Genomic DNA, 64,138 nt, shown 5'->3' with positions numbered 1-64,138 from the left:
TTGAAGAACATTATTTAAGTTACTGCTGCTCAGAGTCTCCAGAGTAGGAAATTAGCATTGCAAATAGAGATCACACTGCTGGAGATCCTTTCCATCATGTCTTCCAGCATGATGTTCCCCCACCCTACACTCTCATTGTTCATTTCCCCTATTTTGCTAATTTGCCTGCCTGAGAGTCACAAATACTCAATGACACTCTTTGAAGTATGCATATTCACAGATTTCTTCATTTCTTCTTGCTGGACAATGAAGTTCTTTTCCTAAGCTAGGTACTCATACACCTTTCACCTTTGGGTCAAAGTCTGTATCTGTGAGAGAGAGATCAGGAGTCTATCACTCAGCTTTCTAACTCTTGCCTTGCCCCAAAAGGACAGTCAGCAATCCTTGTGACAGCAGATTAAGAAGTAAGGAGCTTAAGAGAGCCTCAGAACATAGCTTCCAGTGTCCTGCTAGTACGCTTTGAAACAGGTCTCAGTGTATATTTTCAATAATATATTTTTAAAAATTCAATACACACAGTGGTCTGTTTGCCCTTTCCTTACACAAACACATTTACCTTCTGCTGATGGGAGTAGCAGAGGCATGAACAACATCTGGGTCGTAGGCACTAGGAATGTTTGGGATCCTCAGCATTCCCTGCTGTGTTGCTCACTGTTCTAGCACACTGCCAACAAAAATTTAGGGATTATTTCCACTCCATTCTGTGCTTTTGCTTTAGAAAAGTAATGAACCTTCTTTTAGTCAAAGCTAAATATTTTACTGGGGATGCAAATTTTTCACTAATGAATGAATAGCAGACATACATTTTTCATTTTATAAAGAAGTGCTTAACATTGTCATTTTAAAAATGTATATTCATATAGCCATTTAAAAATAACCAGCACCATTGTCATAATTATCTTTTCATATGTTCAGCGGTGCCAGCAATTAACTATGAATGTAAATGTAATCAAGCACACCACCATAGTTTTAACAAGTAAGGCAGTTTCTGTAGCTCTGTTGTGCAGGGGATGGTCTGTAGCTTGCTCTTAAGCAAGATTCAGGGGAGCCTTTTCCCAGCCAACAAGGGTGCTGGCTCAGTAGCACACCACATTGTCCTGAGTCTGCTCAAACTCCTGAAGACTTGCTCAAAAAAATGGCATTCAACTCCAACCATGGGAAGAAAAATGAGTATTTGCGTGTGTCCTCTCCCACAGACATGGGGAGTGAAGGAATGAAAGTAGTGTGCAGGAATTGCCTTCTTTGGGGAGGTACTAAGGAAATTCTCGCACACCTCTGTTAGCACACGTGCTCTGTGTGTTACTACATCACGGCATGTCATTGCAACCTTTTTTCCATATATCCTCTCCCCCAGTCTCCTTGGTTCAGCCTCCATCTGTCAGATGAGAGAAGCTTTGCTAATGGTCTGTATGTTGAAGAAAAAACCCCAAACCTTGTGCACAGTAAGAAACAGGACATGTGGTCAAAACAGATTACCACGAGTGGATTATTTCACTTGGTCTTGCCCCAGCTCCCAGATCTCCTCAGCTCTCTCACAGTGCCTCTTGTTTCTCTCAGATTCTCAACTGCTTGGAGGAGACCATAGGTCTTCTCAAAACCCATGAGACAGCATATTGACAAAAGGATATTAGAAATATAAATGGTGAATTGCATAGGTATCATAGATATGATATAATTTCCTTGGTATGTGTTGGAAAACATGGAAGGGGTCCTATTGTCATTCAAAAAAGACATAAGACAACCAAGACTGGGGCACACAGGCCTGTGCTGCCAACAAAACATGCTGTGGAAGGACTAGCTTCAGGGTTGAAATGGCAATTTACTCTCTGGAGTCCCTCAGGTAATCCCTATTTCTGCTGTGAGCCCTATTTCAGCAGCCATGTAAGCACATTTTCCCTAGAAAAAGGCCAATACAATTTTCTCAGTGAAACCAGGCTACCAGACACCTGTCATTTGGTAACAGTCTTTGGAGCAGAATAGGATTGGACACTGTGCTGGATTTTAAGCAGTGGCCTGAGGGTAGAAGCACCCCTGTGTCCCAGTGTTAGGTATTATTCTTCATTGCTTTGACAGGGGGACTGTGCTCTGGTCTGGCACACTGAAAAGCAAAGACTGTATGAGAAGTTTCACCACTGGACACATCCCACAGGGGCCAAAACCCAAGGCACTTGATTAGGCACAGCCAGCCCTCAAGCTCAAGTAATGCAAATCACTGCAAGGAGAAAGTTGTGCCAACTGGTTAAGTCACTTATTATGAACACACTGATCTCTGTCTGTGAGGTTAAGATCATCACTGACTAAATTGTTCTTTTTCTATTGGCCAGCCAATTTTGCTTATCAGGATAGTCACTATATCTTCCACAGTTCACGGGGTCATTGACAAGGCCACTGGCAGGTGATGAGAAAACTTCTCTGCTGGACACAGATGACAGAATTCCTCATAAATGTCTTCTGCAAATTCACATAATCTTTTTCATGATGGATTTTTGTTTCTACCTGATGAAAATTTTACTGTGTCATCACCAGCTGGACCAAAGACTTCAATTCAGATTTCACTTCTTTGTGCTCAGCATAGAGAATGGTTTTATGCACCCCCACACCTCCTGTTTTCAATTGGGTCTGGAAGCAGAGCTGGGCACAACAAACACAACTTCTCCACTGCCAAGTCTCCATGTTGGAAAGAGGAGAATGCATCACTTAACAAAAGGTTATTCAGGAAGATTTCCAAACTGGGTCCTGTGCTTTTGAGATTAAGGTACTGGCAGGAAAGAACATCTTCTCAATACTGTCGTACATAAAATAGCACAGGAATGATATCTATCTCTTAAGGAAAGAAAACAAAAGAAACAAGTAGGCTACAAATACTGACTCCACACCAGAATTTCTTGCTTGATAAAAAAAAATGACTAGAGAAAAAATAAGAACAGTATCTTCTTTTCTTTAAACTTACTCCTGGTGCAGTGGCAAGGCACAATATCATTAATATTATTTTTCTTTAATGGTTTCAGATCATTAGTTATCATCACAGTAGATGGCACTAATTAGTTATGCATTTAAATATATATAGCAGAAAGTGTGATCAGTAAATTTAATTTACTGGTTTCCTAATGGGCTCATCTCTATCTTCAGCTTGGTGAAATCAGTAGCAGCAGGCAGGACTCAGTAAAGGCCATCCAAGTTAGCTTAGGATTGTTTCCTTGGACTCCGAGACATTTGAGACAGTTTCATGCAGCATGTCCATTGATAGATGTAAAAACACTTTACTAAAATAGGAAACCTCATTTTTCAGAGAAGTCTTGGTGCATACATCCATGTACTCATGCCATGTTGTATACAATGGTTCTATTTTGTGTACATCAGCCTTTCATTTTACTTTCTTAAAGAGGTGTGAAGATAAACAACAATTTCAATGGCTGAATTCATGTATGTACATAAAATGAATTGCTTGCAGTGTAATAGAAATTATGAGGTGTGTTTCCACATGTAATGAAGGACAGTATAAATTTTATTAATATGATGTCTGGCAAAAAAATAATACAAATTGTTCAAAGGGTCCTTGCAGATATCAGACAACACTCTGGTTTTGTAGCTTCCAGACTGCTATTGGTCTTGTGCTAGTGATGTAAAACCAGAAAACACTATAGGAGATGCTTGACCTTTTTTCACTATTCTGCCTTTTGTACCAAACAGACATTAGTACCAGAGTTTGTGCAGAAACATTAAACTCTAGAGGATGAACGAAATGAATCATATTTTGTCACTTTTTTCAGTGATGCAGCTCTTAGAACTGTTCTCTGACCAGAAATACAGCATTAGAGATGCAGCAGTTCTTTAAGTAGTTTTCCACAGATGATCACTACTGAAGAAATGTAATCCAGCTTGATAATCAGTATATATTTTCTTATGACAGTTTTATGGTACAATTAAATTTCATACTTTCTTTTCTACCACTCTGAATATGCATTAGAAAGCCAAGCATCATAATTCTAAACCAATTGGGTTGATTTGCTTGTTAAAATTCAGTTATTGCTCCTTTCTGTGCATTTCAAAAAAAGGCCATTGCCTGTACCAGTATATTTAGAGTCAACACATAGTCACTAAACGTCTTGGGCACATCAAAATTGTATTTCTAAGCTCAAGTTAGGCACTTTATGTAAAAAATGAAACAATGTAATTCTGAAATGGCTTCTTGGAGTAACAAACTGTAGAGAAACAGTAGAGCTAATGGAGGGCTAGGGAGAGAGGCAGATTATGAAACACATTGTATTACTTGAAAATTATACTGATATTTAGATGGACATAATAACTTAATAAGACTCATTTGAATGCAAAAGAATGAACGTTGAGTTGATATTAACTTTTAATGCTTGTCATTTAATGTAAATTTATATTTTTAAATTATAGTAGGTTTTTTTTTTGTAATCAGACTGGCTAATTATACCTCAAACATGTAAATTTGACATGATGGCAAAACTAAATTTAAAAAAATCAACTAAGTACTTGGTTATAAAGACCTATAATTCACTCAAACTGGATTCTGGCTGAGTTCCTCCAACCACACAAATCATTATGTTTTGCAGTACCAGAATCATTCCATTTTTCTGAGATTATTTCTTTAGCAGACTTTACAAGGCAACAATGCTAATGCACTCTATTTGTGCAATCTTTCCCTGATCACTGATTTGATAATTTTTGAAGAAATCCTTCATCTAAAAATGATATTTGCAAATGCAGCTTTCAAAGGTTCCCTCATGCTAAAAGCATCATTAGCAAAAATGTATTTTTCTAGCACAAAAATGGTCTCAAATTGGGACCAGGAGCTCTGTTCTTTAATACTACACAGTAAGTTATTTTTGTCAATACTAAACATCTACTAACCTTCTAAAATCAAAATGTAAAACTAGTGCCTTACATTTTGTATAGCTGATTCCCTTTAAGGCAATTATTTTCCAACACATATTAAACAAAGTTACTGTGTGTAAGCATGCAAAATTGATGGGAGCTTATATGAAAAATGAGCACTTTCTTTTCTTACCTTATACTCTGGAGCTAGGGTTTATTTTGCTTCTTTTCTTGTGCTTCTAGAATTGAAATAATAAATTCCTTCTGTCAGCTCTGTTCAGATAGCTTTTTAAGTGCTCATGACTCAGATGTCTTTAAAACAACTATTTTATCTTGAATGACCTTGAACTCCATCAAATTAGGAGGTATGGTGTGCAAAGCTTTATGTACAGTGTTGAGCTGATAACCAGGTTGCACCAGCCCTCTACTCATTTGAAGTTATTTGTTTTTTTAGCAAGTATTTCTGTAATAGAACTAAATCATTTAATGAAATATTATTTTCCTTGCATATGACTGCGCAGATGAGAGATTAACATATATAGCAACTTGAAAATCTTACTCCCTCAGCAAGCCATTCTTTTTCCTGCTTCTGCCTTCCTTTAGGGTCAGGGCTTTATTCATGCTGTCTTTCACAACACAGATTGCAATGAAATCAGTAAGCTAAATTTTAACAAGAAAATATTCACTCCAACAAAACACCAGTTGATTTAATAGTGAAATTTCTGCTAAATAGTAATTGAAATTTGAACTGTTGCTCTGGGGGATGAAAATGCCATGAAAATGCCAAAAGAAAAGTCTGTCCCTGAGTTTATTAAGTATTTTCCAATGCCATCATAACTCATCCTCACTCATCCATGTCTGCAAGCCATGCGTGCCCCGAGTGCCCAGAGCTGCAGGCAGTGCTCCCACAGTGCTGAGAAAGCACCAGCTCTCTGTGCTGCCTGCCTGCCTGGGAGGGCTCTGGGGAGCAGCAGCAGGGTGTGACAGTGCCACCCTTGCCAGGGCCTGCAGGGCTGGGACAGGTGTGCCCAGTGTCCCATGAGCTCAGCAGCTGCAGCCACGGGCCCCAGGGGAACAGCTCCGGGCTGGGCTCCACCACTGCCCTCCAGGACAGCAGCAAAGACAGGGGAGCCCAGGAGTGACCCTCCTTCCCAGCACGAGCAAAACTGTGGCAGGAGCTTGCTCTGCCTTGTTTTCTCTAACCTTTCTGTGTGTGTAGTGGCCAGACTCACAATCACACCCACAGCTAATTAATAATTACTGTCTCATTCAACAGCGGTTGTTCAAGCACCTGTATAAATGGCTCTGCTCTAGCATCTGTTATCTGCTCTCCAACTGGACCCATAAAATGCATGTAATAGCAGTTACCCAGCACCAAGGTTTACATACCCTCAATGCAAAGCAGTGGAAATAGAAGAATTTTGAAATTTGCAGACCATCCTTATGATAAGAACATATCTTTTCAGTGGCTCAGAGCTGATTTTCTTTTATTAAAGCATCTTCCATAATAGCTAGTGCATACTTACAGTGCTAGTTACATTTTTGCAATTATGTTATTCAGAAATAATTGGATTTCTGGGTTTAATTGGGCTCTAAATTAGCCATAGCTTTCATAAAAGCTATTAGAGAGATTTCTAATAGCAGCTTTTCCTGCTATTTAAGGACTGAGTATTTCAATGAGAGTGATTCAGCAGTGTAAAAAGTCTTGGCTGCTGTGAACTCTAGCACAAGTTCAGATTAATTATGGCAATTTAGGTACCATCCTTTTGTAATTAAACATTTGCTCAAAACATTACCCAGAGTATATAACTGTGTCAAACAACTGGTTGTCCTTTAGAAAGATATGGTTTTGTTTCCCAACTCTTTGGAAGATTAAGGAGCTTTATGGCAGGTTGGTTCCTGATGGTGTTCAGCAGCAGAATAAGCCCTTGTTTGCTCTCACCAGCCTGTTCACCAGCTCACCTGGGAGGAGGCTGTGTGAGGTGTCCCTCTGATGCTCCTTCCCACCCAAGGGGTCCTGTGCTCCCCTTGCTGACCACTCCTGCACACGTGCTTGCGCGCAAACATCCCACTACTGGGAAAACAGAGAAGTCAAAATGCAATCAGCTGTTTTGGAGAATATCCTGGGGCAAGGCCCTTCGACTTAGTTGCAGATGATTGAGGGGTGATGATGAGGTGATTCAGGGTTAAGAGAAACAGACCTGACCCTTGTGCTTTTCCCTGGCTTCTGTCAATGGCACCTCTACTCCAGTGCAGCAGTATCAGTGGCCCTCACAATCTGCACCATAGCCTGTAGGCTAGGCTGCACTTCAGGCATCACTTTGATAAGGAGTGGCCCTCTCCTACCACACAGCGAAACTCCTGGGCCATAATGATGCCTTCTGTATTTGTGTCCTAGCCTGGTGGGTGATAGTGGATCAGAACAGCAATTGTTTCAATGTGAACTGATCCCTGTTTACCACCTGGCCCCTGCATGCCGTGCTTGCTGCACTGGTTGAGACAGGCTGAAGTTTTGCTCACTCTTTCCTCGTTTTAACTCAGGTGAAAAATGAAGTTTCTCCCAGATGCACAACTCAAAACTATGTTGACTGTGTAATACCAGACTTGAGGATAGAGTGTGACCTGCCAGGTCAAAATTCTGAAAGGATTTGACAAGGCAGACTGATTGGGCTTTGTTTTTGAGAGAGCAATTTAGCAAGCCTCTACCTGCTATTTATTGCTTTGTAAAATGGATAATCTAAGAAAATTTAAAATGTATTGCGGTAAATTTGGCTTATTCTCTAATGCACTCACTCTTCTGATTAGGCCCACTTCTTTCACAAGGATACTGCCAGAGGAGACAAGCCCAATATTTTTAAAATTATCCCAGAAAAACCAGAACACTCTTCCAGTGATTCATATAAGTCTGAAAAATGTTTGCCCACATAACAAAGATTAGAACTCAGCCCCAGATTAAAACATTAGAATCTTCATGCCTATAAATACATATTTACATGTGGACTTACAAATACATATTTACATGTGAGGCTTCCATTCCAAGCCAAGCTTCCATTCCATCTCTGCAGTTTCAGTCAATAACCCACATGAGAAAAGCAAGATTAAGCCCACTTTTCTGTAGCCACATTAGGGCTCAGCTCTGTACCTGAATGCAGGTGCCCAGAGCTACCTGAGGAGCCCTGGGGGATCCCAGCTGCCTCTTGGGCGCTGATCCTGGAGGGTACAAATCTCCCAGGGTCCAAGTGTCACAACTGTCACAACTGTCACGTCCATGATGGGGGCACTTGAAGTCACACAGAAATCCTGCATTTACACAACTGAACTGATATAAAGAAGTCAAAACATTGAAAGAACTTCGGGCACTCAGGGACTTCATAGCACATCATAAGATATCAACATCAACTGAATTTATTATCTTACTCTGAGTCCAAACAATACCTGACCGGAAAGACACAACAGAAGTCCAAATTTGCCAAAATTAAATATGAAGGTTGAAGCGATTCAGTTAAACTTCTGACTCTTCTTTTTTTTTTTCCTTGTCCTTCAAAATCCTGTAGACTTTGCATTTTCTGGCAAAAAGTCCCCTAGTGACACAGCGTTCCCTTTACAGGTGCACTTTAGGCAAATGATGAGTGACATTTCAGTGTTTTGTTGCAAATGCTTTTTGGTTTTGTTTTATCCATAACAGCTTGGAGCGCTCTGAGATCTACTGCAAGGCTGAGAAAGCTTTTTGGAAATTCATTTGCAAAAGCACGTTTTTTCAAATACCTGAGAAAATTCAGGGCTCTTTTGCGTAAATAAGGAAAAAGGGTACCAAGGCATGCGTCAACCCTCAACCCTTTTTTAGACAGCAGGAGTTTCACAATGGATTTCAACAGAAGGAACTTAAACCTTCAAGTTCAATATTCCAGTTCACCACAGACAAAAAAACCTTACTAAACTGTAAAAGTAATCTGGTAAATTGAGTCAATTCACCTAGTTAAATGATTGAAAAACTGTAATCAGAAACTGATGTCTTATTAAAAAGCAGTATTAAAGTATATTAACTTCTTTTGATGTCTGTTTCACATAAGCAAAGATTTATCAATATTCATCAATAATATATTCACCCATGGTGACTGTGAATAATGTGATGTTTAATATTCCCTAAATTTTTTAGATAACCTTAGTGAAAAGTCATTAATTATAGTATTTATCTGCTACTCGAAAAAGAACATGATATAAAATGACAACTCAATTTTCCTCTTTGACATTTCAAATACAACCAGGTCACATTAATCAATCAATAATGTGCTTATCATATACTGTGGTCAATTATATCACAACTATCAGTGACAGTTTTCTGGCTTGCAATCTGGACACATATACTGTCATGACAACTACATTCCTTTTAGCCCTTTTGTATTTTACAAGCAGTGCTCTTGCTTGAGGCACACCATAAATGTACAAAAAGGGCATCAGATTCTTCATAATCCTAATTCCATTTCTGGGTTATTAATATATTGCCAAAGAATAAACTTTCAGTGTACTGAAATCCAAGAAAAATATGATAAGCTTCCCTTCTCTGAAGAGAAAGTTACGCATTAAATAAAGCTGACTGCACTACAAATAGACCATTTGCATTTGCTGATTGCAAGGTAGCAATTATAGCTTACCACTTTAATGAAGCCATAAACCAGTTGAGCGTACTTCTTTGGTTTATTGCACCATGATAACCTTTTATTTTGGAGCTGTAGCCATATAAACTATGATTATTAATGGTATCTCTGTCAAAGACATTATTAATACTGTTTGCCAGAACATTATCTATGTTCTGGTCTATCTGTAAAGATCAGACAGTATCTTCCAAATGAACTTTGACACAGTTTTAAATAGAACTTCTCACCTTCAGACAAATCATATAAATCTTAACCTTCCTGTTTTTATTGAAATTATTCTGAATGAATGATACACTCATAGATCTTATGATACAGTATTTCTCCACTGGAAAATGCTGACTGGTGAATGGTCTAATTGATTATTTCAACAGTACCTGACTCTAATTTCCCTTGGAAATACTTTCTGATAAGGAGAAACAGAACAAATTCAATCTTTTGGAAAAGAACTTTTTTTTAAAATGAACTTCTTTTCAAATATTTAAATATTTGAAAACTTATTTGACTTAATAACCCAGCCTGAAGTAAAATTACATAAGAAACAAGACAAAAATAAATTATCCAGAATTTTTATTTTGACATATTTGCTCTGATTAGGAATTTGTTTCAAATTGCAGAGCTTCCCATGAAATAGAATAGGCAGGTTTTATGAGGCCGCTGACTGATCAACCTTCTTCCCTCAGAGGTTATGGCTTATGAATAACTATCCTCTATGATTTCCTGAAAATGAGAAAATATGACTTTTCATATATACTTTTTTTCATCTTTCTTGCTTAAAGTTTGTTCCAACTGGCTCCTAGATGGAGAGCTGAGAAGGGAGAAGATGTGTGAGTTCTCAGCCCTTCCAAGTGCATGATGAGACACATCATACATCTTCCTTTGTAAGTGCCAGCAGCGGAATATGGAAACGAGAGGAAATTTGAATATCAAAAGTCATTCTCCAGTTTACCCACTCTTAAAGCCTGTCACAACACATTCCCAGTAGTAATTACCCACCCTGTTCCATTCAGAAACAAGGGTACCACAGAGGCTGTTGAATGACCCTATCTGTGGCAAACTGTTAATTTATTCAGGATAAAAACAAAGAGAAAGGAATTAAAAAACTATTGTACATACCTAACACTTCAATAATAGCTGTTTGCTTGGTTTTATTGTTTTACATCATATTTTGATGCTGCTATGCTCACTGGGACATTTAAAGGGTAATATAGTAATAATTTATGAAATAAGATAGTCTGATATGCAACAGTATTCCTAGTGGTGCATTTCATTTCATATTAGCAATACAAAAACTGTGAAAAGCTGATGGTGGCAGTGGGTTCCCACTGAGACATACCCTATTACAGTGGTATCCATGTCAGCATGTCAGCTTTTTGCTTTTTAATCACTGCTTTGACATTCAGTGACTGCGGTGTTTTTCTTTCAGGAATCATACAGGTTTTCAGCCAGGAGCCGAAATCATTTAGATGACATTCCTTCTCCTCCATTAAAGCAAATTAATGAAAGGAGGGCAGGTGAGTCCCACTGAGGAAGGCAGAGGTACCAATGCTGTTTGTGTGTGCAGGCTGCAAAGGAAAGCCCTTCCCTAACCCATAGCTTGAGCCCAGTTGGTGCTGCTGGGACATCAGAGAGGGGAGCATTCCTGTGGCAATCCAAAGGTGCATTTATTTTGTCCTCACAAACATTGTGTTACGCTACCAGTGCACAAATACACACAAAAACCATCAGTGAAACCTGACCTCTTGATATTTAGTTAATGTAGTATACCCAAAATAAAGAAAGGCAAGACCCAGAAATTCTGACCTGTAATTACAAAGCTAAAATCAAAATGTTGATGAGAGAGGTATGCTGATATATTGGTCAGCTCAAATAATTAGACTTGGTGGAAAATGGTCCTTCAATCCCTGGAAAAAATTGTAATACTAATAAAGTTTAATAACTGTAATAAAGTTTTCTCATCAATTGTAAGAGACCTTTCTGTGAGACCTTTGTCATTGCCTGAAGTGTGGTCAGACTGCCAGCCGAGCTCTTGCTCCAGAGGGGACAGAAAGCTTCCTGTACAGAGCCTTCTTTGGATTTGAGTGCAGCTTTGAAAGGGAGACACTGCACGCCCACAGGAGAAAAGCGTAGGAGGTGGGCTTTGACAGATCTGCATTGTGCAGTGGCACAGGCTCTGCCTTAGAATTACCTTATTTTCCCCAACAATGTCTTTAAAATTGAATCATCCTGGTTCCACAAAATCACTGAATCTATTATTCAATCTTTATTTTCTTTTCTTTACATAATTTTCAGATTTTTATTATACTACCATCTCCATCAGAGAGAGATATCTTAGAGTAAACTGAAAATCATTGGTTATGACAAAAAGGAATTCCCATTAGCAAGTCATCATCTAATAATTTTAGGATCTTTGTATCCTATTATCAGCTTTCTTATAAAATACCATTTCTTAATGATAGGGATTTGACTAATACTGTGTGAACTCTGTTAACATAATTTGAAAGTTACAACCAAGTGTGTATTTATGGAATAAGTCGTCATCTTTTTCATGCTTGCACATAATTTTAGCCTGTGATTTGATCAGATGTGGATGTTGAAAGTTAATTTTCATCAAATCAACTGAGGAAGGAGGAATATAGTTATCACCATTTTCTGCTGGATTAAAACATATTGGCATTGAATTCAAAGGGCCTCAAAGGGAATCAGATTTCCCTTCTCATTGTCCACAAGATTTCCTTTGTGGGTGACAGAGGCAATCTATCCATTTAGCACTTCTTTTGAAGGCCATGGTACAGGTTGTATATGAGAGATGACACTTTTACTGTATTTCAGCTGGTTTCAATGAAGGCTAAGCTTCAGGGAAAATCCAGACCCCTTTGGTCCCAGTCATAAGCCCCATGCAATGAACTCAATGTCTGATTAATTTCTGCCACCTCCTGCAATCTGAAATGCCACGTTTCTTTCCCCCTGTTCCGTCTGTTGCCAGTCTGGATTGATTTTACCTTAATCTGAGTTGTCTAAGTCAGCTGTCCTGACTCCCCATGTGGAAATTATACACTGCTGTAACACATCACCTGATAATTATAAGTCTACATGGAACCATGTTAAAATGGAGAAGAAATTTATCTCCTCTTTTTATTTTTGTTCTGTATGTCTTGTTCCTCATATCTCTAAGTCAGGGACAAACCACACTTATATTTAATAGTTCACTTTGCACCTATCTGAAGACACATTTCTTAAGTAACAGCTTGGAGAAAATGCTCTCCAAGTCAGAAAGAAAAAATATCAATTTTTTTTATTTTCTTGAAAAGACAGATATGGATTTTGATTCATTTCTCATTGATGATGTTCGTACCGCCCTTCCTCACATCTTAAAAGACAAAAACCCATGAATTTATTTTAAGAAAATAAATGGTCCTAATAAAATAAATCTTCTATGAGAAACAGACACTTTGGATCTATTTAAGAGATATATACTTTGCTAACAAGTAGATATCAACTAACAGAAATGAAATTTTGTTTATCTTTTCATAGGTGGACCGACTCCAAGATTCTGAATGAAGAAGACAAATAATAAATTTATAAGGCTGTTCTTTCTGATTGAATTACAAATGTGGAGATCCCTGTGTGCAATACTATATATAGAATCACAGAAGTTCAGAGAAAGATGTCTTATTGATAGGCTGTTCACAAGGCAGCCTCCAGTGGCAAAGTGCTGGGCAGTGAGGTCGGGCACTGTCCCTCCTGTCCATGTTTGCACAGAGCTGCTGTGGCTCAGGTGAATCACTGGTGTTCCCAGCTCTGACACCACATAAAGAGCAACACATTATTTATCAAGTACATAGTCACACAGTGAAATAGGTAGTATCATAAAATGATAGCAAATAAAGCAAAATTGTCCCTATGAGCAAGTTACCTATTGTGCTTCAGTATTCTTGGTGTCTTTGTTGCAGAAATCCAGGTAAGGGGATAATGTCAGCACAGTAATGCTAATGGAAGTATTTCCTTTGATTTCCATGAGCCTTGCATCATGATTTTACTTTCTAATTTGCAAAATCTGATCATTCACAGTACAGCCCATAGAGTTATTAATTTGAATTAGTGAAGTTCTCTACCTGATTGATTTTAAACCAATTTATATAGGCTTGTCTGTTTAAGCTGTTAATGCTGTTGAAGATTACTATGGTATTACTGCAGTCTGCAATATTTCAAAGCTTATGGAGCTGTATCTCTCCAAATCCTCAAAAAGGATTTGACTTTCCACACCACTTCTAGTCATCTAAGAGCTATCACTTGTGAAACAAGCCCCTGAAAGCCTGGGCCAACTGTGCCAAGTGCCAGAAAACAGAATTTACTGTGCTGAAAGAGCAGGAAATCAACTATTCAGCATAAAAACAAAGAACACATTTTTATTTCGTCCAACTTCAGGTACCTGGATAAACATTTTGGTTAATTAAGTTGTGAAATTCCTTGCTGGATTTAGAGATTCTGATAGTTTTAGTGATTCAATGTTTAAATTCAACCTGTACTTTCCTTTGTGATTCATTCATTTTAGTGAATAATTACCCATTTAAAACAAGTACTGGTTCTGCAAACATGAAAAGAATACCTTAATAAATGTAAGTCACTTCTCTGCTCTAACTGCACTGGGAAGATAGATTAGTGTTGTAAATTAACCCACAAACAGACTTTATGCTCTCTTGCTCCTTAAAACAAAACCAGTGCATGGCTAAGTAAACCATCCCTGAAAATATGTGGCTCCAATTTCTCAGCCAGTACAGAACACATTATTAATTTCAGTTTGAAAAGTTTAGTGAACGACAACAGCCTCTAGCAGAAAGGGAAACAGAGCACCACCTGCTGTACAGCCCTGCAAATGTTTCAGAACAAAAGCTGCAAGAAAACCATCTTTACCTTAAGTTTTGCAAATAGTTAGGATATATGGAAGGTCATTGTCATCCAGCAATGCATGACCATGAACTTTGGATGGAGGAAGTCCAAAATTAGAGAGACATATGAAGATCCAGGGTTCACAGCAAGTTGTGAAAAGCTACAAGGAGAAAGCAAAGCAAGGAGTTTTGTTTCTTTGGAGGGACTAGCATGGCTGTGGTTTTTAAAAGTACAGAATTTGACAGCCTATATCTATGTGCTATTATATTGACATGGGATCTGGCAGACCCGCTAGCTCAGGCTAAAACACTGCTATGATAAACCACTCAGAAGTTGTGTTAGTGTGCCTACACCTCAGCAACAGGAAAATTAATATGCTCAGGGCCCACATCTCTGTGCAAATCCTGCTCATGGTCAGTAGCCATTTGAAGATGAGGCTTTTAAGGGGCCCTTATTTGCCAAAGTTCTTTGGGGGAATCTCAAAAAGCAGATCAGGCTTGGGCATGCACATCACAGGCTGCAGAGGATGTGAGAGTTAGGAAAAGTGGTGCCAGTTACTCCTGAAATGCCTGGCAAGCCTGAGGGTAACCTGTCTTCAGCACATCCAATATGAACCATTGATCAGCACAGGAGTGAGGGAAAGTGGTTGATTTCTTTCCTGTGAACAGAAAAGAAACATTGTAGCAGATACTACACCCCTTGGGCACACACAGGTCTGTGGCACCAGATGGAACCCACCCAAGGGTGCTGAGGGAGCCGGTGGAATTGCCCACCAAGTCACTTTCCATCATGTATCGGCAGTCAGGGCTGATGTGGGGGCCCCAGGTGACAGAAAGTTTGCAAATGTGATGCCCATCTACAAGAGGGGCTGCCAGGAGGATGCAGGGAACTGGGGGAGTCCTTCAGTTCAATATCTCTGTTGATGATCAGGATAAGGGGATCAAGTGCACCCTCAGTGAGTTTGCAGGTGACACCAAGCTGGGTGGGAGCGTTGATCTGCTGCAAGGAAGGAAGGAAGGTCCTGCAGAGGGATCTGGACAGGGTGGATTGATGGGCTGAGGCCAATTGTATGAGGTTCAACAAGGCCAAGTGCCAGGTCCTGCCCCTGGGTTACAACAACCCCAGGCAGCACTACAGGCTGGGGGAAAAGTGCCTGAAACCTGCTCACCAGAAAAGGACCTGGGGTGTGGCTCAACAGCAGCTGAACATGAGCCAGTGTGTGCTCAGGTGGCCAAGAAGGCCAATGGCACCTGGCTTCTATCAGCAATAATATGGCCAGCAGGAGCAGGGCAGTGATTGCTCCTCTGTACTCAGCCCTGGTGAGGCCACACCTCGAATCCTGTATTTAATTTTGGGCTGCTCATTACAAGAAGAATATTGAGGTACTGGAACATGTCCAAAGAAAGGCAACAAAGTGAGAGTTGCACAAAACCTTCACAAGAAATCCCCAAACCAACACCAACCTAACAGTGTGATATAAATAGAGAGGGGTTATATATTTATTATAGCCTCACAAGACCAGCTAGAATGAAGAAAAGAAGACTTTCTAAGCAGCTTTTCAGGTGGATAGATACCAATGAATGCAAACCTGGAAGGAGAGTGACCAAACATCCGTGTGACCTGTTGGAAAAGGCTGGCAATGTTCTGCTCATTTCAGCCCTGTCATTCATTTAGCATGGTTTCAGTGGAACCTATTAGAAAAAAGGTTGATTCAACCCTTCCCTACTTTTAAGAGCAGTAGAAATGTTTTGATTGTTTCCCTTGAGCTCTGAATCATATCCATGATGTGTAAGGCTATTTTATTGTATCAACGAGCCAGAAGAAACACAAGCCATTTCTGACTCCTTCTCTTAAAGGAAAAGCTGTACTTTGCCACTGTCACTGCCCTTCTACAGGCCTGTGTAAATAAGAAATCAGAGTTCCATGCATAACTTACTTCTTATCAATCATTACCAAGTCAGACAGCTCTATTAATAACCTGCAGAGATCCACAGTCCATGGTTTGGTCCAGCTTACAAAAGCACCTGGATAAGACCCCAGAATGAAAGGGTGGTCACGGTCTGGTCTGTAGGGAATCCTTAACTGGATGGAGCTGCCATCATCATCCTAATTTGGACAGAGCTGCTTTTGTCATTCCCATTTCATTTGGACTTTGTGGGCTGCTGCTGTGTCAAGATACCATTTATATGATGGTTGGTTTATCTCAGAATTGATGCCCAGCAGCTGAAATTGTAAAAAGCAGTAAAGAGCTGTCTCTTGCCATGAACTGGTGAATTAGGCTGATGGCTGCACATGAGGAGAGGTTGAAACAAATGAGAAGCAGAGGGGAGAGGACAGGTGGGTTTGCAGCCTCCATCACAGCCTCCCACACTGCGGGCTGAGCAAGCAGTGGAAACATTCCCACCAGGGTGTCCCTAAGGATGGGATGGTGACTCTGGAGGCCATGGGCAGACCACAGGGGGACACACAGGTGTAGGGTGAGGTGTGAGGCAGGGGGAGCGAGCTGTGGATGCTGGCAGGGCAGCACCACAAGTCCCAACAGAGCAGCCTGCTGTGGAAGTGGCCCAGCCAGCAGCCCCCATCAGTCAGGGGAACAAGGGAATAAATCCAGAGAGGAAATTAAAAAGAATAAGAGTCAAGGAGAGACTACCAACTGGATTTTACTTTAACAGTTAAGCTGTCAGTGACTAGTCAAAACAACTAGACTAAAAGAACACCACCAAAAGTAGGCAGATTTCACCCCAAAAGTGAGACCCCAATATATAAATTTCAGCACTCCTCTGTCTCTCCCCCTTCACTGGGCCCTTACACAGGGTTCAGGAAGTCCAAGAGAGAATACAGGAAAAGTCATTCTTCTTTTTTGGAGAAATGCTGTACTGTGATTCTTCACACTAGTCTGGGATGAAAACATCTGGTGAACTTTTTTTCTCATCTGCTGAAGTAACAAAATCAAAACTGCATCATCCAGTTTATTCTGCAGTTATAGAGGCTAAAGAGATTTAGAAACATCTTATTTCTCATAGCTAATGAATTACATGTGTTTTTTTCATTTTTCTGACTTTACATCACTTTACTGGAGTGAGTGACCAGCTGAAGGTCTACAGCATCTCTTTCCAAAAAAAACCAACCCATCATGAAAACCTTCTTTAACAAAACAAGGATTTGGGCATCAAAAACATGGCCACATTCTTTCTGTTTTACTCCAGACCACAGGAAACTTTTGAATTTACACACAAGAAAACTGAAACTAATTTTATGTTTAATTTAATGTGTTTTCTTAGAAAGCTCAAGTAACTTTTGCACCAAGTAACTTCTCTCAAAAATATACATATGAAGAAGTTCAAAGAACACAACTTGTAGTAGTACTCCTAATATAACAGATTTAGAAAGCAAACTAAAAAGCTTGAGATAAATATACATCTGATGCTATTAAAGTTGCACTGCTGTGCTCCCTTTCCCCTGAGATTCTGCTGAATCTAGGGCTCCTAGATGACTGTAAGCAGTAATGGTCTCTTAAAACTAAGACCAAATGTGAAGGAAATGCAAAGCAGTTTGTGAGCTCTTCCTCTCCACAGAACCAATTACATTACAGACTGCCAAACCATTCAGTGTTTTAATTGCTGTTTGAGATTTCACTGCCTCCTGAAAAATAAAATTCTGTTTCCTTTTCAATTAGTGCCCAAGAGATATTTAGGAACAAAACGGCATAAAAACAATGATAACACTAGAGGTTTTATTGAGAAGAGTGCTACTTAATTTTCTTAATTTCACGCATTTCCCAAAAGAGCACAACACCTAATTCTTTGCCTATCCCATGTTCTCTACAATTCCCAAATGTACCCCACCAATTTTCAGTCCATAGATTGCAGGGTGAAGAAAAACAGTAACTTTAAAGCTAAAATATTGATTTAAAACCCTTGATTCAAAGCCCTAGGGTATCAAAAGATTAGTTACTTTTAAGGACTATACTAAAGGTGACTTTCAGCTACTTCATTATTGAAATGCAAAGCAAATTAATCCTGCTATTCAGAGCAGCAAGATACCAATGTAAAAGCTGTTAAAAAGCAAGCTGGTTCGACACTTAACAGCCCAGCAGTGAGAGACCAAATAGGCATTGGTAACAACTGTTGCAGTAAATGCCACATCTTCCAGAGGGGAAAAAAAACCCCCAAAACTAAACCCCCAGTGTTGCATTGCAATCTCCAGATGAAAAAGAAACAGCATATGATGGACCAGATAAACAGGACCATGAGAATGAATCTGGTGGGCATTCCTGCCTCTTCCTGTGGTTGCCAGGAGCCAGGGAGCCTCTGTACCCAGAGCCATGATTTGCAGGGGTTTCACACCAGCCCCCAATCCAGGGCTGGAGCTGACAGCCTGCCTCACTGCAGAATGACTGCAGCCCCACTGGGCAGTCCACAGAGCCAGGCGAGCTGGGGGATGCTGCAGCTTCACCCCACATTAATGGGGAGAGGAGAGGGGCACAAGGTGTGCTGGGTGTGTGGGGCTGCCACAGAGAGCCATGGGCATGGGGCAGGGGAAGCCCTGAATTCAGTGGAGCCAGCCCCAGGGAAAATGCCTGACAGTATCAAAGTATTTAATCCACTCATAAACCACTCCCAAAATCTCCTTATAAAACTCAGAGCTGGAAATAGTGAGGAAGAGCTATTGTCACTAAACCTTGTGTGGTAGAATGACCCTGGCTGGACAGTAGGTACTCACCAAAAGACACATCATTCCCCTCCTCAGCTGGACAGAGGAGAGAAAACAGCACATAAGGCTTGTAGGTCAGGATAAGGACAGGGAGAGATCACTGACTCAGTTACTGTCACAGGCAAAACAGCCTCAATCGGGGGGAAAATTAATTCCTTACCAATAAAATCAGAGTAGGGCAGCGAGAAATAAAACCAAATCTTAGAAAGCACCTTCCCCCAAACCCTCCCTTCTTCCCTGGCTCGAGGTCAATTCTCCCTTTCCTCTGCTCCTGCACAGGGGGATGAGGAATAGGGGCTGCAGTCAGTTCCTCACATGTCTCTGCTGCTCCTTCCTGCTCAGGGGGAGCTGGACATGGCACTGAAGGTGCAGCCTCACCAGTGCTGAGTACAGGAGGAAAATCACTGCCCTGGTGCTGCTGGCCACACTGCTCCTGATACAGGCCGGGTGCCATTGGCCTTCTTGGACACCTGGGCACAGCTGGCTCATGTTCAGTCAGCTGTTGACCAGTACCCCCAGCCCTTTTCCAGCCATTCTTCCCTCAATCTTTAGCATTGTGTGACCCATGTGGAGCCCTGGCCTTACTGAACTTCAATACTGTCAAATTCAGCCAATTGATCCAGCCTGTCCAGATCCCTCTGCAGAACACCCAGCTTGGTGTCATCTCAAAACTTACTGAGGGTGCAACCAATTCTCTTGTCCAAATCACTGAAGATACAGAACAGAACTGGCCCCAATACTGAGCTCTGGAGAACCCCACTGGTTCCAGTTGCCAACTGGATGTAACTCCATTCACTGCCACTCTCTGGGCCTGGCCATCCAGCCAGTTTTAACCCAGTGAAGACTGCAGCTGTCCAAGCCATGGTAAGCCAGTTTCTTCAGGAGAACACCACGGGAGGCAGTTTCAAAGGATTTACTGAAGTCCAGGGAAATTACATCCACAGTCCTCCCCCCACCCCCACCAAGTGGATTGCCTTGTCACAAAATGTGCTCAGGTTGCTCGAGCAGGACCTTCTTTCCTTAACCACTGATGGCTGGGCCTGATTCCCTGGTTGTCCTGTACATGTTGCATGGCACTCTCAAGATGCTCTGCTCCACGCCCTTCCCTGGCATCGAGGTCAGGCTGAAGGCTCGTAGCTCCCTGGAGATAACCTCAGAATCACCTTTGCCCAGAAATTTAGCTACTGGGCCTTCTATGTCTACTCAGCCCTGTATCACAGCAGGTGGGAACATGGTGAGTATGGTTTCCATGCTGAGAATGCTGAAAATGAATCCAGATCTCCAGTATGAGTATTTGCCAGAGACTTGTTCAAGCTGCTGTCTAGCCAGTACTTATGAGCGTACACAGAGCACAAATGAAAAGACAGTAACATGTGGAAACTTCCTAATTGGCTTTGTTGGCAGAGATGGATTACTTCCCAGAAATGAAAGGCAGAAGGGTCTTCTATCAGTCTCTGAAGTTCAGTATTTTTGATTTTAATTATGCATTACCTACACAAAGGCCTTCTTTTGTGATCAAAAGGACTTTGGGAAACGAACCAGCAGCCGGAATTAGAAATGCTGACTGAGGAGCAGACGCAGAGATTACCATAATTCCCATATCAGCCAAAACTCTCAGATCAGCAATTGTCTACAGATGTAATGTGTAGATGCTGCAAAAGTCAGTTGACCTGAAGCTAATCTTCTCTAGAATCACTGAATATCTCAAGCCTCAAAAGACCCATAAGGATCATTGTGCTCAAGTCTCTCCTCCTCACAGGACTAACTAAACCAAAAGGACAAGAGCATTGTCCAAATGTTCCCTGAGCTCTGGCAGTCTTGGGCTATGACCACTTCTCTGGGAGCCTGTTCCAGGTGGTTCCTTGACCACCCTCTCAATGAAGAACCTTTTTCTAACACCCAATCTGAACTTCACTGATCATTGTTAGATCGCCTTAGAGGTTACTAACAAGAGTAACTAATGAGTAACACAGAGTGGATTTTTCAGATGTAGTAGCTAGGGGGAAAAAATTACATTTGTATTTGCATGAGGAACCCTAATGCAGGATATTATCCTGCCAGGAAGTGGAACACATTTCACTGATTTCTCTTTAACCACAGACCAATACTTAGCATTTAAATAATTTCAAAAATGTTTTAGGAAGAAAAATTCTTTCCTGGACATATTCACAAATACTTGGAATAGCAAGAAATAAACCTTAAATGGATCCCAGCTTTGGCTGGGATGCACCTTAGCTCACATTAGCAACCTGCATTTTGGCACTTGATTCTAAGCTCATTTCCTAATCTCCATCAGCAGGAGAGAAATCCTGCTTTTAGAGTAAAATTTCTTTGATTTACATTACATGTCTGCCTTAGGATGAGATTAATCAAGCTGCAGAATTTCCTTTAAATGGTGGTCTAGAACCATTAATTCAGAGAATTTGGTGTTATGAATCCAATATATGTTTTCAGTAAAGGAGCTACAAATTTTCTGATGCATGAGTCCCTCATTAAGGCAGTGTGAAAGACTGAAATGTTAAAGGTTAATGACTCAAACAATTGGCCACTTGCAAAAGCAGCAGGATGCTATGCTCTAATCTGCCTCGGGTAGATCCTAGCAGGTAGCACCAAAGAATATTTGAAAAGTAGTACCTGGTATATTGTATAAAAAACAGTCAAAAATCCTTCTCTTCCATTACAAAGTTATGAGGTTCAATATTATTACAGCGATAAAAAAGAACTGAGTTGCACCTAAATTTTACATGAATGCAACAGAAATAACTACTTCAGAACTGTTAGCCAATATAACTACACGAGACCATTAACAATAATTACAATACAATAATGGTTTTGTATCAATTCAAGTTTGCAACTCAAAGAATTGCCATACAAAAAGTAACTTACAGGCCCATTCAAGGACACCAGACACAAAAGCTAAAAGACTCTGATGGAAATAAACTGAATGCACTATTAGTAGCAGAAATGTTTTCATGGAAAAACATCTCAATTAAAAGTTGGTCAAAGTTTCAAAGATGGTCATCTGTTAATTTTCTAGTAATTTGCTGAGGTGATACAACTAGACTGTTAAGTTTAAGGGGAAAATACACTGCAAGACACAAACTCTGTTCTGAAGCGGGTACTGGCCTCGCCTGCAAAACATCTCATTGTTGTTGTCTGAAGAGAATGGGCATTGTGAACATTCCCTGAGGAGTTTGACTTTCAGTAATTTTAACAACAAGCACAAACTGACATGCAGAAGGTTCCCTCTGAACATCAGGAAACATTTTTTTTTACTGTGAGGGTGACCAAGCTCTGGCAAAGGTTGCTCTTGCAGGTTGTGGAGTCCTTGGACATATTCAGAAGCCAACTGGACACTGTCCTGGTCAAACAGCTCTATGTAGCCCTGCCTAGGAAGTGGGGTTGGAGATCGCTTCCAACCTCAATCCTTCTGTGATTCTAAGATATTTCTAAAAGATCTAGAAACCACTCTGTATTTGGGTTCTGCTGCTAATGCTCTAAAGTGTACTCTTATTCAGTTTACCAGCTGTTTCACATCCGTGAAAAGTGAATGCAACAACCATCATTCATTACTTTTCCATTCCTATGTTCAGTCTGGATATTAAAAAATCTGGAAGGTGAGGTAAGGAATGTTCTTCCCTGTGTCTCTGTATATACATGTACAGGCAACTTTGTGCACAAAACAAAGAAAGAGAGAGAGAAGGAAAGATAGGAATAAGGGTATTGATTTTTTGTTTGACTCAATACTGTGTCACATCCTCTCTGAACCTTGTAGCATGATCCCAAAGCAAATAAATGACTAGGATATCTCCTTTTTCTTAGCAAGACATCACTCCAACACATCTCCAAGACACCAGCTCTAAAATGATATTATGGTATTTGTGATTACCAATGAATTAATTTGAAAAGCAACACTTCTTCCCGCCACCTTCCTTCCCAATTAAGCGGGATATTATGCTGTACTTTTGGGAATAAATTAAGAACAAAAGAAATTAAATCAGTGTTCATTACTAATTAATGTTGTTGATAATGTGAAGGCATTCAAGTAAGTCTTCTGAATTCAGAAATAAAATATGTTTGCATCACATGTCAGCGTTGAAATACTTTAGTGCCCATTAGCAAACTAGAAGAAAGTTAAGCCTGTATTGACCAAGTATAAACATTTCAAATTCAAGAGATCTAGACAATTTACAGTAGGAAATCATGAAGGAATTTCTGGAAGAACACTGCTGCTAATAGGTTCAACAAATCTTAGAATTCCCAGAAAACTCCACAAAACAATCCAAATAATTTTTAAATTATTGAAAAATACTGAGTAATTTTAGCTAAGACTGCTATGAGACTATTGTCTCACACACACACAAAAAATATTATAGAAGTTGCAACACAGTTATCTGGAAAGAAATTAAAACAAAATACTACAATCAGAAGTAATCAATGTGCCTTCCAGGAAAATAAAGCTTGTCAAACAAGTATGATATTTATTCATTAATAAATTCTGTTGTTGCATGAAGCTGAAATTATGCAGACAAAATCCAGAAACACAAAAAACCTGCAAGATTAACTAGCAAATCTCAACAAATAATCTTTGATAGAAAATCTTTATCAAAGAGCTGCTTCCAGTGAAGTTATGAAGGACAACATTATTAAAAGCTTTCACTAGCAATTTGGAAGGAAATATAAGATCACAGCTGATGAAGTTTGCAGATGACAACACCTGGTAAGATGATAAACAGTGATAACAGCAGCAATTCCACAGCTGAATCTGCATTACTGTGATGAAACAGCATTAGGCTGAGCTCACTCCAACAAAGACAAATGCCCCCACAGCAAGGAATGAGGATCCAAGCCCAGGAAAGGAAAGTGTGCTGACATGAGCACTCATAACACAAATTTAGAAAGTACTAGGAAAATTTTACCTATGTATTAAAATTACCAAATCCTTAACTGTACTGAAATCGTGTACACTGTATTTTATGCTGTGCCCATATTTTAAGGAGGCTTCTGGAAAATTGATGAAGGTATTAAAAAGAGCCACAAAACCTAAGAGATGTGCTTGAGTAAAAGTTCATGAACTCAATTTGACTTATCCAAAATGAAAGTGAGAAGTGATTTGGTTGCTACATTTAAGTATCACCACAAGGAGAAACTGCAGCCTCTTAAGAACCTCTTTACCCCAGTGGGGAGATGCATAAAAAGAATCCATGACTGAAACCTAACACCAGAAAAAATTCAAATGAGACTTGAGGAACACACTGATCACTGTGAGAGCAATGGACCATTGCAACAATCAGGCAAAAGGAAGCATCTTCTTTCTTCATGCACTCAAACCAGGACTGGACATTTCTCAGAAAGGGCTAGCTGGACACAAGTTATCCCTTGGTCAAATAAATTACTGGGTTCATTACAGCTGTAGCAGGGACAAATCTGATGGCCTGTGATTTATGACTGATGAGACTAGATGAACCATCATCCCCCCACCATGGCCAAACTTTATTAATTGATTTATCAGTGCTTTATGCTGCCATCCATTGCTAGGGTATCTGAACACTTTCATACTAAATCAATAGCAAAATGCTTAATGGACTTCAAGGAGCTTCTGACACATATACTTTCAGGACTAAAACTAATTACGGGAGGATTTCTCAAGAGGTCAGAAGGTCTGTATTTATCCTTCTTGTTGAAGAGTGTGTATTGTTGTATTTCCTTTGTGCTTATGGGATATTTTGAAGCATATTTTGAGCCAGTGATTTCAGTCAGGCACAGTACTGCTAATTGGTTCTGTTTAGGAAACTGAGTTCAGTTTGTCTCCTCTACTGCCTGCCAGGGTGCAAGTGGGTGTCATGACAAAACTCTCTGCATTTTCCAGTGCTGTTTAGAGTAATGGACACTTGCTTTACTGATACAAAAAATAAATTTGCATCATCAGAGAGTCATAATTTAGATGAAAATGAAGAGTGCTGGTATGCACAAGGCACCACATAAACGTGCTCCTCTAAAAATTACACCTTTTCAGAGACACAATACTATTCTATGTGGAGAACAAGCACTTTCACGTCTAAGAGTTATAAAGTTATGGTGTAGGATGCGGTGTTCTCAAAACATAGGAATTTGCAAAAAGGTATTAATTGCACTTGGACTCTAAAATTTATAAAAATACCTAAGTTTATTTTGTGCAAATAAATAAAAATTCTTGATGTATTATTTGACAAATGTACGCTAATAAAGTGAGTCTAATTAATTCAAATAATAATAAGTAATTAGAGACTTTCTTGAGGCCTAGCACATAAAAAAACCTGCAGATTTGCTAGCTGCTTCATTTTTCTTACAATAGAAAATTGTTAATGCTTTATTCTTCAAGTTAAATCAATTTTCATTAATTACACCCTATCCTTCTGGGCAAAGATTAATCAAAAGAGGCAAAATAGGATTACTGCAAAAATAAGATATTGATCTAGTTTTTAAGCAGTATTCTACCATCACTAACTTTTGCTCAGTTTATTCATTGTTTTTATGGACCAGTGAAGAAGGTACTTCTCAAAATCCTGTGTGCTTCAATGGGCTATTTGCAGCTGCTAATTTTTGTTAATTTGCAGCCAGAAACATTTTATACACTGCACACACTATTGCATTCAGCTATTCCTCTAAAACTTTGTTTGGGCCTTTTGAAGTCATAAATCAATTTTTTCTCCTTGTACCTTCACAGAAAGAAGAGTTTATTGAAGTTTGCTTCTTCCTTGGAGGTCACGCAGCACACACAGGAGCAGGGCACAGACCAAGCCCTGCTCTGACACCAGGTGCCCTGGCAGCCAGGAGCTCAGCTGCTCTCAGAAGCCCAGCTGAGCCTGCCTGCCCCAGGCAAGCAGAATGGCTCAGATCAGAATGGCTCAATCCTAATGGCCCCAACAGCCAAGCTTTCTTCCTGAAAGCACATCTCTGGTAAAAAGCCTTTATCTCTACAGCAAAATAAATGTGGTTACAATTTTGTAATAGTCAATACAGAGCTGAAAGGGAAACTCAGTTTATTCCCCAAGTTCCAATGAAGAAACACACAGCACTGCTTCTGCACTACACTGGGTCAAGAACAGGCTTAGGTGCCCAGACACAGTGCTCATGCAGTATCTCTGTGCACCAGACACGGTGCTCATGCAGCAGCTCTGTGGGCAAAGCAGCACCCCTGCTCCAGGCGTGAACTTGTACAGCCTGGCTTGAACAGGTACAGTCACCGTGGCACAGCAAACAGTTCTGAAAGCACAGTTCTGCATCCTGGTGGCAGAACACATCCAACGGCCAGGGAGATCCAGAAAGATCAGAGAGGTACAGCGACACCAACTCCTGGAGAAGAGAAGCAGCAAGTAGATTGCAGGGGTAGTGAAGAAAGGAGACAAACCAGGAAGAACAAGCAGAAAGGATGAGAGGGAGTAAACCCCCAATACATCAATTGTACCCACAAGACTGATGAATAATATCAAATCAAAAGAAAAACATACATAACACACTTTGGGTAGCAAAACTGAGAGTTTTTATTTCTTGGGCTTAGATCTGCAATCCAAATTCACCTTGAATATTCATGGCATAAAAATGTAAAACAAAAGAATGAAGTAAAACATAGAATTCTGAAGTTTCACGAAATCCAATAGGGAAGCAGAATTTCTTACGACACCAGCTGCCCAGTGAGACACAATAGGTCAGGTCAGCATTATAAGGCTAAAACATCAGCTTTAACTAAATTTGATTTCCTATTCTTAAATCATTAATTGAAACAGATTATATAGCTTTAATTTTGTTGGAAGCCTAAAAATCATGCTCTAAATACTCATTAATTCAACCACAAAGATTTGCATTTTAGGATAACTTCTACATCTACTTTTGTATTCCAAAGCTATTCTTATAAATATTACAGACTGATTTAATGTGAATTACTCTAGTAAAATGTGTACAGAAATGACTGGCAGAACATTAACATTCATAAGACATAGAGGAAGAAATGGATCTGTTGTACCCAGATTATAATTCTGAAAATGAGGGCATGATATTAAATGACCCAAAGGAAGAACAGGAGGGAAAGTGACCTCCCAGAATATGAAGGTAGTAGAAAATGATAATAAATTGCTCATCTCAGTTTAATAATTTAATACAAGCTGCAGAAAGTAGAAAGGCCACTTAGGAAGGCACAAAAAGCATTTTTAGGTATCAGTGTTCTATGCCAGTAATGAGAAAATTAAAGACAGCACAATCTAGCAGCACTTCCTCAAGTGGTGAGAAAGCCACAGGAAAGCCCCAAGTTTGCACTCTGTGGCCTTATAGAGGTCTGAAGTGCAGAAACAACCCCTAGCAAACCAACTTCACTCTCTTTTCTCCCCTTGCAAAATTCGGCTTGGTTTCAGGTGAACATTAAAGCAAAATCCCAAATGTTTGCTTTGCTCTAAGGAGACAAATCAATAAATTATCTGTGGAAAAGAGGGAAGGGGAATTTGAGTGAGAATATTAGTTCAACAGGTACCTTGAAAAGTAGTCATAACACTTACAGACTCTAGGGTTATACTATATGCTTAAAGGCTTCGCCAGGAACGAACAAGGAGATACAAATAACTGCATTATTTCCCCTCCCCTTTTAGCATGACCATTAAGAAACAAATAAAACAAGTACAACATTACAGCAGCAAGGGGGAAGTTATTCTTAGTTTCAGAGAGTTTAGATAGGGTGATACTAAGGATCTACAGTGACAAGTTACAGTTCTTTTCCTTGAAATTCACCATAAACAAAGAATCAATCTGTTAAGAATTATCTGCCCATCCCTCCACATAAGGGGCTGACACAGTGAAAAGTCAAATCATTTGATGAACAAAGGACACTAACCCTTACATCCATCAAATCAGAAATTAGATTCTAGGCTAGAGAACTATTTCAAAATTGTTAACTGTATCTCAGAAATCTGTAATTATCTAGTTCCTGTTGTGAAAAATTATGCATTCCTTGTTATCTCTCTATTTTATTCCTATGGATTACCTGGAAACTTGTTGCCATCTTATTGTAAAGTTCCCATACCTTCTCAGTAATTTCTCATGGGCAGCTCCTCACAGCACTGACTCCTCCTTCCTCAGAGCACAGCCAACAAACTCCATCTCTCTCCTCACCCAGCTAACCCACTCTTTTGTGGCACTCATATTCTTATAGGACACAGCTGTGGCCTGTTAAGGGCAGGCCTGTTCCTAATCTTTGGTGATTGGTGCAGCTGCAACTCCTCAGGGGTGAGACACCTTCTGCACTATCTTTATTTTCTTACATTCTATCCCTCCACAGAAACTAAAACAAGGAAATTAAATAAAAGATGGACACCTCAGAGCAGCCTTCTGGTACCTGAAGGGGGCCTACAGGAGAGCTGGACAGGGACTTTTCACAAAGGCTTTAGTGACTGGATTAGGGAATGGCTTTCAACTGGAAGAGGGAAGGTTTAGATTAGGTATCAGGGAAAGGATTCTTTACTGTGAAGGTGGTGAGATGGTGGAACAGGTTGCCCAGAGCAGTTGTAGATGCCCCATCACTGGAAATGTTCATGGCAGGTTGGATGGGGCTTTGAACAAGTTGGTCTAGTGGGAGGTGTCCCTGCCCAGGAGAAGGGGTTGGAACTAGATGAGCTTTAAGGTCCCTTCCAACCCAAATCATTCTGTGATTGTATGATCTGTAAGTGGAAACAGACTGGGTCCTTGGGTTGTGCATGTAAGGTGGCACCCAGATATAGGAGAAGCATTTAAAATCCAGATCTAACAGAACTGATGGTCGTTGCTTTGATTAAAGAAACTTGCAATCATATGGATAGAGTAGGCAGGCACCAGCCACTCATCTACCCTAAGAGAACAGATATTCAGGGAAGAAACTACCAGATGATCACTCTAGGAGCATAATGACTTTACTGATTGCTGCAAACTTCCTCCTACCTGAACAACATCAAATAGCAGTCTGAAGAAAAAGAAAAAATAAAACCCAACCACAGCAGGGATACAGGTCCTCCTTTAATTACAGGTTTCTGCAAAGAGACCTGTAATAATACCTCCTGCAATTTTTATAAGCATTCAAATGAAAGAAGAGCTTAGTGATTATCTTTTAAAAGCAGTGCAGGGAAAAGGCAGAAGGGAGCATAAAGAAGCCCTGCAGAAATTTGCAAGCAAATATACAGGAAGATGCACATACATAAGTTTAAATGAGGACTCTCTCAAGAATTGACTGCAGCTGTGCATAAAGCAACCACAAAACTGAAGAGACACAACTGAATTTTAACACAAGAATTTCCAATTACTCAATATCCCTTCAAGAAACTTAAAATTTTAATAGGCCCATGAAGGCTTGAAAAGGCACAGGAGACAAACATATCTTAAATTTCATGACAACTTTGCAGGACAAGCTGTTCTTGTATAGATCCACTAAATGGTTACAAGAGAGAGATTTACTTTAAAATGAGATTTCCTCCTCACTTCCTGAACTGGAAAATTCACTATTACCTCTGTAAACATCTTTTGTTTTGAAACCTGAGTAATAGTTTTGAATACTCTACTAGGACTACAGTGCAACTGTGAGGCAACCTGCATTTCTATAGGAAATTATCCTGCATTATTTAAGATGAATACAGAAAGCAAGTTGAATACAGAAAGCAAGCTGTCAAATGTTTCTCTGTAGTGTTAGAAAGATTCATTTTTTGTTTTCCCAAGGGAACCTAGGGTGCATAACTAAACTCATATTTAGTTATTTTTTACTCACTGGGTTCATGCTTTGCCCATTTGGACAACTTGAGCAAATAACTTGGCTGTTATTTGTGCAAAACTCTGTAAGAATTTCAGTCATTCTTCTCAAATGTACAGAAAAATGCAGCTGGACAAAACTGAACTTCCAAAAAAGAAACAGAAGATACTCAAAGAGATTAGAAATAAAACAGTAAAGTCACTTCTAAGTTCCTGTGCATAGAAAAATGCTCAGACTGACAGCAAAAATGCCACAAGACAGATACAAGATCTTTCACAAGATCCATGGTGATGAGAAGTACCTTCCCACTACTTCCTACTTCTACTGTCCCTGCTACAGAAGAATCCACTTTCTGCTAATAGAAGTCACACATTCACATTATAGTTCTCTGCAACTTATTTTAACACAAAAAATCACTGGAGCTGTTTCAACTGTCATCCATTCACAAAGTAGGAAAGTGGGCAGGAAAGCCACAATAACTATCATAATCACATTAGCTACCATGAAAGAGAGTGTTAAAATAGTAACTACTCAAAAAATTGATAATTTACTTTAAAAATCTCAACAAAAAGCCTATACATTGATTTTAATTATACATGAATATTCCACTCAGTCAAGTAAAAAAAAAAAAAAAAAATCATACTGCCCATAAATGGATATTGTTGAACCTGTTTGCTAGTTGAAAATCCTTCAATTTGAACCAGAAAACAGACAATGAAAAATAACTTAAGCTTTCTAAGGAGTGGAAATTCTACATATGTCTACACATTTGGAGACACCTTTATAAACCAGGCAGAAGAAACCAGAAGTCTAGTGTTTTCCTACAGATAAGCTGAAGTTAGTGCTCAGTTTCACCCCATTTAATCTGCCACAAACACCATGACAGCCATATGTGAGTTAATAAGCAGCAGTAATTCATTGTATTTCCACTTCAAAAAAGAGCCCAAGCATGCACATACAGCTAACACATTACACCTTCAGCTATACCTCTTGCATGTTGTGCTTCCAAATCTTCCAAGCAGACCCAGACCATATCCTACCCCCACCACTGGATTGTAGCTACTTTCTTTTTCATGCTGTGTAGATAGAAGTAGAATTTGGGAGGAGGAAAAGGAAGGAGCTGGTTCCTTAGTCATCCTGTTATGTAAAATGTACAGATGGAAGTGTGGAAAGCCTGAATGGTTGGAGTATGTCTGGTATGGAGAGAAATGTGGTACAAATCAAGAAATACAATGACAGCTCAGTTTTCCAATCAGCACTTTGCCAGAAGTTTACAGCTTGACCAAATTTAGGTCAAAACCAGCACAAAGCAACTCCATTCTCTTTCGAAATATGTTTAAAATAAGAATAACAAAAAATATTTGCCCCTCCAATGATTTATCATTCTAAGCTTAAACCAAAAGCTTTCAAAAACCAATTCAACTGGCATTAAAAGTCACCGCAGTCTAAATTTCAGCAAAATTACAAATAACTGGACAGACATTTTCATAAAGCTTATGTACCTTAATAACTGGCAGTGGCACAAGCACCACACACAAGGGTGTTTCAGTCCCATGAAGGAACAGCTTGCTTTTCATATTGTCTACAATGAGTGACAGAAGTTCATCCAAATAAGATATTAACATCTTCACACAGATCTCTTTGCCATAGACTGTGATCCCTTTGGAAGAGACAATAATGGTACCATGACATAGAGACTAATCAAGCATGAGGAAGACAGATTTATCTTCAGTTAAACTGAATGTATATTTCCTGATGATTATATTTTTCTATCAAACTTTACACTTTATAACAAATAAATAATTAAAGATTTGATTCCTAACGGTCTGTAATTTGTTAGTACTCACTATGGTTGCAGAAAAAACAATGTTTGTAAAACCAGAGAGACAAGAATTCCCAAGCTGGATGTAAGCTCTACACTTCTAAGCATCCAAACTTACAAATCAGGTATCCAAATGTTTGAGACCATAACTGGTTTCTATCACATTATCTGGATTCCCAGTCCTTTTAGTGTCTCTAAATGTTTCCCTTATAAACCAGATTTGGGGTTTTGTTTGTAAAAGTAGGTTGTCTTCCTAAATTTAAAACACAAGGATTAGAGAACTAAAAATGTACTTGAAACAGACAAATACTCTGCAGAATTACTTAATGGAAGCTTTTTGCATTTTTTAAAACTTGTCTAAAGTGTTCATGAGTGTTACCTGGAGGTGAACTGAGATGAGCTGTTTTCATTTCTATTAAAAAAATAAGTCAAAACCTATGGCACAAGACCATTCTGCTACTTGTAATATGGTAAGTAAACATTTCTAGTTATAAGCACAAAGTAAGAATTTTTGTGCTACAATAAACATCAATATTAATTCTTTTTGTTCTACTCTGCCATAAAATTTGAAATTTAAGTGTAAATATAGCTGCTAAGGTCCACATTCCCCTTTTTTTCTTAAATGGTCCATTAGGTTTTAAGAGTATCTTGACATGTCTTCAACACACTTAAAATAAATTCAAAATGGAAAGTTTCTGCAAAGACAAACACAAAAAGTCAAAAGATTTTTTTAAATACAAACAGAGAGTACAAGTAAAAAGAAAAGCTGAAGACAAATTGATACAAAAATCAGTATTTATGTAAAAAAATAATGCACTGCATATTGTAAAATCAGTCAGTTACAGTATTCACCTTCACAGAGATTTCTACATTTTCAGGCTTCAAAAGGTTACACAGCAAGAAGAGATCTACACGAGAGGCAGACTGCTTCCTAGATTCCATCCCACAAATTTATGCCCTGAGCCTGCAGGGAAATTAGAAGCAGGATACAAACTCTGCTGACAGTGGAGTGTGTTCTTGTACTGCCAAAGCATTTGTCCAGCTCACATGGATCTGGCAGTCAGAGCCAGTCTTTGACAAGGAAACAGCTACAAAAATTAAGCTTCTAAAATGGGGTTGGGATGAAGGTGCAAGTCAGTGAGTGGATCCTCCATGTTCAACACACAGGAACTGTCCTGGAATCCGAAAGCTCACTTTATGAAGACTTCATCTCACTTAGACAGGTTATCTAAGTTCATATATACTTTGCAAATAGATTTCATACCATGCAAGTTTAAATATTTAACTGTAACACTAGAATTCAGCCCTTTTCTTCATGGTTTTCTCAGGAGAAAAAGTTTTTCTTACTTAAACAGAAGGTTTTATTTTTTCACTAAGATAATTGGAGGAAATCTAATCCTTTCCTGTTGCAAATCACTATCACCCTATCCACAGTAATGCATTCATGTAGTTGAGGGTCTGCCCCAAAACTATTTTAAAGCCATTTATTAAAAAAAAATTATAACAGGATATATTCTCCAAAAAATCCCGTCTACTACACAGTCTGATGAAGCATCAGAACTCTTACTACAGCTCTTCACTTTTAGTACTACATACTCTATAACAATCACCAGGTAATAATTCCTAGTATGGAAATACAACAGCAATAGCTTTCCACTACTGGGCTCTTTTTCTACTTCCAAAATGCCCAATAAAGCTGCAAAACCATGAAATTTTTTTAAGTATTGTAAGACAAGCAACTTCAAACTGGATTTTTACTTAAAACCCCCTCAGTTCTGCTCTACCTTTTGGTGCTAATGGCTCTATAATGTTGAAACAAATTCTTTTTAATATAAAGTCTCCGTATTTACTACAGAGAAAACTAGTATCACATACTAGTCCTTAATTTCTCAGAAAATCATATTTATAGTGTGCAGTTTACATCTGAGATAAACGAAACAAGATTGTCAAAACAGTACTTCAACATGTAAGAGATGAACATATAAAGGCACATACAGATTGTCAATGATTACAACACATTTCTTTGACAAGAGAATATTTTCTGCACTTGTAAACAACTTTGTTTACATAAAGGCTCACACCTTTAAAGTGAGGTTAGTGCTGCTGACTCAGTTATTGCTACATTCACAGTTTAATAGAATTTTAGACAATATATGAGGTACACTCCCAAACAGAGTCATCTTCATTTCTTCCTTGTTCATTTATCATTAGATAACTGAATTATGCAGACTAAAATTACTGACCATCGGAGCCAGTAACACCCAAATCATCAGATATGAGACAAACATTAGCACTGATTAAACTTCAAAAAACCAGAAAGTCACTGTTGCAGAAAAAAGTTCTTGTTCTTCATTACATGAATATTTTCTTCATTTTTATCTATGCTAGTAAACTTTTTTCTGGGCAAATTAAGAGCCCATTCAAGGTGTAATAGAATTCTTGCACCTTTTGACCATCTAAGTTAATTCAGTCTCTTGATGTAAAAGCTAGGAGTCAAAAATCACCTTCCCTTTGATCTTCTGGCATACAAGTCCCTTACACTTTTTGTTAGCTGCTTTATGAATACTTTGTATACTCTTCCACAGTATGTGTGCGTGGTTTTCTGTAGCTCCCGCTCTAGGGGCTGCAGCAGCGAATGCACCAGGTCATCTCCAAATGAATACTGTAAAGAGGTTAAGAAAATTTAAGGTTAATATGGAAGAGTGTCATTACTCAGAGGTATTAGAGTTTTATAAAAATTATTTTCAGCATCACATTTGCTGTCTATAGATTTATTAAATGTTTTCAAGAACTCACGAGTGCTCCTGAATGCATTTAAAAACACCTCTAAATTTAAAAACATCTCTAAATTACAAAAGTATACTCTCATGCTTTCAATAAACCTAAGAAGACATTTTTTTTTTTATGTTAGGCAAATGAACATATTCAGACAATGAACATATTCAGGCAATGAGGAAATTTTTAAAATTACCTTACCCAATTAAAAATTTACAACTCTAAAATGATTTCTGGATTTTTTTGTTGTTGTTGTATGGTAACTTTCTCAAATGACACATAACCTTTTAGTAATACAAGTCTTATCAAATTATAATGAAACAGCAGTATAAAAAGTGGTCTGACATTTCATTAAATTGAATGATGGTCAAACACATATTATGTTTAACATGAGCATGAAATAAAGTTGTCATTAGCTCAACACTGCCATGTTTTTTATAAACAAATGCTAAGTTAAAACAGCACTTTGAAGTAACATAATTTTGTTCATCTTATTACCATTGAATCAGTAGTGGTTTACATACTTTCTCTGATGCATCCACATATGAAATGGGATCATAAATAAAAGGAAATATTTTTTCTTCTATTTTAGACAATGCTCAAAGGAAACAAAGAAATAATATTTTTATGGAAATACAATCATTTTCCCTGCAATGTATTCTCAGACCCCCAAAAGTACTTTTCTTCATTTTTATACCTATATGACAATGTGTAATAAAGCAACATTAAAATATACTCTTGATTTTTGTAGGTTATACACACACAGTAGCCTGCTGCATTAAAATGTGCATCAGTGCTAAGTTTTACAGCTCTTCAGCGAGTATACTGATGTAGTGAAAAATGGTTCATTAGATTATTTATTTGCAGCATGAAAAGAAGTAATTGTGGTTAGTATTTAAAGGAACAGCAACATATTAATAAACTAAATTTCTGGAAAAGGTCAAAACATAGCATATAAAAAATTTTTTTTAGAATCCAAATCTAGATACAATTAGGTATTAAAGTGTTGCAGTAAATATATACAAACTTTGGGAAGAAGGGATTTTTTTCTGCACTTTAAAATCTCAAAAAAAATGAAGTTTTTGGTGATGGCTCGTTCAGCCTGGAGATAAAGATTGTCCTTCTCTACTCTGCACTGGTGTGTCCTCACCTTGACTAAGTAGTGCATGCAGTTTTGGTCACCACGTAAAGATACAAAGCTATAAGTGTCCAAAGGAGGACCAGAGATGGTGCAGGGCCTCGGGGGAAAGCATGTGAGGAGTGGCTGAGGTCACTTGGTCTGCTCAGCCTGGAGGAGACTGATGGGAGACTCCGCTGCAGTTACAATTTCCTTGTTAGAGGAAGAGGAGGGGCAGACACCGATCTCTGCTCTCGGGTGACCAGTGTGAGACAGAACCCAAGGGAATGGCCCAAAGTTTTGTCAGGGGATGTTTAGGTTGGATTTTTGGAAAAGGTTCCAGAAGAGGGTGGCTGGGCACTGGAAGAGGCTCCCCAGAGAAATGGTGACAGCATGAAGCCTGGCACAGCGCAAGAAGCCTTCAGACAATGCTCTCAGGTGTTTGGTGTGACTTTCAGGGATGGCCCCATGCAGGGCCAGGTATCTGGATTTCAGTGATCATTGTCGGCCCCTTCCTCTTATTCAGATATTCTAAGATGTCCAAAAGCTCACAGAAACAACTCACCAGGTGATTTATTAAATAAATGAGAATAAAGCCTTTTAAATAAACACTGACAACTACAGGCAATGTTCTAGAATCCTAACCTAGATACAGTCTACACTCTGTATCAAAAGATGTTCATCAAAATAGAATTTACTGGAACTCCATCCAAACAATGAAAGAGAAAAAAGTGGTAAAACACTCGGTGTTACTTAAAAGTGAAAAAATTACTTTGTTGCAATCAAGGTGAATATCAACATGCCACAAAATACCTGTACTACTACAGATAAACATACATGAAAGAATAACAAGTACAATGCAAAAATCACTTACATTTTTTATTGCTTCATAGACAGCCCTAAAAGTTGGTTGTTTATCATCATGGTAAACACCTCTATTTCCATGAAGAATAAATATACCTTCTTCTTCAGCTGCCTTACAATTGCTTCCATAGATACAGTGGTCAGGCCGGTAATTCCATTGGCAAGGAAAGACATAAAGACTTTCTGTGTGGAAAAATGAGAGCTCTGGGTTAAGTATCAAAATTGTTTCAGGAAATAAAGGAATATTTTCTTTATTTATTTAGGACAGCTTTATAAATTTCTGTACAGTTGTTTTGAAATCTAACAGTTTAATTACATGTAGCAAGCTCCAGCACTGTCTCAAATGCTTTCAGAGAACTAAGTAAGTGAATAATCCCTTGAAGGCTTTTACCCAAAAGCCTGCTTATTGAATATTTTCCTGGATTTGCTTCCTGGAGATTTTTTTTTCCGTGGAAAAGATAACTTCACAGTGTTATGCTGAAAATCAACGTGGATTTACCTGGATTGTGAAAAAACATAATGTTCAATAGATCCTGATCACCCCATGTTATGTTCAGCTTGTATTTCTTCAGTAGTGGCATCAGAATTTCTCCCCATTGTAACCGGACTGGTGTCATATCATTCTATTAAACAGAACAAAGCAAAACCACACACATTCAGGACAGTTACATCTATAGGGAAGGAAATGCCTTACAGAATCACAGTAGCTTGCACTGCAAAGGTACAAATCTCAAATGTATAGATAACTTCTTCCTTTTAAACCAACAAACCTCTCTAAGGAAATTCCTTAGAGACATTTCCAATATGCTTTATTTCTCAATGATCAACTTACTGAAAAATTTTCCTCTAACATCTCAAATCAAGAATTCTAAGAATAGCAAAGGATTTTTTACACAGCAGTAGGATCTAACACCAAAACTGTGTTTAAGTCATGCAGCAAGTAGACGGGGAGTATTTACATATCCACACGTCATGCAATTTCTCTGTTTTTCACAGAATTATAATTACACAGGTTCTAATGCTAACTGCAAAAATTTGAATCAGTTCAATATAAAATTAATTCTTAAATAGGTCTGAACACAGAGAAAAAATACTGGCTACAAACTACTGTACAAAAATACAGAAATCTTTCAAAGGTTTTCAGAAGTATTTTCATCAAGTTGAACTTATTTTTTTAGCTACTGAACTTGAATTTCCTCATCAACATGACAACTTTTCACCAGCAAAAGTCAGTGAGAACCAAAACAACAGCTGATACCAAATTCCTGAATTCTTGATTTAGCAGAATCATTTCAAATGAAAAGGAGTTCCTCTAAGGTTCTGGTTGAGGAGCAGCTACTTGGAGTACATTGGCCTACACTGAATTCTATGTTAACAAAGGGATTCAAATCTGCAGTTTAAATGGTTGCATATTCTAAAGCTAATCTCTTATCTTTACAGCTTATTTAAGCTTTACTAGAAAAGGAACAAGGCTGCTCACTTTGTACTCTGTACTTCACAGTTTTGAGTGTGTGGATGGAATAACAGGAAGTCCCATAGAGAGAAAAATCCTGAACAAGTACAAGCACTGTACCCTTACTGCTTTTTAAGCAAGTTGCCAAAAGAAAAATCATATTAGAACTCCAGTACAGTTTCAGATTTGCATACAGGAATATCATGTTAAGAGACAGGAGCAAAATACTCAGTTTGAGATTTACAGTATCAAAGACTTCTTTCTCTGTTCTTGACACTGACAAAGTAGAAAGTGCATAAAATTGCAGTTCAGCTTTTACTCTTCCCTCAGATCATTTCTGCCATCAAATATCAAGGGCTTTCAGAACTGAAGACTAAACCAAGAAATACTACAAGATTTCAGACAAGAATTAATACAAAAAAAGATCTATACCTTATATTATGCAAGAAGCCAAACAGAATATTACAGTCTCTCCTCTCCTAAAAAATTTATGATTATGATTGCCTGCAAGTATTCAATGAGCACAGGCATAAGAAATGCACAAGAAAATTCTTTGCTAGTAAGAATTATCATTAGATTCAATGCAAAGTGATTAAATTAAATAAAACACAGGCTTTATTACTAAGCTAGACCCTTCCAAAAAAGCAAATAAATAGGATTGAATCACAGCCAGTAAAGATTACTCCCTCACCTGAAATTTGCAATTCCCAGAATAGTGACCTAAGTTTAAGTTTAGACAAAATGCTAAGAAATAAAAACAGAATTAAATTACCTCATTCATACCAGGCAAATCATGGTACAAGAATATACAATGACAAATACAATTTTAGAGCAACACATAGAAACAGAAGTTTAAATTAAGTAATTATTTAATAGTATTTTCTTTCCACCTGCAGAGTTTTAACAGCAGAGAAATCCAGAGGATATCCCAAGAAGATGCAAAGCAGGTAAGAACATGCATCACATAGCCAGATGTCTAGAAGCAATACTACTTGACAAATAGTGCTGTCAGATTTAAGAACTGGAAATTGTAATATTTCCATAACCTTTGCATAAATAGAAAAGAGCTATATATTAATAAAATAGCAGTGATATATAATGACACCAGTGTAGGAGCAAGGGAAACTACTTGAATAATTACTTGTTTCCCTTCTTTAAAATATTCCATTGTAAGGTGAAACAGCCTGAGAAGTAGGATTCCGATAGAACTACTGTTTGGAAGTTACTCAAGCAAAAAAACTCAAAGAAAAAATCTTACATTAATTTTAAAATGTCCAGAATATAAGCCTTCTCTCCAGTATTCCACAACATGCAAACAATTTGAGAAAAAAATCCCCAAATGATAGTAGGCATTTCTGTGATGACATCACACTGATACAGCCAGGTTCTTAAGAACTCTCAAAACTCTAGTTTATTTGAGCAGAAGAAAATGTGCAAGAAGAAAAAATATGGAGGAACATCAAAGTATTTTCTGACAATTTGGGTCAGTTTTTTGTTTGTTTGTTTAGCTTGGTCATTACTCATTTCTGTACCAAAAAACTTCTGCATGGCAAAGGCTGAAGTCAGACTTAAAAAAGCTGTCACATTTAGCCTTTACTTTTTTTTAAATTTTAAGAAAATATAAAGCTGAGGAAAGGTATTCAAATCACACAGCAGTATCTAAACAAACTGCAGCTGTGTCCCACTAACAGCTGACCAATTTAAACTTCCTTAATGCCAAGGGAGAGCCAGTCCTTTGCCTTCTGTTTACATGATTCTACCCTGTTCTTACACCACAAATGTAGTGCTAACACTTACTGCATGTTTATGTAAGCTGATATACTTCAATAACCCAGCAGAAGGATTTCTTTTTTTCTACTGTTAGCAAATGGAACTGAATCACAGAAAGGACCGAAAACCGAAGGCTACAACCAAGTAAATAAGAAAAGTAGGGAAAACAAGCTGCTAAGAGACAAGAATCTTCCTTTTCTAAGCAATTTGGTTTTTTGCAGGCTCACCGTATTTCTTGAAACTACAGCCCTAAGCAACAATGAATGATAAAAAAAAAAGTTGTAATGGTTTAGGTCACAGAAGCTCTCTGAACTTTGGTTTTTTTTCCTAAAGCATACCCGTGAACCTTTGCACGCTCTATCTGAAGTTAATTTATTTGGGGCTTGTTTGATTTTCTAAGAGCTTGTTCCCTTCCTTGAGTCCTGCATCTCAAGCATCAATAACCTTCTCAATAAATGTGATTGAAGTCATTCCTCTCTATTCACATTGCCTCACTGGTGTTTTTGCTTAAAAGCACCGTACCTGTAGCATTTGCTATATCTCTTTTTAAAAAATCTACATCTATATGTATACAAATACAAAAAAAGTCACCTACTATTACCTCTTCAGTATCCTAAACAGTCTTGACTGCTTTACATTCCTGTTTTCTAACTGCTGCTTAGCAGAGACAACGTGTAGGCACTAACCATCAGAAGCTTCATCGTGAATTCTAATGTCATGTGCAGTTATGCAGTATAATGAGCACTACAATGCAGGATAACATTCAGTAACACATCTGTGCATGCACTTCTAGTTGTACACAAGCATACACACGTGCGCATTGAGTGCATGCATTTGTGCCGTACAGAGACTCCACACACAAGACAAATAAGAGAGGACCAGAAGGAACAACATCCATTAGGCACCACTGACAGCCCAGGAGCTGGGATGCTTGTCTGAAATGGCCTGACACTCCTGAGAAGACTGAGGAGGCTTAAATAGGTAAGTGGATAAAAGATTACTTAATCCTGGAGCAGTACATGGAACTACAAGTTATTGCTACCCAGATGAACATTATAACCAGTGGCTAAAGTCTCTGGTTCTATTTTTTATTTATCCATCTTCTGGATCCTCCTGACTCTTAAAAATCAATGTGACAACAGAAGAAAGATGCTTAAAGGCCTCAAGCGGCTCAGCTTGTAATTTGGGCTACAACAGACAAAGAACCCACAGTTTTAAATCCATAGCACTGGAGGAATATCCTGGTCCAAAACTTTCACTTCAGATAAATGCTCTAGCTCTACAGTATCATGCAAAAAGGTCTATGGGTATTTTTAAAAAGATAAAAAAACCTCCCAGAACTCCTTGAAGAATTTGTTGAGCCTCCTGAAAGAATATAAACAAATTCACACCTTCCCATAACACAGGGAAGCATTTTCTAGTTCTACTGTCTTTCACTGGAATAGTTAATGGGACACAACATGGAACTGGTTACCTGTGGGGTCCAAAAGCATCTGCAGTGTCACTGGCAAAGGGTATTAGGACAGTCCCTACCCCTGAATTTGGTCTACTTCTTTTCCAAAGGTTTGAGAATAGTCACTCCTTTGCTATTAGTCACAAGCAAAAGTCATACACTCTCAGGCCCACTGTGTAGACTCAGATAAACTAAGTTGTACTGAGAAGCCAAACCAGAATTCTGGCACAGAGTGAATAAAATACCAACTTTATCTTAGTGTTTACCACACTGAAAATATATCACTATACAGAAATGCACTGCCAGAGCTTAAGATATAAACTTCTTCTCCAGTAAGTTTTCTTGCAGAAACTGCAGCCATGTACTACAGCTACTATAACTCTACTTTTAACTACAACTGAGATAATCCATTCTCCTTTTCTCTTAAATTCTCTGAATTTATTTTTTTCAAGAAAAATACATAGCAAGAATGCTAGGATGAAAGCTGCTTATCACACTGGAAATTGGGGAGAATTAATGTGTTTTGCAAATTTATATTGCTCCTCTTATGGATGCTTCTTCCAGAAGTTTTTGACTGCATGATTATTTTTCCCTAATCAAACTTCTCTTAAACAGAGATGTACTTTCCCCCAAGCATAATCACACAACACTGCTTTTGTACTTGTGTTTCAAGTACGTAAGAAAAAACTTCAAGTCTGAGAAGCAATGACCATTTCTATTGCTGTGTGCATTGCTTCCATGCATGTAGTAGTAGCTGCTTCCATTAAAAACTTCTTTGTCTACAAAAACTAGGACTTCAAAGCAAACAAAAAGATACTTAGGGTGATAATCACCTGGCTACAATGTAAATGATCAAAATTTGGAAATCATCTTTTCAACAACTTACTAAATGTTTTAGCACCACCTCCTGGTCATACAACCACATACATTTTACAAATTTACAGTAACTTTTTCTGGGATGCCTGTAGTGAAGAAATAATGTGGGCATATGTATTGGCAAAAGTAATTTACAGCAAACTGTATCAAGTCAAAGGATCTCTCAGAACTATGAAAAAATAAATCAGTCAAGAACACTTGAAATTCAAGTCTTATAGTGAATGACATTTTAAAAATAGATATGATTTTAAACACAGTGTACTTTCAGAGCATTATTACAATTACAGAAAAAACATTTTGAAAAATACATATGAATATGAAACAGACATAGAATTAAAAGATGGAAATTCACCAAAAACGCAATTGTAGCAACACACATACCTTGAAATATTTTCTTCTGATACGTGTCATATTCATTAGCATGACTCCAGAATTAATTCCAGTTACTCCATAATAGGGATGTCTAGCAAATCGATTATACCACCCAATACGAGGCTCTTCATGTTCTGGTGCCATTGCAGCAATTTGTGTGGAGTTGAATTTTCCCAGAAAAGACCAAATATCATCAACAGGCCTCAAAAACAAGATGTCAGTATCAACATACAGTAGTGAATCCACATTTTTGAGGATTAACTGTGAGGGAAAGAAATTTAAAACCAAAATTTTAAGTTTTATTGAACTTCTCTTAATAAAACACAAAAAAGTTAAACAAATTTTTGTCATATGCAAATAGATTCACTTTACACTGACAGCTTGCAGTCACTAAATTTGTATCATTCCTTTTTCTCACATTTTAAAGAATTTCGGTAGTAGGAAATAATTTTCATATAGAACAGCATTGCAAAGGTACTCACTGTACATTTTATATGTCAGGGCTCCTTAGGAGTAGGTGGAGGCCAGGTGTACCCTACCAGGAGCTCCCCTCGGGCTCCTGCTCCCTCCTGCCCACGCAGCCGATCCAACAAGTGCTAAGAGCCCTCCTCTGGGAGAAGCTGCCATGGCTCCATCCCCCCAGCCTGAAGCACGTCCTCTGAAGTGTCTTAGATGAGCACATGCACAAAACACTGGCAGCAAGAGCCCTTTTCTTGTCTCCCTTCCCCTAGGACTTCTCAGACCCATGCACACAGGAGACTTGCCAATGGAATGAGATGAGGCGTGATGAATCCATCTCACCTCTGAGATGATGACATGACCTACACCTCTTTCTGAGGATACTGTGCCATAATGCATCAAGTGAGAAAAGGACTTTTATGCCATGGGGGACTAGTGCCACAGAAGAATGTTAAATTCAGAGGATTTTTTCGGATGTTAAAAAAGTAACTTTAGGGGGTAGTGGTAGTTCTTCATTTAAAACCAAACAGAAATCAGATTAACAAGGACATTGATGCTTCATAAACAGACTTCTGGACTGTCCTACTACAAAGTAACTTACTGGCAAAAATAGTCTTTGTGAAGCACATGGTTTAAACAATTTCTTCCATTCTGCTGCACTCTCAGATGGAAATGTTATTGGATATATCGTGTAATTAACTTTTCCTTCATAGGGGAATTCTTCAAGCTATGTGAAAATAAGAAATCACAAAAATTATTTCAATTCTATAACAAAAAAATCAAATCACAATTCAAATTGATACTTGAACACAAGTACAATGCCTCTTTTCTACAACAGAAATCCAAGAATTTGTAAGCTAATCAAAAGACTTGAACAACAAGTGGCACTTGCAAGCCACTGTGAAGAAAACACATCACATCAGATCCCATGCAAAAGGAAGAGGAAGCAAAATAAATTACTATTTATAAAAGTAAGTATATTAATTAACACTCTTCCTCTCTTAATTACTTACCATGGAACAAATACCAATGAAGTATTTCCCAATTTAATCTTACTCCATTTTTGCCACAGCTACTGTTTACATAACAGTGTATATAAATTAGCATGTGTAACATACTGAAGTCACAGTTGATATGACATTTTAAGCACAAAAATAGTATAACCCTCCACAGTTACAGCTTCATCAGCTTCTACAAGTGCTACTCCAGTCATAATGTAATTTTAATTAACTGACATTTACTAAAGTTAGGCATAACCATATCTACCACATTCAAAAACAGGTATTTCCATTTCTCTAAACAATATAAGACTGACTCATGCTGTAAGCACAGAGACAAAAAAAAGACATCTATAATTTTTTCTTATAAAGCCAACTCTAAATAAGCTCATACAAGGTAACTGGTTTGTGATCAGAACATCAGGCTTGTATTTAACAGATTCAAGATGACAGATCGGAAAGTTTTGGTCTGTCTCTAGGAGAAACTCCTATCGGCAGTTGGCATTCTTACACGAGAAAAAATTTCAAAGATCCCCATTCAACACTACAAATGCCTTATTACCTTAGACTCCTGCATTTCTGCCACTCTATCAAACATGTAGAATTGTTGTATATTGTGCTACAATTTGATTGAATACATTTTTGAATACTTACTATGTCTTTGAAACTCTCATGCAACTGGTCCTCAGCAAAAATATGAAAATGGAGAGGTTTGATGCTGAAAATAATGGCTGATCTCAACATAGTAACAGTCTCCTCCAGTCTTTCACCACAGGCCACCACTGCTAGATGCATTTTCTCAGAAGGATGTGTTTTCATATAATCATATCTGATACAAAAATATTTTTTCATTTTACATTATTTCTAGCACAGGCTTAAAGAAAAACTACTATTTACTGCAGCAAGTAATTAACAAAATACCCTTTACCATATTTAAACCAGCAAAGTATAACCCCACAGAACATGCTCATATGTATGCTTCCATTTAACCTGAACCATTCTCATAATCACTCCCACCACCCCAGCCTACAAGGGAAAAAAAAAAGGTCTAGAAGATCCATATACAAACATTTATTGCTTACAATCTTGCTATTCATTACTAGCAAGGAAATTCATTATAAGAGCTATGCTAAAAGAAAGACTACATGAAGTCACATTAAAATGTCAAAGGCTGACAGTAGATTAAGTCTATGCTTGGGTCTTTTCCCCCCTCCCTGCACTAAACACAGACATAGGAAAATAATGACAATTACAGCAGAGTTGAACTCAACAACAAAAGTGAGATAACATCTACTTTTAAGAAGTAAAATGACTGATCTAGGTTTTGTCCATTTTCTGTTCCAGTAAGTCCTTTTTTGTCAAACACACCCTTCAGTGCTTCACACACAGAAAGTTTTCTCCTGTCCTTCTGTCTTGCAGGAGTACAACGTGGGCTGGGATGAGGGGGAAAGGAAGAGCTCACATGGCCTTGGGGGATGCCCTGGGGCTCCCAGTGCTCCTGGAAACCCCTCAGGTACACTGAGCACACACACTGCCCATGCCCTTGAGGCTAAATCACTGCAAGGAGTGGGGACTGGGAAATCCTTTATTCCTGAAGACACCTGTGCAACAGTTATTGGGAGATGTGCCTGGAATGTATAATACAGGCACATTCTAAAGTTATTTCAATACTTCAGTACAATAGGCTAAAATTGTCATCAGGCAAATACCATTAGCTTGGTGGTAAACAAAGTGGGTATCGCAAAAATCTCCTGGATTTCACAGATTTAGAAAGAAAAGCTTTCAAAGCTTTTAAACACACATTAACTCAAAGCCCAAGTGGAAAACAATATTATGCACTTGAGCTGTTTGCACAGACCATGGGAGGAGGGGGCTAATAGAACCAAAAGTATCTGAAGGTTTAAATTACAAGTTTAATGCCAAATTATGAACACAAAACCAATTCTGAAGTTAGAAAAGACTTTACCAAACTACTAACAATAGAGAAATGCTTGATACATCACCCATTCTTAGAAACTTGTTGGAGACACTTCAAAACAGAAATTACCAGATGTGATACTTAATGCATAATCTCCACTCAACTTATGCAACCATGTAAATACATACAAGTTTTCCTTTAAATTTACAATAGATAATATTCAAATATGCCTCTTTTCTTTAAGGCACAGAAGAACTACACACATTTTTACTTTCACAAGGCAAGATATAAGCGAAGTTATCACTGTAAAACTACTGAATTTGAATGCCATAAATAATTACTGCCTTTAAAAAACATTGTAAGTTTTGAAAGAATTTAATGCCCTGGAAATAAAAAAACTTTTTTTTCCAAAAAAATTTAATTAGATTATGCAGCCAGTCTTAAGTCAAGGTCTGGAGCATTATTAAAAATCACATGGATGAAAGACCTCATAGGTCAGATTTAGATCCAAAAGAGGGCACCTAAATGAAGATGCTAACCTCAACTGTGTCTGAAGTCTCATTAAAGCCAACAGAGACGAGCAGGTTATGGAGTATAGAGAGTAATCCACCTTATTTCGAAGTGAACACCTAATGCTTGAATCAACTTTCAACACAGGTATAGTGCCATTTAGTAAGTTCTAAAATATCCCACTTGATCTCCAGATGCCAAAAAGACTGAGTATTTCAAAGATCATTTTATGTCTACTACTCCTAAAAAGATGTCTAGGATACCCAAGTGCTTCCTGATTAATACCAACCACTCACATCTCAGCAGCTAAATGGCTGGTCACCTGGATCATCCTCTATGCCCTTTCAATTTTACTCACTGTTTAAGACCTAAGTGACATAGACACCAATACGCAGACATCTATATTCAGATTATTTAATCTGCAGATTGAAACCTTTTATAAATCTTGAAGCAAAATCTGAAAATTAGTTTAGGTTAACACACACACAAAAAAAGAATCTTGAAATATAATCAAGACATGCCTATTCAGACCTTTATACATAAAGCTAATTTAAACATTACACCATGTAGTAAGTAGTAATGTAAAACACACAATGCCAGTTGAATATAATAAGGGTAGTTGAAACCCAAAAACAAGTACACTGCCACAGTGTGAACAAGCTGCAAGCAGCAGATTAGCCTCATCACTAATCCACTGGAAAGGGAATTACAATAATTAAGCCCTGAAGTCATGAGAGCCTACAGTGATATTACAAGGTCATGTGATAAATAAGGGCAAAACCTACACAAACTGCATAGCTGAAAACCAAGCTCCTGAACTACATAACACACAGCTTTCCATGAATAAAGTAGGACAAAAATTATGCTGAAGAAACTCTAAAATGCACTAAGATTCAAAGACTGTAGTTTATTATTTCTACATCTAGCAACCTCTGTAATAAAAGGACATTTTTAAGCCACACAACAAAAAACTGATGGATCATATTATAATGCTTTTACAGTCACTCTGGTCATACAACCTCTTTTGTAAGTTTCAAACTTATTGAGTTCAATATTTTTAAATCTGTGCTTAAAAATTATTTCTTTAAATTAAAAAAAAATATTAGAAAGGGCTAACAAAAACTGAATTTCAGCTTATACCAAATGGGAAACAGCTGGACTCAGATCCATAAATTGACAACATAAAGCTTTATCTCTGAAGCAGATGGAGCAAGAAACCATTGGAAAGAACAGGCCACCATTCCCTCTGTGGACTACCCACTACAAAGGGAATGAGATATATTAGATATCAGAAATGTATTAAGGCAGAAGGTAAGAGATTTTGGAACTGTGGTCCTTACTCCAGACTCCATGAAAAGACATCCTTTAGTGATTATAAGCTGCATTTGACTTCCCTGCACACAGACCACTAGGAACCACAGCCTTCCTTTTAGCAAGCAGGCCTCAGTGCTGCTCCTCTCCCTTTCATACACACCTCTGTCCACCCCCAGAGAGAAGTCCTATCCCCACCTTCATCCAGGAACACTATTTACTGAAACCCTCAGCTGCCAGCACCTTTCATTTCTTTCCTCTTCCTCACGTGAGAGGCAGTGTGAAGTGTAAATTGTTCAGCAGAGCTTATCAGCTTGAGCTTTGCAGCCTCACCTTCAATGTGAATGTGTTCCACCCACAAAGCCAATTATGGCTTTCATTATTTTTTTCACTTCCTTCTTCAATATTATATCTACATGGCTTCAGTTTTTCCACTGATTTTTTGCCAAATTTTCTGCCTTCAACTGCACCCTTCTTTTCCCACCCACCTCTGTAACCCTTCTCCCCATCCTTCTTCCACTGCAGCTACCTCCCCAGAAGCCAGGGAAAGGAAAATTGTGCTCATTTAGATAACTGGTCTGGTATCTGTTATGACCAAGTGATACAAGATCTTTTGGCAATACATTTTTTTTAGCAGTTCAGTTGCTGAGTTGACAATGAGCGAAATAAAATTATTCTACAAGAATAGTAACATGTCTGAAGCTAAACAGGTATCAGGAATCACAGCTCTGGTATGAACCTTTAGTGAACGTCAAATGCAGGTTCTGAAAGGGTTAAGATGCTTTCAAAAGTGAGGAGATACTTTAAAAAAACTTACTGAGAAGCAGAAAAACAAAAAAATATAGATTTTTTTTAATATGCACATTTCTAATTAATAATAGCTCCATCTTTTGGTGTGGGAGAACCCAGTGGAAAAGCTGGAAAAAAGCAACAATAGAGAGAAATACAAACTGTATTTTAGTAAGGATGTTGGATAGACTAACAAAGAAAACTTGACAGACCTAATTTCTAAAAAAAAAAAAGTCCAATACTGCGGCAGTCCTTGCTCCTGCAGGGAAAAAAACCCTCTGGTAATTAAAATAGAAGAGAAAGAAGGTACCTGTAATGTAGTAAAAGATACTACATAGGATGCCATGACAAGATTTGAGTCTTTAGGAAGAAATAAGAGAATTTAATTTTTGTGAGGACACTAATTACACATGAGGGGTAGGGACAGTAAAAATAAACAAAAGACTAGAGACAAACCTCCACACATACTTCCATGAGTTCAGGAAACACATTTAAAACAATCCACTTTTGCCAATGTGAGTAAAAAACATGGATGTTAAAAACATGCTACTCAGCAGCAGCAAAAGGCCAGGTACAAGCCTTGTCCTGAAGTATTTCTGTGCTAAGTCCTTCATTCTATACTGATTAATTCTGCTGTTAACAATCTCTGAGAGAAGAACACAGGATATCCTCAGTGAATCTGCTGTAACAAGGTTTTCCAGAGCCTGTCTGTCAAGACACTGCCTTATATTTAAAGATGTTTCCCATGACACATTGTATATTAAATTAGCATTTCTAGGTCAATTACAGCTATGAAGCTGTAATTTGATAGTAGGCTACAGAGGTATGTTTTGACAAGCCATACTTTTCTAGAACCTTCATGGCATCCCAGCTGCATTTCCTGGGAAAAAAAAACCAACACAAATTTTATTGGCACGAAAATACCCACCAGCTCCACAAAAAGCTTAGCTCTGTCCTTTAGACTTGACACAAGGAATTGCAGTAGAGGTCACCTTTATTTGTATAAGGTAAAGTTCTCCTACTCTCACAAAATACATGGAAAGCACAGGTTAGAGGGTACCAAAACCACAGGAATATCCTGTATACAGTTCCATCTAATTTGGTGTAATAGAAGTGGTTTTCATCATTAGCACAAAAAACACTAATTATATTCATTAAACTGTGGAGGGAAAGTATTTTCACATAATCAAACTGTATTATTTCAAAGCTGACACTACAATATACCTCAGAGAATCAAATGGTAGATATGTAAGTACAATACAGATGGCTCATTGCATCGTTTTTCCTTTTAATGCCCTGTTTGATCTAAATCAATCAACCACTAAGAAGCCTAACCTGGCAGCCTTTAGTCACCAGAAAAACAAAGCAAATAGGCAGAGTAAGAAGGCAGCAAAGCTACACTGATTCAAATCCTGCTGTTAAATCACTCCCACACTTATTACAAGTAGGATCAAGGTAACTACAGACATTATCTGGATTTGAAAGTGATGAAAATTCTAATTTTTTACTTAGCTTAACTTTCTACTACAGCACTGCATGTAAAACATGTCATAATCAAGAGCTTATTTTGTAAAAGTACACTAATGATACCACTGCATATGATGTCCAAATGTAATCTACTCAATGCCAACTCAATTAGTAGATTAGGTCTGAAGTTACAATATATGAGTAATTTTTCATTAACTATAAAAATAGAAGCCTCATTCTCCAATGAGCCTGCTAATTTAGACAAATTCCTTTTCTCAGCACTATCTGAATTAATTTCAATATAGTCACACCACATGAAGCTCAATATACCCAAAAACTTAGTGAAACTTTCTACTTTAGCAAGCAACACAAGTTGAAACCCACTTAGTTGCAACATCCAACAACTGAAATCAGCCTGGTCAGACAGCCATAGTAATGACCCCTAAGAACTTCTTCCTAGTCAGTCCCATTAGAAAATAAGCAGCCATACCAGCTAGACAATACTGAGCACCTTGAAAGGTGTACTAGATAAGAAAAGCATCATCTAGACCATGCAAAATCTGAGCCTCATGTTATCTCTATCAGCATTTTTAAAATTTTGATAAAATCTATACCACTGTATGCAAAAGCAATCTCATGTTTCCTCTGTCAAGGTGAAAGCTAACAAATACTCTGTGCCAGAATAAAGTTAATAATCAGAATGGTGGTGAAAAAATGTGGGTGCAAAATAGATACAAAATCCTTCCTACATACAGCAAAAGCAATTGATCTTACACTGACTAACCTGAAGATCCTTATTATTCCTTATTAGAATCAGCCCCTGTTCAGAGGTCATCAATTTCAAATGCTCTTCAACTATTGCATGACTCATACTGAAGTCTATATACACACATCTCTCAAAAATTTTCCAGATTCTTCTATATGTCTCCAACATTTCTATCACATATACTTGAATCTTAAAAATCTATACATTAGTTTTCACTTAATACACTTAGAGCTACTTAAAGGAAATAACATAGAAAGCTGCATTTCAAAAGTGTCTGTGCTAAGCTCTCTCAAGAGTAAACATATCATATATATAAAATATAATTTTCCTGATATCCAGGAAAAAAGCTAAATAGAATTACAACTTAGAAACAGAGAGATAACAAGTTTTTTTTTCAACAAAAATACTTAAAAATCCAAAAGCTCACAATGTTTTAAAAATTTAGTGGAAAACTGAAAGGAGACATTTTAATTTTGGGATAAATTAGAGCATGTCACTGAGGAATTCAACAAGCACTGAAGTCAGCACAGCATATGGGGATAAATTTAATAGTAAGATTATTGATAAAACAATCCAGCTTAATGTAAAATGTTTAATCTGAACACCACACACCCTTTACTCATTTAAGCAGCTTTTTTTCTTTCAATTTCAAATTGTATAAACCTGAAATTCTGCAAACCTTAGAGCTCACCATGAACCATGTTTCATCATGAAAGTGGACTCACCCAGTGAAGTCATAATCAATGCATGCTTCAACAGAATTGTCCTCACAGCCACATATGGAATTCTTAATAGATTAATACAAGTTATAGCTTAAGGTACGTGTAAATAAACTGCATGGGATTTGTCCATTTCTGGTTCCAAGGTTCCACCTGCCTGAAGCCTGACAGAATATCCAGAAAGGACATTTTCTGCTATTTTTGTGCATTACTTTGTATCATGGACTTCCTCAGGCCTAGTGGGGTCAGAAGACAGCAAGAACCTCCCTTGGGCTCAACACTACAAGTGTCAGACTGGCCCAGATGTCCAAGGATTAAATGAAGCTTACAATCATATCCTGTCCCTCCACCTAGCATAAGCTAAGCCCCTTCACCCTCAATCACAACAGCATTTCATTTATCCCACTGGACTAAACTTCATAGAGCTAAACACCCAAAACATAACCTATAAGGAAAAAAAAGTTATTTCTGTCTATTCAGATAGCTGCATCTGCCTAACAAAAACATGCGCATCCCTATGGATTGACACAGTACAGATTGCTACCTATGGCAATGTGAGAAACCCAGCAGCCCCAAATTGCTGATGAAGTTCACTAACAGAATAAAAATCAATCTAAGTAACTTCTTTAAGGAATTTCTTGACTACCAATGAGCTTAAAAAGCACTGACAACACACAAGCAGAGAGGGATAAGGGATCTAAAGTCTTTCCCACAATAATTTTAAAAAAAATAGTAAGTCTTGTGAAGCTAAGCTTTTCTTCCCCTTTGCTTTCCCAGAAACATTCAAGCTTCATGCTAACAACAAAAGATAAAGACAAAAAATATCAAAGGACGATCAGCAAAATTTTAAATGTAAGAAAAACTGACTTACAACTTCAGTTATGTACTGAACTATGAAGGTTAGAGAACTGTCACAGACACCTTTTATGAAAAATCCTTTCCTTAGGATTTTTTCTCCTAGGAATCTTAGAGGCCTCAGGAACAAAATGTAAACAACGGTTATTTGCTGCTGTGGAATGCAACAGGTGCATCTGTGACTGGCCCATGTTGGCTGTTTCTAATTAATGGCCAGTCACAGTGAGATGGCTCAGACAGAGAGTGTGAACCACAAGCCTTTGTTATAATTCTTTCCTATTATATTCTTAGCTAGCCTTCTGATGAAATCCTTTCTTCTGTTCTTTTAGTATAGTTTTTATATAATATATATCATAAAATAATAAATCAAGCCTTCTGAAACATGGAGTCAGATCCTCATCTCTTCCCTCATCCTAAGACCCCCGCGAACACTGTCACAGAGAATTACCTGACAAGTAGCTTACTTCTTTTCAAGAAACCTGTGTAATGTGACAGCCTAAAACATCTGAGCCACCACATCAAAACATTTAAACTTATTGTTAAAGATGCAGCATTAAGGTAGACAGTCTATTCTTTAACATATAAAGAACATTCAAAACTGTCTCTTCAATGCTTTTCAATGAAGTACCCTCCTTAAATTCTATATAACATTTAACTTGAATTTTAAAAAATCCACATGTACTTACTAAGCATACAATTTTATTTCAAGCTATATCGTGGGTATTCATGTGCAGCAAATTTTATTTTTGGAAAATAATTTATCATTAACTTTTCAGACTATACTCAGATAGGCTTTCAACAGATGTTAGCAAGTTTCTATTTAATGAAGCAATATAACTGAAAAAAATCAACTCTTGGTAGTTACACTTGAGTCTACAATTCCAGAAACAAATGTAACATGAAAAACCCCAGATAAAGGTAACCACAATATAAGCAAGTGAAATGCATGTGAAGTAATCAAGATATTTTGCTTTGCCACCTTGCTAAAGAGCCAAAAAACATCAGCTACATCTGTCTGCAATCAAACGATAAAGTACTATTTAACAACATCCTACCTAAAAGCAGCTTCCCAAAAGCAGTTCATTCCACAAACATCAGAGGGCAGCATCCAATAGGAATTCCAGAAAGATACAGACAAATTCTTACACCTAACAGAATAAGACAAAAATAACCTATATGAATATTACTGATTTTATGGCAAATTTAAATGGATAGTCTCCTAGCTCAAGCATAACTTGAAGAGTTAATTAGATGGCAGAAAACAGGCCATGTAATGCAACTTGAATACAAAGGAGAAGGTATTAGAAGCCAATCAGAATTTTTGAAAGGTAGAATGGTCCCATCCTATAGCCTTTCCTCTTCATGTATTTTCAGAATGAGAAAAACAGAGGGGCTGAGATTTTTGAAGCTCCTGCTATGTTCTAGGCTTAAATTAAGCCCACAGGCAATGAGTAAGGAGTGAATGGCAACTTACTGCTAGAAAGAACTTCACCTTTTCAATACCTTTGTTAGTCAAAGCAGAGGAGCAACTATAACTTGTAATTTTTGAGGTTATATTGTCCATTTAACACAATCCCTATTCACCCATTACTCTAGTCCGTGCAAACATGCAAATCGGATTTTTAATAAAAAACAGGACTCAGCAGCACCAAGCAATTCCATTGTTTTGTAACAGCTGGTTAATGCAATACAGAAATAATCACAACATTTCACAAGTTTTCTTTCTACATACTAAAAGCAAGACCAATAATTTATTTACTAGCGCTATATTAACAGCTAAAAAAAAAGCAGGGATTACTAGTTCATCATTACATTTTATGCAACAGCAATATAGGAAATATTTTTAAATAGAAACAAAAGGGTGTGTTTCAAAGGCTCTGGTGAGAAAATCAACATCAAGAATTACGATCTGAAATGAGTAAGCAGAATATTGTAAAGCAAGCAATACTCTCTTGCATGACCTTCTCTGCTTTGTGACCTGGTGACACAAAGCCAGTAGTGTTTATTCTCCTATGAAAGTCAGTATCTGTGAATGAAAGACATGTGCAAGAAAACCGACACAAAAGCTGCTGATTTTCATCAGCAGTATTTAAGGACTATAGCTCAGAACTCTACTGAAAGTTGGCTTTGCAAATTTGAAATTAATCAGTACCATCTTGGGTAGCATAATCTGAAACCTGTGAAGGCCAATGTTTTGCAAATACCAGACAATAATAGCTGAATATAGCATCAAAGAATGTCAAGATTAGTAATTTCTGCTTTTTGTAACACTTGAGAAAAACGACCTGATGAACACAGCATTTCACAAAGCCTCGTTTAAGTACTGTGGGGGATGGTGCAGTTCTTTGCCAGATCACAGGAAATCCTTGTATTCTGTAGATAAATGTGTTCACAAGAATTTTCAATTTAATTTTATTTCATGACTTAAGAATGCTCTCCACAAATAAATACCCAGGTACAAAAAATGAAAATATAGACTGCAACTCTATTTCAGGGATATCTGCACTGCTCTTTACCAGAGTATAAAACCACGAGTTCCCTCTGACAGATTCTTCTTTGCATTATTCGTTGTGGCTTTTGAAGTTTTATAAAAACTCCAAGGCACATATGGTCTTCGCCTTATGTGAAGAACAATCTTTATGATCTCTACTACTAGCTTTTTGAAGTAACTGTTTCTCATTACTTTTAAGATAAATTAATAGACAATCTCTCCAAAAGAGTTTTGTGGTTTGGAAGACTATTACGCTATTATTACAGGGGATTCCTCTTTCAGTTGTCAACACGAGTTTTCTTAGCTGTCTTGAGTATTATCCTACCCAAACTACCAAGGCAAGAGGCAAATCTGAAGTAATAGCTGTGTTACTTCTCTGACACATTAGGCCTTTCAAACATTCCATTTAGCACAAGATTATCAGCCTTGGGTTTGATTCATAAACTGCATATTAAAAACAAAAGTGTTACTAGGATACGTATGTATGCAATTTACCTAATGTTAGCTCAAGACATTCTCCTGTCAACAGCAATCTCCCTCAGTTGGCCACATGCTACCATATTCCCCAAAGGTTTTTCATTTAAAGGATTAAGATAGTGGAATAATTGGACAACATTTTCTTCTTGTCATTCACATTAAGATCATTTAAAATGCCACTCATTAAGTTATTTTTTTACTTGAAATGAAATTTGATGAAAGCTTGGACTACAAACAATTGCTTTATACAACCAGGGAGTTGCATTATACCTGTCCACAAACAGGTACAGTCATTGTTACCTCAGAGAGGTTACTAGTCAGACAGGAATAGTCACCTTCAGTACTATGGAGGGATATTTTGCTCACATCTATTATTGTTACGTGATTAAAGGCCAGTCCCCACAAATTGAACACAGAAAATTATGTAAGGTGAAACAAACTAAACAAGGCACACCAAGTATCACAACACAGCCCCAACTCACAAGGGCAGAGAGAGCCCATGAACCAGGCAAATGATCCAGGCACCAGCCTGGGTAACAGGAGAGACTCTCCAAGCCAGTTTACCAACTGCCTAATGGGGTTACTGCCTGAAAGGGTGTAGGAATCACTGTGGGATCAAAGGTGGGCTGGGGAGGAAGGAAAATGCAAAAAACAGAGAGATGATAAGAGGTTCCAGTCACATGTGAAGAGTTCTGTTTTCCTGGGTGTGGGAATGGCTCCATCCCATGTGCACATGCAGAGGTCAGAGTGGCTGCAGGTGAGAAGATGGCCACAGGTCCAAGGGCCCACGAGCCTGCAGAGCCAGGAACTGGAGACACGTGCACACTGTGTGTGGGAGGGCGCATGGCTGGTAAGCACCAGAGCAGCCTGCCAACAGGGCAAGGGCTGGGAGCCAGGTGTCAGACAGGCCCTAAGACCGGCCAGATTCTGCAGAGAACAGCGAGTCTGAGCTACTGAAAGAACCTCTCTCATAGCCACAAGAGATTAGGGTCTGAGGCACGGCAACTGGAAGCACCAGAAAGTCTGAGCTGGCCACCTGGCGTTTGAGAAGCGGCTAATGTGGTCAGGACCAGCTATCCATAAGACTCCCTTTCATGACGCAATCCTGTGGGCAGCTGCCACAAAGCTAAGGCCTGGAAAGGTCCAGCACATCCACCTGTACAGGTGTCTGCACATCCAAGAGGGTCTGAGTGCCAGGAACTGAATTGGGTCTGCAAGCCTCAAGGATTCACACACAGGTCAGCAGCAGTGGAGGCCAGAGGATCAGGAATCTGTTCCTGGATGGACCAGGTGTCTAAGGCCAGCTACTGGAGGAATCCACCTTACATACATTGATGTATTTTTCATTAAAACCTTTCACCCTGATCAGTCAGAGAAGGGAACAGGATCAGGATGCTTGTTTGTGGTTGTGCAAGCACTGTTTCCTGTATGCTGACCTCTGTGGCCAGCCATGTGTTTGCACTAAGAGCCTATAATCCCACTGGAATAAATGCTCCACTTTGCTACTGCCTGGATATCCAGGAACATGGAAATGCAGCAGCCTTGCTTCCATCACACTACTGGGCTGGACAATTCCTAACACATATCACTGTCAAAAATATAATGAAGAAGAAATATGAAGTTGCAAAATTCACTGGGGTGTCATAGAAAAGCATTCTCAATGATCTGTTTGCCAATTCAAAGCATCTTTTCCTTAAGCAACCAGCCATTTCTTAACTACCTCTATCAGTTAATCTAGCTTCAACATCCCTGGGTAGCAGAAATTTTAGTATTGCAGACATAGAAAAAGTCTATATTGTGACCTGAAAACTTTTTAGAATGAAAGGACAATTTCAGATTAGTTTGTGAAATAGCAGTGCATAAATTGCAGTTATGAAGACTGAGCTCCTGTGCTCAGGCAAGTCAAGTTTTAACCATAAGAGATCCCTCAACAATCAGTGGTAACCTCCTTTTGTTAATGGAGATCATTGTAGTTAGAAACACTTTTCAATCCATGTGGCATATTTGTACTATTATAACTCCACAGCAACTTAGCAGAATGTCCAAATGGTGAGGGGTGCAGCCCTGATGACTACTTTCCTGTCAAAATTCCTTTCATTAACAACCTAAGTTCTATCAACTGCATGAACCAGCCAATAGACAGACTCATGTCTCTCCTACAGCACAGCCCACAAGTGCAGCAAAACAGGAAGGATGCATTTCCTTCCTGCTCATAATCACACAGGAGTAAAAACTGAGATGATAAATGCTTAATTCAACTCTAAAACACACTAAGAATTTCTAATTCTCCTCAACAGCTTTTCTGAACATTTGCAGCAATACCACAAATTTGTTATGACATATTTAGTCACAGAAGCAATGGCTTTAGATAGGAGATAGTCAATGCAATGCTAGATGTCTGATACCTCAACTTTTAAACTGGAAAAATCTTGATAATGTTTCATTGCTTCACAACATTCCTATGCAAATAATATTTGCTGCTCAAATTCTTGCCACATTCAGCAGTTTTTAAACGAAGTTTCAACTTCAAATCATTGAATGTTTAATCCTTTTAAGTTTACTTCATATTTTGAAGTGCTTTGACAGGTTCTGGACCAATTCTTAAAATATTCTTAAAATAAGAATGGCTGAGAAGCAAGCTGGTGAAACTGCTGGTTAAGCTCTGACACTGATGAAAACAGCTGTGTATAGGCCAAGGAAAGATCCAGCTACCTGTTATAACCACCCTCCACTGCTAAGCCTGTGGATATACCTTCTGCCCTTTTCCATGCACTGTAATCCACTTAACTCTCCCTCTGCCAGAACAGTCAGAGAGCAAGAGACTGGCACAATCAAACAAAATATTGCCTTTGAGGGAGTCAACAGCTCCTCCCAGTTTTGTATCATCTGCAGACTTGCTTAGTATCCCTTCCAGTCCTGCATCCAAGGCATTTATGAAGATGTTCAGCTATTAAATTCTTAAAGTGTTCTTCAGCTGTTTATATCAAGTCTCAAGATACAAGCCTTCAGTCTCCAGTCCTCTTGTTCCTCAGGCTAGAGTAGTGTTTGAAACAAGCAACTCCTTACTAAACTGATTACCCAATAAATTCCTGGGAATTACTATGCTTATTGGAGGACCCTGCCTCAATCTGTAATTCTAGTTTCAATATGGTACTTCCTTTTAAGTTATTTTCTTCTTAAACACATCACCACCATTGCTAAATTCTTCCAGGTGTAGTATTCCAAAGCCTTATTCGATACTTGAAGTTTTCTTGTTTGCATGTTTCCAAAAACCAACAGAAAATTCAGTGTCTCCCTTTCCTATCCCAGAGCATGATCGAGCTCTTTCTGCCCTTGTGGAATATACCAAACTGGACTATTCAGGCAAAGAAAACACTTCTTGGCTAAAGAAAACAGAAAAACACTGCTGAGTGTATGAATGCCTTCAGATGATAGATTTGCTTTGCTGAACTGTATTTTAAAGCCATCAGTGAACACAGCTGAAGCAACTCACTTATGAAAGTTACTATTAATGCATACAAAATGTTAAACTTCAAGGACTAGAAGGTGATCTAAATGCAATTTACTCTGTAAGGTTATGCACCCTTCAGGATATCACACGATCACCAGACAGTCAGAAGTGGCCATTTGATATGTGGCCATAGTGCTCAGTCAGTCTCTACTGGAGAAGTAGCTGATGTATAAAAACTGAAAAACACCAATACATTCAGCAAGATGTGTGTATCACTTGTGATAGTGAATGTAACGCAGTTTAACACTCAAGAATAATTTACAAATGCATCTAAAGGAACATTCAGTGGGACATTTCTTAACTGCCACAGGACAGAGCTTTTCCTTAAACAAAAGCCTTTTCTCTTTTCTAAGAGTCTCACTCACAAATAAGTTTCGCACATGCACTTTCTGCACAAACAGCATGTTTCAATAACTTACAACAGCAGATGTTTATCCTGAGACTTCAGCTTGACAGCAGTTTATAAGTAAAGAATTCCCACACAGGTGACAACACACACTGGTTTTGAAAGGAGATGCACCCCCAAAAAACTGTATACAGCAGAATGCTTTGTGGCATTTGAGATCTTTAGAAAAGAGCTTTGTCAGTTAGTAAAACTCTTTTACTTGACGACATATTTGGGGAGATTTATATCTCATCTGATATAACTGCAGCAAGAAGCTTGCTGAGGCTTGCACCTTGCTGAGGCTCTTCTCCAGTCATATATTTAATTTAAAAACTACACTTTTAATATGAATACTAGAACAGTACAGCTTTTAAAATAAACTTGGTTCATTTTTTGCTTACTAGCAGTATGATGCAGCTTAAAGTCATTTCAGTGTTCAACAGTATAAATCATTCATTTACATTATTATCTTCTACCCAACAAAAGTTTGCTTCATTTAAACTGCATGTTTTCTTTAGTAACACAAATATCATACATATGTTTTTTATTGTATTTTTATTTAGAACTAGTAGAGTTCAACCACTCACAAGAAGTGAGTGGTTCTTCACAAACTAGAAGTGAGGCACAATTATCCTTACATCTTTTTCATGTTAAAATCTGCATTAACTTGAACTAATGTAAAAACAAGGGGGAAAAATTCTTTTAAGTAGTTACACCAGTCGATAGCTGGGTTTCACATTTCAGCTGACTCCACCCCTAGTAACTCAGAATGCTGTTTCATGGTATTCCAAGATTATTAAGTCAGAGTTTGTCATCCTGCCATCCTCTGTAAGTCCTTTACAACAGCATCGACACTTTTATAATTACATGATGAGGCAATACATGATTAGCGCTGAGTTGGCCAAAAACTCGGTAGTTTTCAAGCAGGTCCCCACACCAGATCAGCTCACTCGTGTGCCCAGAGGAGCACAGGCAGGACAAGGACTGGGGGGCGCCAGAGCTTGTGCAGCACTGGGAAGCAGCGACCATCGCCAAACCAGCAACTCACTTTGCTTTAAACTGCTGGGGAATCTGAGCAGAGGTAGAGCTAGACTGGCACAGAATGGTCTGGTCCTAATTTTTCCTCCATTTTCAGTAACAGATTTCTCGTCACTCCCCTTTTCCTGGCTTTAGGGTTTCGGTAGCCACAGGTGAACAGGATTATGAAACTATAATCTAAAGGAAAACTAGTAAGTTCCATTCCATAGTCTCAATCACCACTTGGCCACACTAAAATTTCTGCTGACAGAGGGCAACAGAACTTTGCAGAGTGTGAGATGCTCGGACATGCACTCCTTTAATTACAGAACTGAACTCACTGCTTTCTGTGAGACTGGTTATCAAAATATCCCATAACGAACAGTTTGGCTTCACTGAAGTTATGTCCGATAGTCACACAGCTACTAAGTTTCAGACCTGAACGAGCACCGTGAAATTTTATCCTTTTGGAAGAAGGAAACGCAACCCTTCACTCGCCCTGTCCCACCAAGCAGCAGCCAGGGACGGGCTCAGCGCCGCGGGGACGCGCACGGGGGCGGCCTCGGTCGCCGGCAGTGCCACTCCAGAAACTTTTCCGTGCTTGTTTAAGGCTTCCCCAGCCGCCAGTACCCGGCCCGCAGGAGGCCGTGAGTCACTCCCGCCCGCTGCCCCGAAAGCGCGGCCAGGCCTCGGCGCCGCCGCCCGCCCGGCCCCGCTCCGCCCGCGGCCGGCACGGAGAGCGGCGCGCTCCTCCCGCCCTCCCGGCCCTCCCCGCAGGAATGCGCCGGGAACCGCCGCCCGCGCCCGGCCCCGGCCCCGGCCCCGGCCCCGGCCCCGCGTACCTGCCGCTCCCCGCCGCGCCTCGGCCCGCGCTCCCCGCCTGCCGCCAGGCACCGGGCGTGGCGGGCTCTCGGGCCTGCCTCTCACGGCCGCCGCCGGGCTCCTGCTCCAGGGACAGGGCCAGCTGGCTGAGGCCGTAGAGCAGCGAGCAGACGGCGCAGCCCAGGCACAGCAGCGACACCCGCGCCAAGCGCCGCATCCTCCCGCCCGGCGCGGCGCGGCACTGCCGGGCGGGCCCGCGGCTCCGGCGGCAGCGGGAGCACGACGGGAGCGGCAGCGGCGCGATCCCAGAGCGGCCCCGGCGTGCGAGGGGCGGAGCGGGGCGGAGCGGGGCGGGCCCGGGCCCGGAGCGGGGCGGGGCGGGCCGCAGGGCGGGGCCGGAGCGACGCCCACTGTTTATTTGCCCCAAAAGTGAAAAAAGGCACACCTCCTTTTTTCCGCTGCATCCCCCTGTTCATCGCGGCCCTGTGCTTAGCCTGGTCTCGGCCCCATTCAGGCCTTGGTCCCTGGGAGAAGTCGAGCGACGAAGTATCCAAAGTAGAGACAGTGGCAGTCCCGGTCTGCTCCGCTCTGGTGCGGCCTCATCTTGGCCACACTAAAATTTCTGCTGACAGAAATCCCGTGTGCAGTTTTGAGAGCCTCAATATAAGAAGAATGTCAAGCTGTTAGAGGGTGTGCGTCTTCATTAAGGACTAAAGCTCCCTCAAAATGACACTCTTTCCATGCTCTCAATGTTTCTGTTGCACTAACTTTTCCTGTGTGAAAACTTCACAGCTGCTTCTGTACAAGAATATTCTATACATATAAATGTCTAAGGGGAAGATGCCAAGAAGGTGGAGACAAACTCTTCTTGGTGGTGCCAAGCAGTAGAACAAGAGGCAATGGGAGAAAGTGGTACACAGGAAGTTCCACCTGAAAATGAAGAACTTCTTTACTGTGCAGGTGACTGAGCACTGGAACAGATTTTCAGAGAGGTTGTGGAGTCTCCCTCACTGGAGATATTCCAGAACCATATGAGCACAATCCTGTGCAATGTGTTCTAGGAGGACCCTCTGGTCCAGGCAGGCTGGACCAGATGACCCACTGTGGTCCCTTTCAACCTTTACCCATTTTGTGAGATGCCCACTCATTCCTTCGGCAGCTGAAGTTACACAGATGTCCTTTCTCCTTGTACAGACACAGTCTGAGAATGCAAATCATTTTGGATGCAGGCCCCTTCCCTCCTCTGGCCTTGGCACACAGGTGGCTGCGTGGCACCCTGGCCAGAGGAGCAGATGGGTGCTGGGCAAGGGAGATGCTGGGCCAGAGAAGCTTGGAGAACTGAGCCTGAAGGATTTGTTTGCAGTCACTAGCAAAAATAGAGATATTTTAACTCACCAAGTCATGCTTCTGGACAACAAAATGTAGGTCTGGGAAGTGGCAGAAGAAATAATAGCTGTACATCTTGCTAGATGGGGGGAGTATTGGTTGGGTTTCAGCTGAATCCAACACAGTAGTGCATCCTCTGTCTAGCCCAGACCACTGAGCAAAGGCCTAACAGTTTGACTAACCTATACTATTGCCAAGGTAAGTATTTTAAAGTCATTACTCAGTGCTGCTCCCTCAGCTTCTGGAACTGGTTTTAAAAAAATACAAATTTGGAATAATTCTGCTTACTTCTTTGTCCTTACCGTGCATTTGGCTCACATTTTTTCTATGGACTGGAAACATCCTTTTTTAAAGCAAGTGATAATATCCCCATTGAGGACCCTGCATTTTAAGAAAAATGCCAACATGATTTCCAATAAACCATTAAAAATAGTTCTGTTATAGCTTTTGTGATCTAAGGATGAATGTTGTGTGTGAATACCCATAAAACCTGAGCCATAGCTTACTGCTGTTCTTGGCTGTGCTTGAAAGAAGGGGAAAGCAGGATGCCAGCTGGCAACTCTGATAGTTGGAAGAGAAGTAATGCCAAAATTGTTCATCACCTCTTCCTCAAAATACAAAGGAAATTAGTAGAAAAGGTGGTGCTCAGAAAATATGGGCTACTCAACTCTATTTGCAGTGAAGATACTGGGATGATTATCAAAAGATATAAGCAGGGAAATTGAGGCTGAGAAAAAAACCAAAACATAGAATTCAAGAGGAAAAAAGGAACTAGGGAGGATGAAATCAGGGCCAAAGATGGCAGGGTGGTGAAGGTGGAGACATAGGTGAAATGGCAGAGGATTAGGAAAAAGAACTCTGGAAGGAGGTTACTGGCTTGCATTGCTGGAAAAACTAGCTCTGAAAGCACCACCAAAGGTCTTAGCTGGACTTTCTGTCCCTCTGTTCTGTGTTTCTTAGTGCTTTCTGCCACAGGCTGCCATTCAGCTTCCCTGATTTTGTGTTTGTGCTCAAAATGGGGTCCATGGCTCTCATTGCACCTGCTGACCTGTGTCACGAGTTCTTGCAGTGTCCCACTTCACAGCCCTTTGCACACACTGTCAAGTCCATATGGCAGGGAGTGAGTGTGTGAGTAACACAGACATGAGAATCAGAGTGGAGAGATATAATGGAGTATTTACTGGCAGCAAGCTTAAAAGCAGAGACCCTTTATTCCCTGCTGAGGTGTTGCACTTGTCTTTTATATGGAAGAGTGTTCCAGCCAGGGAAAATGAGGTCTGAAGGGTGTTATAGTGGCACCAAGAATAAATGTGGCAGATGGGTAGAAATCATGGTCTCATGCTTCTGAAGAAGAAATTATATTTTTAAGAGGAGAAAATAAATAAGGAGTGCTAAAGAAAGGTGACAGAGGGATATTTTTTTTATTATTATCAACCATGTCATTACCTAAGTATGAATTTAAGGACTTCATTCAGTGCTGTTCAATAATATGTGAATAATTAATGAATGAGAATATATCTGCAGTGTTCTAAGAATATAACTAAGGCAAGGTCAGAAATAAAGCATCTTTGTTAAGCCCTCTGTTGCTATTGGGGAGAAAAAAACCATACACACACAAGGCTTTTTGTCAAACTGCAAAATCTGTCCATTTAATCTAAGTATCAGTTGGTCTGATAAAAGACAAAATGCTTCTTACTACAAACTTGGCATTGTGAATAAGGAAAATAAGCAGAAGTTACTGAAATGCTATACCTAAATTGTATCACTGAGAAAAAAACCATTATCAGAGAGTTTATAATTACCAATTAAGTTTATAAATTCTTTAAAGATTAATAATTATATTTCTTTATTACTTACCGTGAAAAGTTTATGAACAATATGTAACATTTTATGCTACAAGGTCTGCTAGTCTTTAATTAA

The 64,138-nt window shown here is 38.9% G+C and overlaps 1 protein-coding gene across 2 annotated transcripts; it reads right to left on the bottom strand.

Annotated features, from left to right (window-relative positions):
* Positions 1-32,439: 32,439 nt before the first annotated feature.
* On the bottom strand, positions 32,440-61,117 carry GXYLT1 (glucoside xylosyltransferase 1). Of its 2 annotated transcripts, XM_064732380.1 has the most exons (8): positions 60,853-61,117; positions 53,185-53,277; positions 44,449-44,623; positions 43,398-43,523; positions 42,347-42,598; positions 36,913-37,036; positions 36,424-36,596; positions 32,440-34,319 (listed from the first exon to the last, which is right to left on the bottom strand). In XM_064732380.1, the coding sequence occupies exons 1-8, from the start codon at positions 61,047-61,049 to the stop codon at positions 34,158-34,160; spliced, it is 1,302 nt and encodes a 433-aa protein (XP_064588450.1). In that variant the 5' UTR covers positions 61,050-61,117; the 3' UTR covers positions 32,440-34,157. The 2 variants fall into 2 exon arrangements, with proteins under 2 accessions (XP_064588450.1, XP_064588458.1); XM_064732388.1 differs by lacking the exon at positions 53,185-53,277.
* Between the last annotated feature and the right edge of the window lie 3,021 nt (positions 61,118-64,138).

This window comes from Zonotrichia leucophrys, chromosome 1A (genome assembly GCF_028769735.1).
Source record: "Zonotrichia leucophrys gambelii isolate GWCS_2022_RI chromosome 1A, RI_Zleu_2.0, whole genome shotgun sequence".
NCBI classification, from domain to species: domain Eukaryota; kingdom Metazoa; phylum Chordata; class Aves; order Passeriformes; family Passerellidae; genus Zonotrichia; species Zonotrichia leucophrys.
Note: the sequence above shows the minus strand (reverse complement) of the source record. Positions and strands in the feature narration are given on the sequence as shown.

Coding starts and splice junctions, on each gene's coding strand:
- GXYLT1 (XM_064732380.1), bottom strand. CDS start 61,049: ATGCGGCGCTTGGCGCGGGTGTCGCTGCTGTGCCTGGGCTGCGCCGTC. Junction 53,278..60,852: donor GGCGCGGCGGGGAGCGGCAG/GTACGCGGGGCC, acceptor TTATTCTGTTAG/GTGTAAGAATTTGTCTGTAT. Junction 44,624..53,184: donor TTTTGGGAAGCTGCTTTTAG/GTAGGATGTTGT, acceptor TTTTTGTATCAG/ATATGATTATATGAAAACAC.